Source organism: Mauremys mutica, chromosome 26 (genome assembly GCF_020497125.1).
Source record: "Mauremys mutica isolate MM-2020 ecotype Southern chromosome 26, ASM2049712v1, whole genome shotgun sequence".
NCBI lineage: Eukaryota > Metazoa > Chordata > Testudines > Geoemydidae > Mauremys > Mauremys mutica.
This window is the reverse complement of record NC_059097.1, coordinates 7,486,220-7,539,793: the sequence shown is the minus strand read 5'-3', so window position 1 is coordinate 7,539,793 and position 53,574 is coordinate 7,486,220. Positions and strand designations below refer to the sequence as shown.

Sequence of the window (53,574 nt, the reverse complement as noted above, 5' to 3'; positions counted from 1 at the left end):
GGGTATTTTTATCACTTGTCTTTATACCCCTGTAACTAGCTAAGAATCAAAATCTCAGTCTGCCTGTGTCTGGGCCTTCTCTCACTGTGACAGTCTGAGGCCTTGTTCTTACGCTAAGGCCTTTGGCTAAGCAGCAGGGGCAGCCATAAGCTGGGAAGCGAAGGGTCACATCCTCACATCCCAAACCCGTCACACTGAAATAAGGTGCTATTGGGCTGTTAGGAAGACGATCCTGTCCTAATAGTGCCCATCACCACCAGATAAAGAAACAGATCTTAAGATGGTTCAAGAAAACTTAGTTTGATAGCAGCCTGTCTGGCAAGAAATCCCTTCTCAACGCTTGTGGTTGTGAAACACTCATTTCTGTATTGTTTTATCTTTATGGCCACCACTTTTACCTTGTTAATCAGTCTGGTTCTCTAATTGTTTCTGTCTGCTGTATAAAAGACGGTTACTCACCGTAGTAACTGTTGTTCTTCGAGATGTGTTGCGCCTATCCATTCCAGTTAGGTGTGCGCGCCGCGCGTGCATGGCTCTTCGGAACATTTTTACCCTAGCAACTCCGGCGGGCCGGCTGGGCGCCCCCGGGAGTGGCGCCGCCATGGCGCTGAATATATACCCCAGCCGGCCCGTCCGCTCCTCAGTTCCTTCTTGCCGGCTACTCCGACAATGGGGAAGGAGGGCGGGTCTGGAATGGATAGGAGCAACAAATCTCGAAGAACAACAGTTACTACGGTGAGTAACCGTCTTTTCTTCTTCGAGTGATTGCTCCTATGCATTCCAGTTAGGTGATTTCCAAGCCTTACCTAGGCGGTGGGGTCGGAGTGAGACGTGGCAGAGTGTAAGACTGCTGAGCCGAAGGCTGCATCGTCTCTGGATTGTTGCACCAACGCGTAGTGGGAAGCGAAGGTGTGGACAGAAGACCAGGTGGCCGCTCTACAGATGTCCTGGATGGGAACATGGGCCAGGAAAGCGGCCGACGAGGCTTGCGCTCTTGTTGAGTGAGCGGTGAGGCGGCATGGTGGCATGCGAGCAAGCTCTTAGCATGTCCAGATACATGCCGTCACCCAGGAGGAAATCCGCTGCGAGGAGACCGGCTCGCCTTTCATGCGGGTACAAGCGGTCCAGGCCCTTAAGGAAGCGGGAAACCATCTGGTTGGAGAAGATGGACCGACCTCCCATAGATGGACGAAAGGCGGACACGGCTGCCAGGTGCACCTTCAAGGAGGAGACCGCGAGTCCTTGTTCTTTAAGGTACCAGAGGTAGTCCAGGATTGTAGGGATAGGGACTAGGAAGGGATTAAGGCCGCGCTGATCGCACCAGAGCGCAAAACGCTTCCATTTCGCGAGGTAGGTGGAGCGAGTGGAAGGCTTCCTGCTTTCATAGAATCATAGACTCTCAGGGTTGGAAGGGACCTCAGGAGGTCATCTAGTCCAACCCCCTGCTCAAAGCAGGACCAAACCCAACTAAATCATCCCAGCCAGGGCTTTGTCAAGCCTGACCTTAAAAACCTCTAAGGAAGGAGATTCCACTACCTCCCTAGGTAACCCATTCCAGTTCTTCACCACCCTACTAGTGAAAAAGTTTTTCCTAATATCCAACCTAAACCTCCCCCTCTGCAACTTGAGACCATTACTCCTTGTTCTGTCATCTTCTACCACTGAGAACAGTCTAGATCCATCCTCTTTGGAACCCCCTTTCAGGTAGTTGAAAGCAGCTATCAAATCCCCACTCATTCTTCTCTTCTGCAGACTAAACAATCCCAGTTCCCTCAGCCTCTCCTCATAAGTCATGTGCTCCAGCCCCCTAATCATTTTTGTTGCCCTCCGCTGGACTCTCTCCAATTTATCCACATCCTTCTTGTAGTGTGGGGCCCAAAACTGGACACAGTACTCCAAATGAGGCCTCACCAGTGCTGAGTAGAGGGGGATGATCACATCCCTTGATCTGCTGGAAATGCCCCTACTTATACAACCCAAAATGCCATTAGCCTTCTTGGCAACAAGGGCACACTGTTGACTCATATTCAGCTTTTCGTCCACTGTAACCCCTAGGTCCTTTTCTGCAGAACTGCTACCCAGCCATTCGGTCCCTAGTCTGTAGCAGTGCATGGGATTCTTCCGTCCTAAGTGCAGGACTCTGCACTTGTCCTTGTTGAACCTCATCATATTTCTTTTGGCCCAATCCTCTAATTTGTCTAGGTCCCTCTGTATCCTATCCCTACCCTCCAGCGTATCAACCACTCCTCCCAGTTTAGTGTCATCTGCAGACTTGCTAAGGGTGCAGTCCACACCATCCTCCAGATCGTTAATGAAGATATTGAACAAAACCGGCCCCAGCACCGACCCTTGGGGCACTCCACTTGATACCGGCTGCCATCTAGACATGGAACCATTGATCACTACCCGTTGAGCCCGACCATCTAGCCAGTTTTCTATCCACCTTACCGTCCATTCATCCAGCCCAGACTTCTTTAACTTGCTGGCAAGAATACTGTGGGAGACTGTATCAAAAGCTTTGCTAAAATCCAGAAATAGTACATCCACTGCTTTCCCCTCATCCACAGAGCCGGTTATCTCGTCATAGAAGGCAATTAGGTTAGTCAGGCATGACTTGCCCTTGGTGAATCCATGCTGACTGTTCCTGATCACTTTCCCCTCCTTTAAGTGGTTCAGGATTGATTCCTTGAGGACCTGTTCCATGATTTTTCCAGGGACTGAGGTGAGACTGACTGGCCTGTAGTTCCCTGGATCTTCCTTCTTCCCTTTTTTAAAGATGGGCACTACATTAGCTTTTTTCCAGTCATCCGGGACCTCCCCCGATCGCCATGATTTTTCAAAGATAATGGCCAATGGCTCTGCAATCTCATCGGCCAACTCCTTTAGCACCCTCGGATGCAGCGCATCCGGCCCCATGGACTTGTGCTCGTCCAGCTTTCCTAAATAGCCCCGAACTACTTCTTTCTCCACAGAGAGAAAGTAGGACTTGCTGTACTGCCGCCGAACAGCCCCTCTCTGCGTGGGTCAACCATGCAGGTACCAAGCTGTAAGATGGGGTGGCAGTCCTGCCGAAGTCCTGTGTGATGAGGTCCGGCAATAACGGAAGGGGAACGGGATCCCGAACGGAGAGCTCGAGCAGCAGAGTGTACCAGTGCTGCCTCGGCCAGGCTGGAGCGACGAGTATTACGTGGGCCCTGTCCCTCCGAAGCTTGAGTAGCACCCGGTGTATGAGCGGGAATGGAGGGAAGGCGTAGAGGAGGTGATCCGTCCAGGAGCACAGGAATGCATCCGACAGGGAGCCTGGGGAGCGACCCTGGTACGAACAAAACAGGTGGCACTTCCTGTTCTCCTTGGAGGCAAACAGGTCTATCTGGGGAAACCCCCACCTCCGGAAAATTGTGTGCGCCACATCCGGACGGAGAGACCACTCGTGGGAGAGGAACGATCTGCTGAGATGGTCGGCCAGCGTGTTCTGCACTCCTGGAAGAAAGGACGCTTCCAGGCGAATCGAGTGGGTCACGCAGAAGTCCCACAGGAGCATCGCTTCCTTGCAGAGCAGGGAGGAGCGAGCTCCGCCCTGCTTGTTCACATAGAACATCGCCGTCATGTTGTCCATGAACACCGCCACGCAGCGGCCTTGCAGACGGGCACGGAAGGCGAGACACGTCAAGCGGATCGCTCGCAGCTCCCGGACGTTGATATGGAGGGAGAGCTCTTGGGGCGACCAGAGATCTTGTGTGTGAAGGTCGCCCAGGTGAGCCCCTCATCCCAACGCTGAGGCGTCTGTGGTCATGGTGACGGATGGGCGAGGAGGGCAGAACGGGACTCCTGCACACACGACCTCTGGGTCCAGCCACCAGCTGAGCGAATCGAGGGTAGGCTTCGTGACCGTGACCACCATGTCTATGGGGTCGCGATGCGGGCGGTACACCGACGTCAGCCAAGTTTGAAATGGGCGAAGACGCAGCCTGGCGTGCGTGGTCACGAATGTGCAGGATGCCATGTGGCCCAGGAGGCGCAGGCAGGACCGAACTGTCGTCGTGGGAAAGGTGTGTAGGTCCCGAATGATGGAGACCATTGTCTGGTGCCGACACCGAGGGAGGCAGGCCCTGGCTAAACTGGAGTCGAGGACCACTCCGACGAACTCCACTCGTTGTGATGGAGTTAAAGTGGACTTCTCGGCATTGATGAGAAGGCCCAGGAGCCGAAATAGGGATAGTATTTCCGTCATCTGGTCCATTACCAGCCGTCGGGATGTCCCGCGAACCAGCCAGTCGTCGAGATACGGGTAGACGTGTATGCGACGACGGCGGAGGGCTGCGGCCACCACTGCCATACACTTGGTAAAGACCCTTGGCGCGGTGGACAGGCCGAAGGGCAGCACCACAAACTGGTAGTGCGCGGTGTTGACCATGAAGCGCAGGTAGCGTCGATGGGGAGGGTAAATCGCGACATGGAAGTAGGCGTCCTTCATATCGAGGGCGGCAAACCAGTCTCCCGGATCCAGGGAGGGAATGATGGTCCCCAGGGTGACCATGCGAAACTTGAGCTTGAGCAGGTACCTGTTGAGCTCCCGGAGGTCTAGTATGGGTCGGAGACCTCCTTTCGCCTTGGGGATGAGAAAATATCGGGAATAAAATCCCCTGCCCCGCATGTCGTGAGGCACCTCCTCTATGGCCCCCAAGCCCAGCAGAGTCTCGACCTCTTGTAGGAGGAAATGCTCGTGAGAGGGGTCCCTGAAGAGGGACGGGGAAGGCGGGTGGGAAGGAGGGGGTGAAATAAACTGAAGGCGGTACCCATACTGGATAGTGCGAAGGACCCAGTTGTCCGATGTTATTTGGGACCACGCTGGGAGGAAGTGGGACAGGTGGTTGTAAAATAACGGGGTAGGATCCGGGAAGGAGACTGATGGGCCATCCTCGGGCGTGCCATCAAAAGGCCTGTTTGGGCCCTTGAGGGGCCTTGGAAGGGGCCTGGGCCTGGTTGCGTCTGTTGCCCGATGGTCTACGGCGGTTTAGGTTAGCACGCTGACTATTATAGGGCCTTGACCTGGCCTGGGTAAAGGGCCGGTAGGGCTGTTGCCGGAATGACCTCCTCTGGGTAGCCAGTGTGTGCATACCCAAGGTGCGAATGGCAATTCGACCATCTTTGAGGGTCTGAATTCTGGAGTCCGTTTTCTCCAAGAAGAGACCCTGGGTGTCGAACGGGAGGTCTTGAAGGGTGTACTGCACCTCAGGCGGCAAGGTGGAGGACTGCACCCAGGAGATACGCCGCATGGTCACACCAGAGGCCAGGGTTCTGGCTCCTGACTCCACAGAGTCCAGAGCGGCCTGGATGGAGGACCGGGAGGCTTTTTTGCCTTCTTCCAAGAGGGCCGAAAACTCTTGACGTGAGGCGGTCGGGATCAGCTCCGAAAATTTCGTCAGGGACATCAAGATGTCAAAGGTGTAACGGGCGAGAAGAGCCATCTGGTTGGCAATCCGGAGCTGGAGGCCACCCGCCGAATAGACCTTCCGGCCCAACAGGTCCATGCGCCGTGCGTCTTTGGATTTTGGCGCTGGGGCGGGCTGCCCGTGCCTCTCCCGGTCATTTACGGACTGTACCACGAGGGAGTCCGGAGTCGGGTGCGTATAGAGGTACTCGTATCCGGTGGGCGGGACCGAGTACTTGCGCTCCACGCCACGCGTGATGGGAGGGACGGACGCCGGTGACTGCCAGATGGTAGTGGCATTCTGCTGAATGGTGCGGATGAAGGGCAGGGTCACCCGCAGCGGGGCCTCAGCTCCAATGACGTTGGTCACCGGGTCGCCATCCTCCGGGACCTCCGCCACGGGGAGGTCGATAGCCTTCGCCACCCGGCGAAGAAGGTCTTGGTGGGCCCTCAAGTCAATAGGAGGGGGGTCTGCGGTAGAAGCCCCCGCTACCGCCTCATCCGGCGAGGATGATGAGGACAGACCCTGGACCACCGCTTCTGGAGCTGGTTCTTCCAGGGGGTGTGAAGCCGCCTCGGACCCTGGACGCTGAGCGGGACCAGGTGGCGATGGGGCCTCACCCGGTGGAGATGGGGGAGGTCTGCTCACCGTGGCTTCGGGCACCCTATGTTCGGCGCCCACGTGCCTTGGGGGAAAGGGGAGACCTTGAGGCTCGTGGTAGGCCCAAGGGACCCAAAAACCCCACTGCTGCGGTCCGTGGTCCTGGCCTTGGGTGATGGCCCGGAGATCTCTCCCGGTGCCCGCCTGAGAGGCGACTGAGGGCTGACGCGAAGGCCAAGGCGGGGCAGAGGCGCTGAAAGATTGCGCCGTGGATGCCGGCAGTAGGTCCCTGGACGGTGCCGAGGATTGGTGCCGGTCATCGCGGTGCCGGGATGGAGAGCGGGACCAGCGACTGTTGCGGTGCCGGGAGCTCGACCGGTGCTGGGAGCTCGACCGTGACCTCGACCGACGGCGTCGGGAGCGGCTTCGGGAGTCGCGGTACCGGGAACGGTACCGGGATCCGGACCTCCCTCGGTACCGACGGTCGGGCGACCGGGAGCGTCTCCGGGAGTGCGACCGGTACCGCGATGTTGAGCGGTACCGGGACTGCGACCGGTGCCGAGACGGGGAGCGGTACCGCGATGGTGAACGGTGCCGAGATCTGGAACGGCGTGGCAGTGACCGTCTGCAGGATCGGGAGCGGGACCGGGAACGACGTCTCTCTCGTCCGTCAGGGGGAGGCGGCCGCATCATCGCCGGCTTGCCCGCTGACTGAACGGCTCGCACCGGCGGTGCCGGGGGCTCGGTGCCTCTGTGAGCTCGATGAGCTCTCTCGCCGTCGAGAATGTCTCGGGCGTGGACGGGAGCTGCAGCTCAACCGCGGTTGGCACCGGGGAGCAGGGTGGTACCGGACTCAACGGCTCTTGCGGCGCCGGAGTCGACGGTACCGTGCACGGTTTGTGCACCACCACAGCCGGTACCGGAGGGGCCGGTGGTGGCTGGGCAAGCGGTCCCGAAGCATGCGGCTTGGAGGCCGTCTGCGCCGTCTTCCGTTTCCTCGTTGGAGAGAGGGAACGGTGCCGGGACGCCGGTGCCGGCTGCGGAGCTCGAGCAGTCTCAGTACCGGAGCGGCTCAGGGCTGCCGGTGCGCTGCGCGCCGATGACGATTTCGGTGCCGCTGGGGTCGGCGCGGGAGGTTGAAGTGTCGCCTCCATAAGGAGCTGCTTTAGGCGAGTGTCCCGCTCCTTTCTAGTTCTCAGCTTAAACGCCGTGCAGATGGGACACTTATCTGGACGATGGGTCTCCCCCGAGGCAGCGCAGGCAGGAGTCGTGCGGGTCCCCGACAGGCATGTGCCGCTGGCAAGCCACACAGGGCTTAAACCCCGGTGCCTTGGGCATGAGCCCGCACCGGTTGTGGAAGAAGAGGGGCTAAACCCCCCTAATTCCCTAACTATACTATATCTAACTAAACTTATTCAACTAATCTAACAACTAAACTAACTTAACCAACTATGAACACGTAGGAAATGGAGAAACGCTAGGGCTGTGGAGGTAAAGGAGCACTCCACTGTTCCAACTGGCCGTCACGGGCGGTAAGAAGGAACTGAGGAGCGGACGGGCCGGCTGGGGTATATATTCAGCGCCATGGCGGCGCCACTCCAGGGGGCGCCCAGCCGGCCCACCGGAGTTGCTAGGGTAAAAATGTTCCGAAGAGCCGTGCACGCGCAGCGCGCATACCTAACTGGAATGCATAGGAGCAATCACTCGAAGAAGAATTAATTTTTCTAGGTGTAAGTTCATTAGGGCAGTGGAATATGCTTGCTTGGAAATAACCCCAACAAACATCGCATTATCTGTGCTTCGGACTTCTGGTCTTTTGCTGCTTGCTGTCTGCATGACAAGAACCAGGGAAGTGGGAGGGTGAAGGGAAAATACGCCACCTGATAACCAAGGAGGTGAGCCTTTAAGGAAGGTTTTAATACACTTTGGAACTGATCAGGGATTCCCCTGAGGACTGATGAGGGGGTGATGGTAAATACACATTTAGATCCTTTTCTTGTTTTATATCTTTTCCCCCATAAGGCTGAACCTCTGGCACTGTCATGGATCCATAGGATCTCTGCAATGCCCTGGCTTTTAAACAGTCCTTGGGAGGTGCCCCTTGAGTGCACTAGACCCCCAAAAGCTCCCACTCTTCCACAAGGCCAGGCCACTTAGCTTCAGCACCTGAGAATGAGCCTCTTCCTCAGTGCCCTTCCTCCACACTCCTCTCCACTTCTTCCCATTACTCTCAGCCAGCACCACCTGCCGGCACCTTGGGAGATTCTTGTGTTCCCTCTACGTCTCTCACTACCTCATCCCTCCCTGCTGCTTCTTAGCTCTAACCCTGCACACACCCTCCCCATGTCCTGGCACCCCAGAATTATCTACTCCCCCCTTCTCCTCCCCTCCCACAGCTCTGTTCTCCCTTCACCCGTGGGGTCCTGAATGGCAACATTATCCGCTCTCCTATCAAAATAGGAGCTCATCTGACTGTCACACAAGCCAGGCATGAGTCATACACCCATTTACTCAATTTAGAATTCTACAGGTGGCGTATTTTCCTCTTAAAATGAGGAAAAGGCATGAAAGCTGCAGTTATTAATGTATCCAATAAGAATACATACAATGCAATTTTAAAATGACTGACGGCACCAAAAAGGCACATGACAAAAATGATACTAGTGGGTGGGAGAGGGCAAGGAAACATGCCAAAACTTGTGTGACAAATAAAGGTATAACGTTATTACTGCTCAGGTTCTTCAGAGACCCCACAGCTTCTAATAACCCAGGGGACAGGACTCCTTACCCAGCGAGGTCACCGTCTCATAGTTCTCCTGCATGACATCCCTGTAGAGGGCTCTCTGAGCGGGGTCTAGCAGAGCCCCCTCTTCCCTGGTGAAATACACAGCCACCTCCTCGAAGGTCACCGGCCCCTGAAAGAGAAAGAGTCCAACACTCAGGACCTGCTGCCCCACTCACAACCCCACTGTTCACAGAACAGCAGCACCAGGGAAATGGAAGCTCCGGGAGGCACATGTTAACAGTTCCACCTCACCTTGCTTAGAGCAGCCTGGTGGCATCAGAAGGTGGAAAGAGAGAAACTTTGTGTCTCCCAGCTGACAGACGGAGGCAGGGTCATCACATTTATCACATAGCTACTAACCAGAGCTTAATATAGGAGATGGGGCAGGCTCTGGACCCTGCTGTTGGCTCCCTGGTTGGAATCCCAACTCTCTCCAAATAAAATATATGGAAGAAAGGGGAAGTCAATAGTAAAGAATTTAAGTTCGAAGGTCAGAATTGTAGAAAGCTGGCAAGGGAAGCTATCAGAAATCAATGATTAACCAATGAAAATAAGAAGGAAGTTTTTAAAAGTACAAAATTAATCCTAACAATGGTAGTGATAAATTACTAGATGGAAATGGCAGAATTATCAACAATCATGGAGAAGAGGTAAAAGTGTTCAATAAATATTTCTCTCCTGGATTTGGAGAAAAACAGATGATGTAACTCATATCATAAGATGTTGACGCTGACAGTCTTTCCATTTCAACAATAACTCACAAGGACGTTAAACAGCAGCTATTCAAACTAAGTGGATATCCTTATTGGATGAGATCAAAAGTTTGGTTGCAGCTAATAGTACTGATGTAATATATGTAGGCATATGAGTTGCTTCAGCACAATATTTTGACTAGAATGTACAAAATACACACGGCATACATTAAATAGATTAAAAACTGGGATTTTAAATAGGGAACCATGGTTGAGTGGATTTCTTTCTAGGGGGTTCCCACAAGGATTGGATCTTGGCCCTGTGCTATTAACATTCTTATCCATGACCTGGAAGAGAATATAAAATCATCACCGATAACGTTTGCAGTTGCCACAAAGATCGGGGGTGGGGGTAACTAATGAAGTGTCAGTAGGTTCAGGCGCCAGCACTGGGAGTCTGGGAAGTTTTCCCAGCCCTGGCTGGACGGTTATTTCCTGTTCCACAAAGAGGGCAAGTTCCATTCCCAACACCTGTGCCTTGACATTAGGAGCTATCTGACACTACAGCCCATATTCAGCATAGTGGCAGGATTATAATATGATTAGGACATGAGGCATTTTGTACAAGATGAGTCACGTGCGGTGTCATTGGAAAAGTTATGATTTGCTGAATACGATTATCCTACCTGTGTGCATGGATCATGTTTGTATCTGAAGTTATGGATATTGACTCTGTATCTGTCTTTCAAATGTGCTTACTCTGGGTAACACCCACAACGAGCCTTTCAGGTACAACAATGAAGAAGCCAGACAGTTCATGGCTCATCAACAAAGACAATGGACCGTGGAAGAGCTTAGCCCTCCTGTGAACATTTCAGCCAGCCTATGAGTCATGGCTACTATGACTCAGCAGGGCACTCTAGGGCATATGACCAGACCACATGACAATGAACTTCATTTTGGTACCTGTATTTTTCCATAAACTGGACTGGGAACTGAGTTTGGAACAAATGGTTCCTGCCCTATGGAAAAGCTACATAAGGTGGGGTGTGACATCATCTCTTGGCCTCATTCCCCACACAAGAGAACTCCTGGAAGCACCCGAGGAACAAAGACTGAAGTGCGGGAAGTGCTGGTCCCAGGGTAAAGGGATTTCTAGGTCGTGTATGGAAACTTGGTGGACTATCATCAGTCAGGGTGAGAAATTGCTAATTCAAATTCTATCCAGATAGTATGTTAGGCTTAGTTTGAGTTTTTCGTTATATAAGTAATCTGCTTTGATCTGTTTGCTAACACTTATTGCTGGGAAATTGGCTGTTGCCTTCTCTCTCTCCTTGAGTGGCTGAGGTAAAGCACTCAGGTACCTTAGTTGGGTGCATGGCGCCACCTGCTGTCGTGTTGGGTGATAACAGGCCCTGGAGAGGCTGGCTGAATCTCCAGCAAAGCAGTGTGAGAAGGGCCAGCCCAGCTTGAGGGTTAGAGCAGCGGTCCCCAACCTTTTTGGCACTAGGGACCGGTTTCGTAGAAAAAATAATTTCCGCGGACCTGCCCCCTATCTGACCCCCACCCACTTCCTGCCCCCCCGACTGCCCGCCCCCCTCAGAATCCCCGACCCATCCTGCTCCTTGTCCCCTCACCATCCCCCAGAGACCCCCACCACCCTGGGACCCCACCCCTACTCTCTGTCCCCTGACTGCCCCAACCCCTATCCCCCACCCCCGCTGAGTCCTGACAGACCCCCCCCGGAACACCCACAGTCCAACCCCCCCGCATTCCCTGACCGCTCCCCCAACCTCTGCCCCCTCTCTGTGCCCTGACTGTCCCCAGGACTCCCTGCCCCTTAGCCAAACCCCTGGCCCCAGCCTCTTACCCCCAGCTCCCTCCTCACCCGGAGCCTCAGCGCCTCGCCCGACAGCTGCAGCGTGTCTCCGGCGGGGCCTGAGCTCCGTCCTGCTCCGAGCCACGTGGGGAGGGGGCGGGGCTGGGAGCTCCATGCCGAGCGGAGGCAGCTGAGCTCAGCCCGGAGCTTGCAGCCCCGCCCCCTCACCACGCGGCTCTGAGGGGGCGGGGCTTAGGGGCCCTGCCGGAGACACGCCGCTTGATGTGCTAGGGGTCGGTTCGCGGCCCGGTTCCTAACAGGCCGCGGACCAGTACCGGTCCGCGGCCCGGGGGTTGGGGACCCCTGGGTTAGAGGGCACAGCGGTTCCCAGACTGCCCCATGGGGGTGACAACCCATCACACCCTAAACTACACTAGTGTCAGCAGGTTTGTCACATCCTGTCCCCTTCCTTTCTCCACCCAGGATATTTCCTGCCTCCCACCATCTCTAGCAGCTCCCACCAGCGGTGAGCTCCAGCTGGGTCGCATGAACGGGTTGTTAAATTTAGAAGCCTTTTTAGAACCGGTTGTTCCAGGACAACTGGTTCTAAAAAAGCTTTTAAATTTAACAAATGCTCAGGCAGCTGTCCACCCGGCCCCCGGCCCCAGCTCACCTCCCCTTCTCCTCTGAAAGCTCCACCCTTCTTCTCCTCCCCCTTTGAGGTTGTGGGGGGCTGGATAGGGGTCGGGGCAGTCAGAGGGCAGGGTACAAGGGGGCTGAATGGGGGCAACGGTCCCGGGGGGCAGTCAGGAAGGAGCAGGGGTTGGATGAGGTGGTGGGGGGCAGTCAGGGACAGAGAGAAGGGGTGGTTGGATGGGGCAGAGGTTCCAGGGGGGCATCAAGAATGAGAGGAGGGGTTTGATGGGGCGGCAGGGGGCAGTCAGGGGACGGGGGGGATGGGTCAGGGATCCCCGGGGGGGGGTGTCAAGGAGCATGGGGGGTTGGAAGGGGCATGACCCCTGGGGGGGCATGACCCCCTCGTGAGGTGAGGAGGAGGGAACCTGTTGTTAATATTTTGGCAGCTCATCACTGGCTCCCACCCTCCTGTACATTTACTGCTTCTCTCCCTCCAAGCAGAACCCACCACCAGCTCCCTGAGAATCCCTTACCTGAGCCAGCTCCATTGCAGCCATTTCCTTCCCCCTGGGAGGAGGGGATGATTTGGGGAGAAACGTGGACGTTATTCTGTAGCCTGCTAGGGCGAGAAAGGCAATGTGAGAGAATTCAGACAGGGTTTCTGTCCTTTCCACATGTCGATTCCCCCCAGCATTGTTCCCTGCTAATGGGCATTCTAGGTTCTGCCACACTGTGAAGCACAGAGTGACCTTATCCCAGTACAGGCCTAGCCCCCTCCCACCAGGGTGTAGCCCTCTGACACATGGTGAAACCCTCCCAGCAGCAGAGTCTCTCTCTTACACTTATCAAGTTTGCGGGCGATACCAAGCTGGGAGGGGTTGCAAGGACTTTGGAGGATAGAACTGAAATTCAAAATCATCTGGACAAACTGGAGAAATGGTCTGAAGTAAATAGGATGAAATTCAATAAGGACAAATCCAAAGTACTTCATTTAGGAAGGAACACTCAGTGGCACACATACAAAATGGGAAATGACGGCTTAGGAAGGAGCACTGCGGAAAGGGATCTGGGGGTCGTAGTGGATCACAAGCGAAACAGGAGTCAACTGTGTTGCAAAAAAGCAAGTATCATTTTGGGAAGTATTAGCAGGAGTATTGTAAGCAAGACACGAGAAGAAATTCTTCCACTCTACTCCACGCTGATTAGGTCTCAACTGGAGTAATGTGTCCAGTTCTAGGGGCCACATTTCAAGAAAGATGTGGACAAATTGGAGAAAGTCCAGAGAAGGGCAACAAAAATGATTAAAGATCTAGAAAACATCACCTATGAGGGAAGATTGAAAAAAACTGGGGAAGACTCAGAGGGGACATGACCATAGGACAAGAAGCAATGGATTTAAGGCAGTTTAGGATGGAGATTAGGAAAAAAACTCCCTAACTGTCAGAGTGGTTAAGCACTGGAATAAATTGCCCAGGGAGGTTGTGGAATCTCCATCACTGGGGATATTTAAGAGCAGGCTGGACAAACACCTGTCAGAGATTGTCTAGATAATACTGAGTCCTGCCTTGAGGGCAGGGGACTGGCCTAGATGACCTCTAGAGCAGGGGTCCCCAATCCCCGGGCCGCGGACCGGTACCGGTCCGCGGCCTGCTAGGAACCGGGCCGCGAACCGACCCCTAGCACATCAAGCGGCGTGTCTCCGGCAGGGCCCCTAAGCCCCGCCCCCTCGGAGCCGCGTGGTGAGGGGTCGGGGCTGCAAGCTCCGGGCTAAGCTCAGCTGCCTCCGCTCGGCGTGGAGCTCCCAGCCCCGCCCCCTCCCCATGTGGCTCGGAGCAGGATGGAGCTCAGGCCCCGCCGGAGACACGCTGCAGCTGTCGGGCGAGGCGCTGAGGATCTGGGTGAGGAGGGAGCCGGGGGTAAGAGGCTGGGGCCAGGGGGGTTGGCTAAGGGGCAGGGAGTCCTGGGGACAGTCAGGGCACAGAGAGGGGGCGGAGGTTGGGGGAGCGGTCAGGGAATGCGGGGGGGTTGGATTGTGGGTGTTCCGGGGGGGGTCTGTCAGGACTCAGCGGGGGTGGGGGATAGGGGTTGGGGCAGTCAGGGGACAGAGAGTAGGGGTGGGGTCCCAGGGTGGTGGGGGTCTCTGGGGGATGGTGAGGGGACAAGGAGCAGGATGGGTCGGGGATTCTGAGGGGGGCGGGCAGTCGGGGGGGCAGGAAGTGGGTGGGGGTCAGATAGGGGGCAGGTCCGCGGAAATTATTTTTTCTACGAAACCGGTCCCTAGTGCCAAAAAGGTTGGGGACCGCTGCTCTAGAGGACCCTTCCAGTTCTATGATTGTAAGAACCAAAGGCCAGAGAAGAGCAGAATCAAAGGAGACACTCTGGGGATTCTCCCTGTCACTGTCCCCAAGGCAGCTCTCTCAGGTTAACTAAGTTGTTGGATGCTCCAGCCTTTATCCAGTCTCTCCTGGCAGTGCCCCCTTCATGGGCTGGGCCTAGTTTTAGCTTTTGGGAAGTGTGACCCTGGGGGTGCTGAGACTGGGCCTTCTTGCCGCAGCACATCTTGTTCCTTTCTGTGGCTCCCCAGTGAGTCCAAATGAGTAGATACTCCTCATACAGACTGTGAACATAAGAAGGGCCCACTGCATCAGAGCAATGGTCCATCTAGCTCAGTGGCCAATGCCAGGTGCTTCAGAAGGAATGAACAGAACAGGTAACCATCAAATGATCCATCCCCTGTCACCCATTCCCAGCTTCTGGCAAACAGAGGCTAGAGACACCATCCCTGCCCAGCCTGTCTGTGACACTGGCAGACGAGGTGTTAGCTCTTACACAAGCCTCTATGTCTTAGTTGAACATGGACAAACACACAGTGGAATCGGTCTGACTCAACTGTGTTAGTATTGTTAAAACAGGTATTAGGATTCTAAGAACATGTTTAGACTTTATTGAGTGCTTGTGAGTTGCTGCCTGGGTTAATATCTGACTAGTTGTATTGTGAGCCTCTGTGGCTCTGTAAATCACCACACAGGAGAGAGACTTTACCTAGGTGAAGTGCTGATTGACAGCCGAATGCATTACACCCTGCCTGGCAGGAAAGGTCCATCCACACCAGAGAGACTATTACGGCATGTTAAAGACAAAAGACTGTTGTGCTCTTGACTTCCCATTAGCTGAGTTTCCAGCTCAGAGCACATGGCAGGAAGGGGATGAAAAACCTCATACAGAAGGAACTGATTATCTGTATGCTGCTTGGACTCTGGGGGGCAAAGTTCCTAGGCATAAGCACGAGATCCCCAGCTGCTTAACCGGGGTTAGTCCTAAAGAATATGCAGAGCTTGCTTATTATAGAAGCTTCTATTACCTTTGAAATTTAAGACTGTAATTTGTCTGCATCTGGATGATTAGCTGCTGTGACAGGGCAAGGCCAGATGGCTATAGGAAAGTAGTGAGAAACAGGTATGTTAGCCCCAGGCTAAACAAATCCCTGTTACCATGGTAACCAAATGACAGTTTCTCCAGGTTAATCAAGACACCTGGGGCCAATTAACATCCTTCCAGAAAGCTGTGGAGACAGCTAGGTTGATTGGGACCCCTGAAGCCAATCAGGGGCTGGCTGAAACTAGTTAAAGAGCTCCCAGTTAGGCAGGTGGGTGTGCAGAACAGGAGCTGTGGGAGCGACTGATCAGTACACACCAGATCAGGCACAAGGAAGGAAGCCCTGAGGTAAGGGTGAAGTGGAGCCTGAGGAAGTGGGGCTGCTGAGGGGAAGTAGAACAGGGAATTGTATGTGTCCTGTTTCTAAAAGGTCAGATACCACAGCTGATACTATTAGGGTCCCTGGGCTGGAGCCTAGAGTAGAGGAGGGTCCTGGGCTCCCCCCTTTGCTGCCCTGATTAATCACTGAGACTGGGAGACAACAGAGACTGTGCAAGGGAGGGTAGCTTTGCCTCCCCTCCCTCTCTGGCTTATGATGAAAATGGCTCAGTGGGCTGTGACACTTGTCCCTAGAGAGAAGGGCTACGTGGAGGGTCACAGTGAGCCTCTGAGGCTAGCGAAATCCACCAGGAAATGCAGGGCCCATGGAGACAAGGACAGAGCTTTTTCACACTGCGTTAACTTTGTAAACAACTCTCATTTCCTTTCAAATAAATCTTAATACAGGTTATGACAGGACTGGCTACAAGTGTTGTCTTTGCTGGGAGATCCAAGCGTCATTTGACCTAAGGAAGTGACTGGTCCTTCGGGCCTGGCAGTAACCTGAACGTTGCTGTGACTCATGGGGTAAGGCAGTGGTTCTCAACCAGGGGTCTGGGGCCCCCTGGGGGGCCATGAGCAGCTTTCAGGGGGCTGCCAAGCAAGGCCGGCATTAGACTCACTGAGGCCCAGGGCAGAAAGCTGCAGTCCCAGCGCATGGGGCTGAAGTCTGGGCCCCTGAGCCCCACCCCCAGGGCTGAAGCAATGTAGCTTTGTGGGGGTCTGGGGCCCCAGGAAGTTGCCCTGTTTGCTACCCTCTAACACCAGCCCTGGCTGTGATGTTATTAATATAACCTGTGACTGTATAGTTCATTGGTGCAACCACTTATATATTTGCAGCAAATGTTGTACAACGGTTGTCGTGTAAGGTGTCTATGAAAAGGTTATAATTTGCTCCTGATGATACTACCTGTGTGGGCGTATCATTTTTGCAGTTAAAGTTATGAATATTGGCTACGTTCTTGTACATCAGTGTGTTTTGATTCTGAAGTAGCCTTAGTAAAGCATTAGGTCAGCTTCTTCAGAAAGGAATTTGCAAATCAAGTGCCCAATCAAGAAACACTTAAAGGACCTTGGGGAAACTCCAATCCACATACCCTGGTGGGCCGGGCCAGTTTCTTTACCTGCCATGTCCACGGGTCGGCCGATTGCAGCTCCCACTGGCTGCGGTCTGCCGTCGCAGGCCAATGGGAGATGCAGGAAGCGGCGCAGGCTGAAGGATGTGCTGCCTGCCACTTCCCGCTGCCTCCATTGGTCTGGAGTGACAAACTGTGGCTAGTGGGAGCTGCGATCGGGCAAACCTGCCAACATCGCAGGTAAACAAACTGTCCCAGCCTGCCAGGGTGCTTACTCTGGTGAGCCGCGTGCCAAAGGTTGCTGATCCCTAAGCTAAAATATTTAAGAGACAAGTCAGTTGAAAATATAGTGGTGCAAGAACAAAGTAACATCGCTTCCCATTGTTACACAGGGTATGGCTACACTTACGGTTTACAGCGCTGGTAGTTTGCAGCGCTGGTCATCCAGCTGTGTAGGAGCAGCGCTGGTGTGTGGCCACACTCACAGCTACCAGCGCTGGTGTGTGGCCACATTTGCAGCATTTGCAGCGCTGTTGGGAGTGCTGCATTATGGGCAGCTATCCCAGCATTCAAGTGCACCAACGTGCTTTTCAAAAGAGGGGGGTGGAGGGTGGTGTACTGTGACAGGGAACGGGGAAGATAGAGAGAGTGGATTTTTGGAGCCAACACTGTGTGTTAGCTTCCTGGATTGGAAAAATCACAAAATGTTCATGAGCCCTTAGTCTTAACTCTAATTGCAAACAGCCTGCCTCCAACACGGACTCCCCCCTGTTTCACTCACTCCCTGTGGTGTACTGTGACAGGGAGCGGGGAAGAGAGAGATTGGAAAAATCACAAAATGTTTGCGAACCCTAACAGCCTGCATCCAACACTGTTTACCCTGCCTCTCATTTGATCGTTCACAGCCAGGTACAGATAGCTCCTGTTTGCTGTGATCAGTGTTTGTTTTTATAGATAAGCAGTTCAAACGGAGCTCCAATCGGCTCCGTTCTGTTTCATTTACTCTCCCTGCCTGCCTCTCATTTGATTGTTTACAGCCAGGTACAGAACGGAGCTCCGATCGGAGCTCGTTCACAACAAAACAAAGAGAGGCTGCATAACAAAACAAAGAGAGTAATTTATAAAAGCATTCTGGGATACACCTTATTCCCTGGAGGCCAATCACAGCGCTGGTGTGTGGCAACACTTCATGACCAGCGCTGCAGCACCAGCGCTGGAATCCTTATTCCCCGAGTGAGGTGTACGGCCAGCGCTGCAGCCAGGGAGTTGCAGCGCTGGAAGTGCCCTGCAAGTGTGGCCACTTACTAATTGCAGCGCTGGTGGAGGCTTTCCAGCGCTGCAAATCGCCAGTGTAGCCATACCCTCAGCTTCTAGCTGCTGGAGGCTGCAATCCCCTGTCGTTAACATGGTTATTGGGCTGAAATCTCCCCACGGCCAGTCAGAGATAGACACGTACCTGTGTCGCTCCCCAGCTTCCGTCGCAGCGTCTCTAGGGGAAGGAGAAGATGGGAGAGGTGAGAATTCAGGCCCTCACATTAATGGAGAAATCCCCATTGCTTATTAATGGAACTGCTGTTAACGACGAGATGGTGACAGAGATCAGAGGCCGATAACGCAGCCGCTGCAGACAGAGCCAGCCCCACAGGGCTGCTCCATGGGGAAGGGCGACTCGCTGAGCTGGGCTGTGAGATGGAGCCCAGGATCAGTGACATCACTAGAGTCCCTGACTCCTTCCCAGGGTCAGGGTCGCTCTAACCAGAGGAGACGCCACCCCCAGACTCCAACTCACCTTTGAATCCCAGTAGCACCTCCTGCAGCAGGGCACTTTGCAGAGAGAAATCGCTGAGTCTCTTCTCCAGCTCCGCAAACGACGCCTCTGGCTTCCGAAATGTCCCGTCCTCCCTGCTGGGGAAAGGAGGGGTGAGAAATAGGCCTGAGCCCCAGACCCTGAGCCCAGCAACCCCCAAACTTCACAAAACCTGGATCTGAGCTTTGTAGCCTGAGACAGTCAATGTCAGGGTGAGTCACCTCAGCCCTGTGCTCCCCAGAGAGACGGGAAGTGGGGAGACACTAGAGCAAGGAACGGAGACATTGTTCAGGAGCTTTCTCAGGGACGCTCTGGTTCGGGGGGGGGGGGGGCAGAGCCACCCCCTACACTGGTTTACGGCAGTAACAAGGGGCACCAGCACGGGGATTATGTGGAAAGGGAGGAGACACAGACCAAAGAGTGGGCAGGTCCTATATGCTGACAGTGGCCACAGACAGGGCTCCAGCAGGGAATGAACGTGGGCCCTTTAATGCCAAAACCCCCCAACCCTTCAGCTGAAGCAGTAACCCTGGGGCGTCCAGCTCCTTTGGCAGAGAGGGCCACATTGCACCGTCCGTTATGGCCAGTGGCCAGGGCATCGGTTTAGGACTCTGTGCCCTGCTCCATTCACAGCAGAACACCCACTGCTCTCCATGGGACACCCACGTACGAAGAACAAGGGGGGAATCTGCCCTTAGTATGGGAAATAAATTTTAGTTCTTAGTATTTTGCCAAGTCTTTGCCTGTCACGTTCAGTGTCACTCAGGAGGAAAACAGCCCCTTCCTGGACACCCCTGTAGGGCCCTGCTGGTTCTTCCCTGTGTTTCCCTGCCTTTCCCACCCTCCTTTCCCCATTTCTCTCTCGCTTCCTGCCAGGGGGCAGCTTCCTATTCAGTGCAGTTATCAAACCTAGCAGCCCATGAGGGGGAGCGAAATGGAGCCCAGGACTTACCTGCCCCCAGTGCTCCCAGCACCCTAAAAAGGAGAGAAAGAGGAGGCCGTCAGGGGGAGTGTCCCTGGGTGGGGAGGCCTCCTGCTCTGCAGGGGTCACCATTGAGGCCTCGGGCAGTAGGGGAATTTCAGGTTTCCATTCCCAGAGCTGCTGCCCCCCTACCAGGGACTTTTCCCTGCGCAGCCCCAGCAATCCCTGCGGGCAGGTCCCACTGTGGAAATCTTCTCCCCGGGCACTTTACAGGCAGAAGATATTTCTCTGCATTGAGAATCAAATTCCCCCCAGTGCTGAGAGACCCAGAAGGCCCCTGGCCCCACTAAACCCATTAACCTGCAGTGACAGGGGCCTTGGGCCTAACTCGGGACCTCAGCATGGTGGGGGAGGGGATTTCACCCTCCAAGAGCAAATGCAGAGAGACATTTCCAGGAGAGAAGGTCTTGGGGCTGCAGCATCCAGGACTCCCAGGGCCCATCCCTGGCACCGCTGCCAGACTCACTGGGTGACCTTGGGCAGGGCTCTGCCCCTCCCTCTGCCTCACTTTCCCCATTTGTCCCATAGGGATAATGCCCCTGACCCCACTCTGTAAAGTGCTTTGGGGTCTAGGGCTCAGAAGCGCCTAGAGAAACGCTGCGTATGATCATTGCAATGACAGCCTGACCTGCAGGGGTTGGCTCAGCGGCTGCTGCCCCTTCTCTCCTCCTCTCCCGCTGAGCAGGGAAATCTCCCAGGACAGGCTGCAGACGCCCTCATCCCTTCTCTGGACAATGGCTCTCTCTAGCTCCTCCAGCCGGGACAGCAGCCGCTGCTCCTGCTCCTCCAGAAACCCTTGCAGCTCCTGCCACTCCCAGACGATCTTCTGCCTCTCGGCTTCCGTCTGTTTCTGCAACAGGGAGAGTGCGGCTCAGTAACGGGGGAACACAGAGCATAAGAACGGCCAGACTGGATCAAACCAAAGGCCCATCTAGACCGGTATCCTGTCTTCTGACAGAGGCCAATGCCAGGTGCCCCAGAGGGAATGAACAGAACAGAGAATCATCAAGTGATCCATTCCCAGCTTCTGGCAAACAGAGGCTAGGGACACCATCCCACTCATCCTGGCTAATAGCCACTGATGGACCTGTCCTCCATGCACTTCTCTAGTTCTTTTTAGAACCCTATTAGTGTCTTGGCCTTCACAACATCCCCTGGCAAGGGGTTCCACAGGTTGACTGTGTGTTGTGTGAAGAAATACTTCCTTTGTTTCTTTTAAACCTGCTGCCTATTCATTTCACTGGATGACTCCTAGTTCTTGTGTTATGAGGAGGAAATAACACTTTCTTATTTACTTTCGCCACACAAGTCATGATTTTATAGACCTCTACCATATCCCCCCTTAGTCGTGTCTTCTCCAAGGTGAACAGTCTCAGGCTTTGTCTACACTGGCACTTCTCTCCTGCCAACAAAGAGCAGCTACACTGCGCGCCTGGCAGCAGAACGGCTGTAGCGGCACAGTCATGTCGCTAAAAGCTGCGGAGTGCAGCCATAGCCTCAGTCTTATTAATCTCGCCTCATACGGAAGCTGTTCCATATCCTTCATCATTTTTGCTGACCTTCTCTGGACCTTTTCCAATTCCAATATATCTTTTTTGAGATGGGGCGACCAGATCTGCACACAGTATTCAAGATGTGGACATACCATGGATTTATATAGAGGCAATAGGATATTTTCTGTTTTATTGTCTATCCCTTTCCTAATGATTCCCCACATTCTGTTTGCTTTTTTGACTGCTGCTGCAGATTGAGTGGATGTTTCCAGAGAACTATCCACAGTGACTCCAAAATCTCTTTCTTGAGCGGTAACAGCTAATTTAGACCTCATCATTTTAAGTGCATTTGATATTATCTCTTCCAATGTGCACTATTTTGCATTAATCAACATTGCAGTTCATCTGCTCCATAACAGGAGAAAATCATAAATGCACCTGGGGGCGGGTGGCAGAGTTATTTACCAGAACACAAGATCACTGGTGGTGGGGGATGGGAAGTTCATTTATCCCAGGAAGGGAGGAGGGATCAGGACCGGGGTGAGCTGTACATCACCTACAGGAGGGACACTTCTCCCCAAAACCTCATCAACGTGCACTGAGCCAAATCCTCCATCTCTGCAGCCCACATTTCATCTCCTTCCTCCCCATCCCCCCAGGAGCTAGAAAGGATCCCTGGTCACTGTGACAACCAGACAGCCCGTGGGCAGGGGCTCTGGGCTAACACAGACTGACCCTCTCCTGCCCAGCAGCCTCCTGCGTCCTAAGGACATCACGTTACCCCCGTGTCTGATGCTGCAGGCTCCCTGGGCTCCAGCGGGGATGGGTCCCTGGCTGAGGCTGGCAGGGTGGGCCCTGCACTCACCAGGTCATTCTTATGCCAGGCAAACCTAAGTGGCGGGGGGCTCTGGGCACCTACCAGCAGCTCCTCGCTCTGCCGCTCCTCCTCGGCTTTGGCTGCTTCTCTCTTTTTTCCCAGAGGGGCCAGATGCTTTTGTGGTGCCTCCTGGAAGAAGCAGGGGAGGGAGGGTTAGAATCTGCTGCAAACCTCCCAGCTGCCAGATTTCAGGGCCCGTCCTGCCCTGCAGACGCCTGTGCAGGGTCCCTGGGACTCAGACTGAGAGGAGCTGGTGAAACAGGGAGCAGCTTTTCCAGAGGAAACACAGGGCCCCAGGCTGCAGGGACAGGGGTGCAGCCCAACCCCCAGCTCCCCCGGGCCTCACCCACATCCCAAGCAGCCAACTTCAGACAGTCCCCCACTTTCCCCAGCGCCAGCCCCCAAAGCTCCCGCAGGGCCAGATCTGAACATGGAGCCCCCCAAACATCCCCCAGCCCTGACCCCCCAGCGCACCCCAAACTCCCAGCTCCCCCACAGCCCCCATCCCCGGCCGCTCCCCCCAGCCCTGACGCCCCAGCGCACCCCAAACTCCCAGCTCCCCCCCAGCCCCCAGCCGCTCCCCCCAGCCCTGACCCCCTAGTGCACCCCAAACTCCCAGCTCCCCCACAGCCCCCATCCCCGGCCGCCCCCCCCGCCGGCTCTGACCCCCCCCAACGCACTCCCAGCTCCCCCCCCCGCCCGGCTCTGAACAACCCAGATTCCCCCCCCGCCCCGGGCTCTGCAGCCGAGCCGCGTTCCGGGCCCAGCCGCTCCCGGGCTCCGTCGCCCTGGCCCCACCCGGGCCACTTGCCCCCGTAGCCCCACTCTGGCTGCGCGGAGCTCGGGGACCCCCCTGGGCAGGGGGCGAACCAGGCAGCCGGGCCCGGCCCCCTCCCGGCAGGAGCGTGTCTGCCCCCCACGTGTCCCCGTGCTGCCCCCAGCCCCACCGCGCTGCCCCGCGGGCTGCAACAGCCCCCGCGCCGTGCTCCCGGCCCCGGCCCCGCTGCCGCACAAAGGGGCGGGGGCGGGGGCCGGGCCGGGCCGGGAAGGGGCGGCTCCTCCCCAGGCCTGGGCCTGGCCCCGCCCCCGGGCCCCACGCAAGGGGGTGGGACACGTGGGGACGCACCTCAGCCCAGAGGGGGCAGGGCCCCCCAGGGGAAAAGCGGGGGCGGGGCGGGGGCTGCTGAACCATCAGACTCAGGAGCCCCCGGGCAGCATATTAACGCGCCACCCGCAGCCATGTGCCGCTCCCGGGCACTGCGCATGCTCAGTGACAGCCGCTGAAGCCGCTGCCCTTCCCCCTGCCCGCATCAGCCTCAACATTCTGCTCCTTCCAGGGGCAGGAGCAGGGCGGGGGGAGTGACAGGGACTGGGGGGCGGGGCTGAGCAGGGGGCGGGAATTGCCCAGGCTGGGGGGTCAGGCAGCTGGAGGCAGGGGCAGGAGAGGGGCTAAAGGACAAAAACAGGGCTGGGGGGAGGAGCAGGAGTGAAGCTCTGGCAGAGGGGGACTAAGGGCAAAACCCAGCACAGGCGGGACACAGGGGGCAGCAGTGACCCCAGTGTTTGCAAAAACGGTGGGGGGCAAAGCAGCTTTTTTTATTTTAATTTCCCCTCTCACAGACAGCACCGCTCGGCAGGGGCTTCCCAGGGCTGGTTCTTACAGACACAGGCATCCCCCTGCCTAGCCAGTGCAGCTCCCCTCTGTCTGATCCAACCTACGGAGGCTCAGTCTGCACTACACAGTTCAGAGCGCTGCGGTGGGTGCCGGTGCACCTGGTAATCCACCTCCACGAGGGGATGCGCTCGGAGCACTGGGAGCCGAGCCTGTCCACGCTAGCGCTTTAAAGCGCTCAAACTTGCTGCGCTGGGTGGGTGGGTGGGTGGGTGGGTGGGTGTGTGTGATTTTTCACACCCCTGAGCCAGCGAGTTCGAGCGCTTTAGCTTGCCAGTGTAGATAATCCCTGAGACTTAATTCAGTAAAACATTTTACACAGATCCCCTCAGAAACAAAGAATCCCTTCTCACTGTATCTGAACGCACAGAGTCTCCAAGCAGTTTCCGAAGTTGTTTTATCTGCTGCTGGGATAACCTGAATTCCCTGAATTTTTAAATTTAATTTTTTCTTCTCATTTTAGAGCTGACAGAATTTCTGGCCTAGTGTCAAAACTTTGTTTTGAGTCAATCCACCAGTGGGGATTGCATTTTTGCAACTGTTATTTTGCCTCAGTCTAGCCCTTAGTGTTTTTCCACATGCCGTTGTGTACAGCTTGATTCTCAAATATTCAATAAAGGCAGGATACTATCGCCTATAATGTCTTTCTCCCTGGAAAAAAAATCTATTGTAATTTTTGCAGAAAATTAGAACTGCCAACATGGGTCAGACCAATAGTCCGCCTAATCTAGTATCCTGTCTTGTGGCAGTGGCCAATGCCAGGTGCCTCTAAGGGAATGATCAGACCAGGCAATGACTCAGTGAACCATCCCACTGCCCAGTCCCAGCATCTGGCAATCAAAGGACAGTTTAGGGACATGCAGAGCATGGGCCTGCATCCCTGATGATCTTGGCTAATAGCCAGTCTACTTATCCTGAGGGACTGATCTAGTTCTTTGTTCAACCCATTCATAGTTTTGCCTTTCAAAATATAATGAACATGCATCTACAACTCTAAGATACCTTGACAATCACAAGAATTCTAAAATCACGAGTGATACACCCTCGAGTCAAGACATTGTAATAAATAAATGAGATTTTTTTTGTGCCTCTTTATTCCTGAGCCTGTAGGGTGCAGTAAGGCCAGTTCCAATGCCTTGAGCCGAAACACCTGAATGAATCTTTGTCTACCCTCAGACTGTTCCTGTTACCTCTCCCAAACATTTCATATACCTAAGGCCATATCTACACTTTAAGGGTGGGTTAACTCAAGTTATGTCAGCACAGAGTCACTATGGTTACTATGCCACGTATTAGGAGGTAGCCGTGTTAGTCTGTATCCACAAAACCAACAAGGAGTCCGGTGGCACCTTATCTGTTAAGTCTTTAAGGTGCCACCGGACTCCTTGTTGTTTTTACGGTTACTATGTCACTGGTGCGCATGCCTCCTGGACTTCTTCCTCAGCCGTCAGGGTATTCACCAGAACCACTTGTATAGATTCAGAGTGAGGTGCACCATGAATAGATCTCCCACTGTCCACCCACTGCATTTTGGGACACTTTGGTTTGGCAGTGTATGCTGGGTACCAAACAGCTCAGTCAGGGGTGGTTGTGGCCATGGGATCCAACTTCTTAGAACGCATTGTTAACTAGCCACTAATGTTATATGTGTCCCCTACATAAACGTATACATAATGTTTACACCTTTTTTTCTAAACCCACAAACCTGCCTGGCCCTCCTCACTGTCTGCCATCTCACACAGAATCATGGAGCTTGCATGGCTCTGCACTATTGTCATGAGCGTTTGCACCCAAAGGTGCATGGTCCTTTACTATTTGCAGATCAGCAAACATACATTATACTCTACAGTCTTTATGAAAATATGCTTATGATCTGGATATGACATAGCTAATATATACTTTATGCAAGATGGCTGATGTGAGGTATCATTGCAAAACTTAAGACCTATTGACTGTGTTAATCCAACCTGTATGCATGTAACATTTGTACCTGAGGCTAGAAATATTAACCATGTCTCTGTATTTCAAAGGTGCTCTGTTGGAGGAGGCCAGACAATGTTAGTGGCTTATTGAAGGAATGCACAAAGACATAAAGCTTACCCCAGGAACTGTATGCAACAGGAACCTCTGAACGATAGTGTTATACAATGGGGACTACTTGAGCAGGATCAAATACCTGCACACAGTGGGTGCTGTTTTGTTGTACAGACAAAACTACACAGGATCTTTTCAGGGGGCAAGACAAAGATGCCACATTTATTATGATAATTGATTTATGACCAATAACTAATATTTTAATCCTTATACATACACATTATACCTAATACCTATACACACACACATTCACACACACACACACACACATGTTGGTGTCACTAGGCATAACTCTAGATAACTCGGGGGGGGGGGTGGAAGACCACGAGTGTCGATGAAGCCCCCCTGCTCTAGGCCTACGTGAACCAAGGCTCCTCCATGATGAACTTTAACCAACCTAAGTAGCTGCAGAACAAAATGTGTAACAGTCAGCTAACAGCTCAAGGCAGTCTGAAGCGGTAGTGATAAGGGAAGCCTACATGCCTCTGTGAAGGACAAGATAACAGGTCTGGGAAAATCTGCTAACAAGCTACCCTTGCAGTGGCCAAGGTTGCTTACTGTAGCTGCTACAGGGGGGAGGAAGGAAACGGGGGAGGGGGGAAGAAAGGGGGGGAGGAAACTAAGCTGAAGCAAACGACTTGAGTATAAGAAGGGAAAGCGGCTTGTATCTGGGTGCTTGATTTGAGACGTGCCAGTCTCCTTGCACCGCTTTGAGATCTCAAATAAACTTTGTCTGCTTCTCCACCCTGGTGTGTTCATTGGCGCGAAGCACACCCGGCAACGAACCCCGCTGTTGCCCCCTTGGGCCCTCTGTGCCGGCAACAGTACAATTATAATAGGATTAGGTCATAATTATGATGCATTATGTGCAAGATTACAGGGTTTCAGAGTCTGTACTGGGCTATCTTGATTATCACTTCACAAGTTTTTTTCTCTTACTTAATTGGCCTCTCAGAGTTGGTAAGACAACTCCCACCTTTTCATGCTCTGTGTGTGTGTGTGTGTGTATATATATATATATATATATATATATATATATATATATATATATATCCTCAATATATGTTCTGTTCTATGCATCCGAAGAAATGGGCTGTAGCCCACGAAAGCTTATACTCAAATAAATTTGTTAGTCTCTAAGGTGCCACAAGTCCTCCTGTTCTTTATGTGCAAGATGTGTCATGTGCAGTGTCACTGGAAACGTTATGATTTGCTGAATAGGATTCTCCTATTTGTGTGCACAGAGCATGTTTATCTCTGCAGTTATGAATATTGACTATTGTCTCAGGGTGGTCCCCTGCTCCTGCCCTGCGGGGCTTAAAACAGCCCAGGAGAGGGCTGGGGCTGGGGCAAGAAGCCTGGACTGATTGGGGGAAGCAGGCTCAGCTGTGGCCAGGTCCCAATCAGGCCCAGCTGGCCCCTATAAGAGGCAGTGAGCCAGGAGCCCAGTCAGTCTCTCTCTGGCTGTAGAGGGAGAAGGGCCTGGCTGCAGGGAGCTAGACAAGGGACTTGGAGTGGAGCAGGGCTGGGGAAAGGCAGAGGAGCCGGGGAGCTCCTGCCTGGAAAGCCCCAGGCTGCGGCCTAGCATTAGGCCAAGAGGTCCTGGGGCTGGCAAGGGGCAGCCCATGGGTAGGCAAAGGCAGCAGGTCCAAACCCCTTTGCCTGTGATGAGTGGCTGATACTGCAGTCTGCTGCAGTGAACAGGGGCTAGATGGAGACTGGGCAGTAGCCAATACTGAGGCAAAGTGGGGATAGTGGGGTGGGGGTTCCCCTGGGAGGGGGAGACCCAGTTACCAGAGGCACTGGGGTCCAGGGAGGGACTCGTGGCCAGAGGACAGGCGGATCACTGGCCTGCAGAGGGCGCTCCGGGCTGGAAATTGAGCTAATTCCCGGAAGTCACCAGCAGGAGGCGCCGCAGGGGTGAATCCGACTCCTCTACAACTATGTATCTTTATTTCAAAGGTGCTTACTCTGGGTAACACCCACAATGAGCCTTTCAGGTAGAACAATGAAGAAGCCAGACACTGCTGATGGCTCATCAACAAAGACAATGGACCGTGGAAGAGCTTAGCCTTCCTGTGAATGTTTCAGCCAGCCTATGAGTCATGGCTACTATGACTCAGCAGGACATGCTAGTGCATGTGACCAGACCACATGACCCTAAACTCCATTTTGGTACCTGTATTTTTCCACAAACTGGACTGGGAACTGAGTTTGGAACAAATGGTTCCCACCATATGGAAAAGCTACATAAGGTGGGGTGTGACGTCATCTCTTGGCCTCATTCTCCACACAAGAGAACTCCTGGAAACACCTGAGGAAGAAAGACTGAAGTGGGGCAAGTGCTGCTCCCAGGGTAAAGGGATTTCTAGCTTGTGTATGGAAACTTTGGGGACTGCTTGTACCATCAGTCAGGGTGAGAAATTGCTAATTCAGATTCTATCCATCTAGTATGTTAGGCTTAGTTTGAGGTTTTGGTTATTTGCTAAGTAATCTGCTTTGATTTGTTTGCTAACACTTGGAATTGTTGGGACATGTTATGGTTCAGTAAAAGAGCAGGGAACTGCTAATGTGCAGACATGGGATTAGGGGACAAAGGCATAAGCAGGCAGGAATTCTTTGCTTAATAAATAAGTTGCCATATTTTTCCTTTCCCTGTTGCTTGTAAGAATTGCTAAGGATGCAGCTGCATGAGAAATGTAGTTGTCGGAATGAATGTCCTTTGTGTGAAAAAGGTAAAAGAAATGTTACCTCCCCTCCCTTCCTTTCCCAGCTACATAAACAAGCCCTGGCTTATGGCCTCTTCCTCCCTCCCCTGAGAACTGCTGATTAAGGAAATTTGTAGCAACACATTAATACAAAGTACGGTATTTTCAAGGTAAAAATGTCTGTATAACATGCATAACCCTATGACTAACAGATAGGGGTGGGTATACTAACCATATGGGTGTTTCTATTACTTAATAAGGGTTTTGGGGGTGTTGTAATGGATGTAGGCGTGTACATACTAAGTTAGATAAAAGGAGTGTGATGTAACTAATCCAGTGCTTACTCGACAATTGGGTCGAGGGGAACAAGCATCGCAATAAAGAAGGCTGTACTCATATCTGCTTCTGGGTCAACCTGCTCCTCTATTCTTCTAACAAAAATCACTTAATCTTTCTGCAGTTAATAAACTCGTTTTCTGCTTTATCTTAACCAGTGTTAAGTATTTTGAGTGAAGTGTCTGGGGAAAATCTGAGCTGGGTTAGCACAAGCTCGCTGTGCACATCTTTCCCGTATCAAGGGGAAGGCAAATTATATTAATGAGCTGACATTATAGAGATCCTGGTGCACTATAAGATGATACAATTCTGAATTTATACTACAGCTAGTGTGCAAGGTTGGGGAGCTGGGAAATTGGCTGTTGTCGTCTATCTCTCCTTGAGTGGCTCAGGTAAAGCACTCAGGTAGCTTAGTTGGGTGTATGGCGCCACCTGCTGTCGTGTTGGGTGATAACAGGGCCTGGAGAGGCTGGCTGAATCTCCAGCAAAGCAGTGTGAGAAGGGCCAGCCCAGCTTGAGGGTTAGAGGGCACAGCGGTTCCCAGAACCTCCCCAGACTGCACCCCGGGGTGACAACCCATCACACCCTAGATTACACAAGTCTCAGCGGGTTTATAACATCCTGTTATTTCCTGCCTCCCACCACCTGTAGCAGCTCCCACCCTCCTATGCATTTACTGCTCCTCTCCCTCCAAGCAGAGCCCACCACCAGCTCCCTGATAATCTCTTACCTGAGCCAGCTCCATTGCAGCCATTTCCTTCCCCCTGGGAGGATGGGATAATCTGACAAACGTGGACGTTATTTTGTAGCCTGTCAGGGCGAGAAGGGCAATGTGAGAGAATTCAGACAGGGCTTTTGTCCATTCCACAAGCCGATTCCCCCCAGGATTTTTCCCTGCTAATGGACATTCTAGGTTCTGCCACACTCTGAAGCACAAAGTGACCTTATTCCAGTACAGGTCTAGCCCCCTCCTACCAGGGTGTAACCCTCTGACACCCTCTGAAACTCTCCCAGTAGCAGAGTCTCTGTGTTACACTTATCAAGTTTGCGGATGATACCAAAATGGGAGGGGCTGCAAGTGCTTTGGAGGACAGGATTAAAATTCAAAATGATCTGGACAACCTGGAGAAATGGTCTGAAGTAAACAGGACAAAATTCAATAAGGACAAATGCAAAGTACTCCACTTAGGAAGGAACAATCAGTTGCACACATACAAAATGGGAAATGACTGCCTAGGAAGGAGTGCTGCGGAAAGGGATCTGGGTGTCATAGTGGATCACAAGCTAAATATGAGTCAACAGTGTAATGCTGTTGCAAAAAAAGAAAACATTCTGGGATATATTAGCAGGAGTACTGTGAGCAAGACACGAGAAGTCATTCTTCTGCTCTACTTTGAACTAATTAGGCCACAACTGGAGTAGTGTGTACAGTTACGGGTGCCACATTTCAGGAAAGATGTGGACAAATTGCAGAAAGTCCAGAGAAGAGCAAAAAAAAAATGATCAAAGATCTAGAAAACATGACCTATGAGGGAAGATTGAAAACACTGTGTTTGTTTAGTCTGGAGAAGAGAAGACTGAGAAGGGACATGATCAGAGTTTTCAAGTACATAAAAGGCTGTTACAAAGATGCGGGAGAAAAATTGTTCATTTTTAACCTCTGAGGATAGGATAAGAAGCAATGGGCTTAAATTGCAGCAAGGGCGGTTTAGGATGGAGATTAGGAAAAAAAACCTTCCTGTCAGAGTTGTTAAGTACTGGAATAAATTGCCCAGGGAGGTTCTGGAATCTCCATCACTGGGGATTTTTAAGAGCAGGTTAGACAAACACCTGTCGGGGATGGTCTAGATAATACTGAGTCCTGCCTTGAGGGCAGGGGACTGGCCTAGATGCGCTCTCAATGTCCCTTCCAGTTCTATGATTCTATCAATCCGAGACCAGAGAAGAGCAGAATCAAAGGAGTCACTCTGGGGATTCTCCCTGTCATTGTCCCCAAGGCAGCTCTCTCAGGTTAACTAAGTTGTTTGATGCTCCAGCCTTTATCCAGTCTCTCCTGGCAGTGCCCCCTTCATGGGCTGGGCCTAGTTTTAGCCTTTGGGAAGCGTGACCCCGGGGGCTCTGAGACTGGGCCTTCTTGCCTCAGCACATCTTGTTTCTTTCTGTGGCTCCCCAGTGAGTCCAAATGAGTAGAGCTGCCCACTGCCTCAGACTAATGGCCCATCTAGCTCAGTGGCCAATGCCAGGTGCTTCAGAGGGAAAGAACAGAACAGGGAATCATCAAGTGATCCATCCCCCGTCACCCATTCCCAGCTTCTGGCAAACAGAGGCTAGAGACACCATCCCTGCCCAGCCTGCCTGTGACACTGGCAGATGAGGTGTTAGCTCTTGCACAAGCCCCCATGTCTTAATTGAATATGAACAAACACATAGCTGGAATCAGTCTGACTCACCTGTGTTAGTATTGTTAAAACAGGTATTAGGATTATAAGAATGTGTTTAGTGTTTAGACTTCATTGAACGCTCGTGAGTTGCTGCCTGGGATAATATCGGACTAGTTGTATTGTGAGCCTCTGTGGCTCTGTAAATCACCAGAGGAGAGAGACTTTACCTATGTGAAGTGCTGATTGGCAACAGAATCCATTACATCCTGCCTGGGAGGAAAGGGCCATCCACACCAGATGGACTATTACAGGATGTTAAAGAAGACACAAGACTGTTGTTGTGCTCTTGACTTCCCATTAGCTGAGTTGACAGCTCAGATCACATGGCAGGAAGGGGATAAAAAACCCCACACAGAAATGTAGTGAGGCGGTGTGGCTCCCCGCCGCCCCAGAGGGGGAAGAGCCCATCTGGAGGCCGGAGTGGGCGGAGCTAGGGAGTGCTGAGCCCGCCCCTCAGAGAGTCAGGCGGCGACCCAGAACTATAAAGACCGGCCCTCAGAGCTCACTAGGAGCCCAGCCACCGGAGAGAACAGACGTCCCTAGTGGAGCCCGTGACTGGGAAACCCCCGAGGCCCAAGGCAGACGCCCAGACCGGCCCTGCGCCCGCTATCCGGAGGAGTTGCCAGGCCTGCCGATCAACCCCTGCCCTGAAGAACCCATGCTCCTGGATCCCCCAAAGGCCAACACCAAGACCCAGTTTGGGCCTGAGGGGGAGTGTGGAAATAGCCCGGGGGCATCTGATCCCAGTCTGGCTGCAGCACTACCAGAGCCTATGTCGGTGTGTTGCGGCCAGGATCCCCACTGACTACGCACTGGGTCTTCTGCTGCTGCTAGTGCCCCAGGCTGGGATGCAGTCGAGTGGGAGGGCCTGCGTCCCCCCTGCCACCCAACTCCTGGGTGGAAGACTCACCCTCTCCCTGGCCTGAAGAGGCTGGGACCTATTGTTACTGCTCAGCCCTGCCTGAGGGCCTGAGCCCCTGACTCAGTGTTTGTTGCCCCGCCCTGAGCCGGGGCCAGGCTGACCAGGTTTCTGCCGGTTACAGCAAGGGCTACCGAGGGAGACCCCCATGGCCGGACTAATTCCCCGGGATCAACTGTGGGTAGTGAGCCGGTGTGGTTCCCCACCGCCCCGGAGGGTCGAGCCCTGGCGAACCCTTGTAGAAGAAGGAACTGATTATCTGTATGCTGCTTGGACTCTGGGGGGCAAAGTTTCTAGGCAAAGGGAAGAGATCCCCAGCTGCTTGGCCTGGGTTAGTTGTAAGGAAGATATAGGGCAACTCCAGCAGAGCCTGGGGGCTGTGGGCATGGGTAGCAGTTCTGGAGCTGTGGGCAGGGGGAGCAGTTCTGGAGCTGGGCCTCTGTCCTCTCTAGCTCCCATGGCAGATGGCTCTGGCAGCATCAAGTGGGTCCATCACTGCAGGGGAAGGTTGGGGTAGTGTCTGAGATCAGGGTGAGAATTGGAGGGCAGTCCATGCTCAAGAATGGGGGATGGAATTCACCTCCCCACCCCTCTCCAGAGCTCAGCAACTAGGGCTTTATCCAGTGAAGTGAAATTCACTCTGGGTGACTTTGAGCCAGCCACTCAAAGATCCTTGTGCCTTCGGTTCCACACTGGCCACAGGAGTTTACTAGTTCTCCCTCCAAAGACTCCTGGGGGCAGCCAGGGATAATTAGTGTGTTATGGGAATTAGAAGATGAAAATTCACTAAGAACAAAGATATGTGTGTGTTTATTATTAAATCCCCAGACACCCACCAAACCCTGTGCTCCTTCCGATGAGCTATAAATATCTAAGGGACTCAGCTACGGATCCTGCAGTCAGTTCCTGCCCTTCCCCACTTTCTAAAGCAGCACTTTTAAGAATAGGGCAGGGAAACATGCAAATACTTTGAACCAAATTCCAGGAGCTGCTGAGCATGGAGAAGTTAAAATAAAACCAATGTTCCGTCTCTCCAAGGACCTGGCCCCTAGTGCAAAATAACAGACACTCCCCAGAAATCTGAAATGGCCACTTCATAACTGATAATGTTATTAATCTGTTCACTTCTGGGAATTACCACTAAGAGAAACAACCCAATGACAGTGATATCCTGAGGAAAAGATCTCATGTGTCTTTAGATCATACCGATTTGTAAGCTGGAACGATATACACTAAAATGCCTAATTCGTAGCCCTACGGCAATAGCCTGGTGTCACTACAGGGCAGAATTAAGGTTGGTGCCTTAGTTGTGAATTTCCATCCCCTAGCATATTGCAATTGCTGTTAAGTGGGTTTGACAAAATTCATTGTGTCTATTTCTTTCTTTTAATTTCAACAGAGAGCGATATTTATTTTTAAGCCCTTTTTTCAATGTTTACAATTTCAATGTTCAGAGCTGTGGGAAGTTACGGGGGTCGTCAGACAACAATTATTTAATAACAGTAACTGTTGAGATTCCAAAAGCCAAATCATAACTGTTCAAAGAGAAATTGTCAATGTCACAGGCAAAATATATAGTGTAAATATCCTTAAATCAAACTCCTTTCTCCAGAAGCATTTCTGTATATTACCTATATACATATTTTTTCATCTCTGTGTGTGTACAGTGAAATTAACATTTACTGCAATTTATTCATAAAAATCCAATCCTTTCAAGCATAATTTTAAGTAATGAAGTACTTGAAGTCTTTCACTTCCTAGACTGGAATGTTTCACTTCAGGATAATTACACCCTCCCTGTGATGTATTTCACTCTCAGTACTGTAACCCCCTCGTGATGTAGCTCCTGTCTGGGAGCTCTGCTGAAGCCAGTGGCATTAAGATCAGGTGACACACTGACATGAGCAGAGACACATGGGGGAGGGAGAAGGATGAGGTAACATGGAGGCTACCAGAGTTGAACGTGGCCGTAGGAGCAAACGCTCTCTCAGCCTCTCCTCTCTCCCACCTCCCAGAGTCAGTAATTCTGAATCGTTCCCTGAAATCTAAATAGCCCTAGTATGAGAGACAGTGATTAACGCAGGTACCTTAGGGGCTGCAGCGCCAGCCCCCTGCCTGGATGAGGAGGGTGAAGAATTGCAGTAGAAATGGGTTAGGCTGGGAGAGGGCACAGCTGATGGGGGTCTGGGAGCTGAGTTGACCAAGAGGCCAGAACTCATGGGGGGTTTCGGAGAAGAAGTCAACAGGACTGGGTAGAGGCATTTCAGTGTATTTTCCCCATTAACCATTCTGCCATGTATTTAATTTAGAAACTTTTCATTCACATCTAAACACCTTGGAGCTAAGTTGGGTTGATACATTTCCACTTACAGTGGTACAGTTGTAATTAGGTGCTTAATCAGATGCTCATGCAGCACAAAGCAGTCAATACTGGGTGTGCTTTCATTCATTAACTTGACTGTGTGCTGTGCATTGCTTTGAAAAAAAGATGCTGTGAGGGAGTGTCAAAATTTTAGGCAGTAAGAAATGGTAAGTAGGTGTCAGTTCATTTCTCATGCGTTTCTCTCCTAATTTTAATTTCAGGTTTGAATCAGTATTAAAACCATGTTGTTTTAACAGCAGTAGGGTCCATTTGTATAATTGTTTGCAAGATTTCATTGGATATTGTGACCCAGCCGTCTTCACCTTTTATTTTCAGATTCCTAAATACACCCCAGCGCACCTCTCCTGACAGACTGCAGGCCCTGGCCGGTGACATGCTCCTTAGAGAGCAAACACCTGATGAGCCCTTTCACCCTCAAACGCGCATTTGGCTCTTTGACGTTGCTTTATCCGCCCCACCAGAAAATGCTGTAGGGAACCCGGTCATTACAGCCGACCGCACTAGGTACCATTCTACCAGCTCTGGGCCGACATTCAAATGGTTCTGTTTGTGTATCTTTCATTCAGCTTCACAATTCTTAGATCCCATTTAAAAACTGGAAGTGAAATAACCGAAGCAAGTTACGAAGGGAGCGGCACCTGGCACAGGCAGGGGTAAAACGATAAATGGAAAGAACTGACTATGCAAAAAGGAACATCGCAAACTATCAGAGCCCCAGACCCCCGCCCAACTGAACCCACCCCAGCCAGGCATATCAAGCTGGGTCCCTGAAAAATCGCCCAGCCCGTCTGGCAGTGAACGCTGCGTGTTCCAGGCAGAGCTACGGTGTGTGCGTCTGCTCTGCTGACATACTGCTTTGGTACGGAACGAGCCACGGCCACAGGGAGCAGAGACATGGACTCCTACAAAACACAATCCCAGATACACCTCCAGTGCCGCATCCCCCCCACCTCCCCACTGTCTACCATCCCCTCCCCTACCTCCACATGGCCATTCTCAGCCTACTGCTAACACTTCCTCCCAGCCTTCAGCACTATAAATAAATAAAACATGGTGTTACAAAAGGTACAAAACCTGATCTGGACGTCAGTAAGGCTTTTGATACAGTTCCACATGGGAAACTATTCGTTAAATTGGAGAAGATGGGGATTAATATGAGAACCAAAAGGTCAATAAAGGATTAGTTAAAGGGGAGTCTACAAGGGGGTCATATTGAAGGGTGAGTTGTCAGGCTGGAGGGAGTTACTAGTGCAGTTCCTCAGATCAGTCTTGGGACCAATCTTATTCAACCCTTTTATTAGTGATCTTGGCACAAGAAGTGGGAGTGGGACACAGAGCCGGGAGGGATTGCCAATATGGAGGAGGACAGGAAAATCATACAAGAAAATCTGCATGTCCTTGAAAGCTGGAGTAATAGAAATGGGATGAAAATCAATAGTGCACAAATTCTAGTTGTTAGTCCCCAAGTGCATAATTTTGCAATACGCTGGGGGTTTATCAACTGGAAGTGACAGAGGAGGAGAGAGACCTGGCTGTATTGGTTGATCACAGGATAATTATGAGCTGTCAATGTGATGCGGCCGTGAAATAGGTTAATGCAGTCCTAGGATACATCAGGTGAGGGATTTCCAGCAGACACATGAAAGGGTTAGTACTGTTATACAAGGCACTGATGAGATCTCATCTGAAATACACCTCTACCTTCTGGCCTTAAAGGCTGTGAGTCTATAAGCTGTGCTTTGTGTTGCACAGACACTGATGGAGATCAGGGCCCCATCGTGCAGCACATGCCAGAGAACCTGACTGAGATCAGCAGCCCCATTCTGCTGGGCACTGCACAGACAGAGAGGGACAGTCCTTGCCCCAAAGAGATCACAATCCAAGTAGACAATGGGGAGGAGGAAAACAGAGAGGGGCTGTGACTTCCCCCAGGTCACCAAGCAGGTCAGGGACAGAGCCAGGAACAGACCCCGTTAACGCCAGAGCCCCGTCACCCGCAGCTTGGAAAGGTCCCCAGACCCCACTGTATTAGGCTGCAGGAAGAGGTGGTTTGTCCATGGATGCACAGGCTGTCTGGGCAGGGCAGCTCAGCTGCGGTCCCTGCACACAGCTGGGTGTGTGGGTCATGGGTCAGGAGAAGTCAGTGTCCAGCCCTGGGGCTGTGCTCCTGGCTCATACCTCCAGCACTCACTGCTGCCCCTCCCTGACCAGCTGCACTGTTCAGCCAGCCCCAGGCCTCTGTAAGGTCACTGCTCCCCACCCCCTATCCCCTGCAAGCCTTCAAACAGGGACATGGTGCACCAGTACCAATCAGAGTGCACTAGTGTAATTTCTGTCTGTACTAAGGGTTTGCACAAGTGCCTAAAACACCAGGGTGGCAGAGACCTTCAGAAACAGCAGTACAGTGGCACTAGAACCTATTTCTAGCTCGGTCACAGACAGCCTGGGTGACCTTGGACACGTCAATGTTTCTCCTCACAACTTCATTCTCTTTACCCAGCTGCCACTCACTGGGGTCTCCTCTCTCTCCAGAGCTGCTCACCACTACAGTCTGTGTGGGTGTCCCCAGAGCTAAGGCAGGTCAGCTCGGGAATAGTCTTACAAGGGGGGCTGGGGAGTCTCTGTCCCTGGAAGTTTTTAAGAACAGGTAGGACAAAGCTCTGTCAGAGATAATCTACAGATACCTGGTCCTGCCTCGGCAGAGAGAGCTGGACTTGATGACATCTTGAGGTCCTATTTAGTCCTACATTTCATGGATGCCATGCAATATATACGTATAAAATAACATACAGAGAAAAAGCGCACGACAACATGATGTCAGGCCATTCAAAAAACAACAACAAAACAAAAAAATACATTGCACAGCATAAAATGACACAATGCTAAGGAGAAGAAAGCAACACAATGCAAACTAACACACCTTAGGACAAAAGTACACAATGCAAAATAGCTCAACTCAAACCAACATAACACAGACACCAAACAAGCTAAGGCAAAACAACACATCATAAAACTATGCAACACAACATGGTGCGATCACAGTTCCAAATGGCACCGTGCAAAACAGCTCAGCGTAGAACAGGGCACAGCACAAAAGAGAATTATTTCAGTGTAGGCCTGGAAGGGATCTTGAGAGGGCGTCTACTCCAGCCCCCTGTGCTGAGGCAGAACCAAGTATCCCTAGACATTCCCAGACTGGTGTATCTCTAACCTGGTCTTAAAAACCTCCAGTGAAGGAAATTCCACAGTCTCCCTTGGAAGCCAATGCAAGGCAAACACAGACCAAAACAACGCTGTACACACACACGCTGGGCTTGTGGATAAGTGGAGAGGCAAGAACTGAAACAATCTGGGTTCAATTCCCAGCTTTGCCCCAAATTCTCCATGCAAACTTGAGCAAATTACTTCAGCTCTCTGAGCTTCAGTTTCCCCATCTGTAAAATGGAGAGTCGCCTCCCACCATTGGCCTATTTAGCCTTTGAGCTTTTAGTGTCAAGGCCTCTCTGTCCCTGTGGGCATGTCCACACTGCAGTCAGACACCGGCGGCTGGCCCGTGCCCGCTGACTTGGGCTCACACGGCTCAGGCTGTGGGGCTGTTTAATTGTGGTGTCCATGTTCCGGCTGGGGCTGCAGCCCAAGGTCTGGCACCCTCCCACCTCGTAGGGTCCTACAGCCTGGCTCCAGCCCGAGCCCAGACACCTACACTGCAATTAAACAGCCCCTTCGCCTGAGCCCTGTGAGCCTGAGTCACCTGGCCTGGGCCAGCTGGGGGTATTTAACAGCAGGGTAGAGATACCCTTGGTGTCTTTTCCGCACCTGCCACAATGGGGACCCTGATCTTGGTCAGTGTCTGTGCAGAGCCCTGCACAACAGGAAGCCTGATCTCAGTTGAGGACTCTGGAACTCCGAGCATTACAGGATCCCTGATTTTGTTTAGGGCCCCTGCAGCAACTGGCAAAATGTGGGAGCAGGATCTCTGTCAGGGTCTGTGCAGTGCCCAGTACAGTGGTGGGGTGTGATCTTTGTTAGGGTCAGTGCAATACCAGGCCCAACGGGGACACAGATCTCAGTCGATGTCTCCGAAGTGCCCAGAACAATGGAGGCAGTGGTTTGGGTTACAGTCGTGCGCTGCCTGGCACCAGGGAAGCCGTGATTTCGGTCCAGGCCTCAGTTTTACCTGGGACAACAGCGGGATCTAATCTCACCTCAGGTCTCTTCAGCGCCTGGCAGAAAGGGGCCCAGATCTCAGTTGGGGTCTCTGCAGCACCTGGCAGAACAGGGACACGCTCAGTACGATAAGAGCCCTGAGCTCTGTCACACACCTGGAGAGAAAAGCAGGAAGATTTTCGAGCATTCGATATCAGTATTTCAGAACTGAGGAGAAAATGGGGCACAAACTAAATATTTGCCAATATAAGGGACAAGCATCATGTGGGGAGATTTTATGTCAACCACTCAAGAGAAAAGAGTGGAAATTTGAGGGGATTATACAGCGATATTAAATCAACAACAGAATGGGACGGATTCTTCTTGCCCCACACTCACATGGCCTGCAGGGATCCCTGGGTGATGTGGCTTTCACAGGGGACAGGAGTGGGGCTGGTTATGGGGAAGGGGCTGGCAGTGGGGTCTGGGAAAGTGACTAGCAGTGGGGGGGGGCTGCTGGGTTGGACAGGGTGGGGGAGGGGAAGTAGCTGGGAGGGGAAACCTGGGGCTGGGCCGTCTCCATGGGGGGCACTTGCTCCTCCCTCCCCTTCCTGGCCCTTCCCAGGCCCCGTTGCCAGCAGAGAGTGGCCCCCCCAGCCCAGCCCAGCGGTGTCCCTGTCTCAGGGCCCCCCCAGCCTCTGCCCAATCACCCTCTGCCCAGCTCAGGAATCACTCGGGGGAACCATTTCCCACCCGCACAAGGACAAATCCCTGCAGGTGGGAATGGGGGAAACCCCCCAAACCTGAGACCTGAACTGGCCACTGGCGAAGGGGGGAGAAAATGGGGCACAATCGGGGGGGGGGGGACAGGGAACTTCTCAGGGGTTGGGGGGAGGGGGGTCACCCTGGGCGCTGCTCGTGGCTCTCTAGGGAGAAAGGGGGCAGGACGGGGGAGGAGGGGGGTCCCCACGGGAGGGGGCAGCGGTAAATCCGAGGGGATCTCAGCCCCCCCCCTTTCTCTGCCTGCTCCTCGGGGGTCACCTGCCCCCCCCCCCCGGCCATGTCCGGGCTGCACAGACATTTCCCGCCTGCCCCTCCCCACCCAGCCCGGTCTCACCCCCCCTCTCCAACGGCCCCGCGCGAGCCAGGCAGAGCCGCAGCAGCCCGCGCGCGTTTGCAACTCCGCTTGGTCTCTCACCCGAACGTTACTTCCGCTCCGGGGAGAGTCAGGAACTACATCTCCCAGCCTGCCCCGGGGCCGCTTCCGCTCTCTCCAGCCCCGGTAAGGGAGGGTTTCAGCAGGTAAAATCGCGCATGCTCCGTGCGAGCCTCGCTGGGGGCGGGAGAACAAAGCTGCTGCTGCCGCCTCCGCGTGAGCCGGGCCCGGGCTGAGCCGCTGCTGCTTCCCGAGGGGGGGTCTGTGCGGGGGGGCCCGGCCGGGGGGGGTTTCTCCAGCTGGGCCCCGCCCCCCGGGCAGCCCCGGGCTCTGCCCGCCCCAGCCCCGCCCGGAGCCCCCGGGGAGTGAGAGACCCCGGGGGGCGCTGGGGGGGCGGGCACGTGACTCTGCCCCGGGGAACCCGGGAGAAGCCTCGGAGCCGCCTCGGCCCCAGCGGAGCCGCAGCAGGATCCGCCCCCCGCTGGGCTGGGGGGCGGCGGGGGACGGTGCGTTAAATCGCTCCCCATAGCCCTGTGCTGCTCCCGGGAACTGCGCATGCTCAGTAGCAGCTGCTGAAGCCGCTGCCCTTTCCCCCGCCCGTATCAGCCGGAACGTTCCGCTGGGAGGGGGCGGGGGAGCGGAGCGGGGCTCGGGCTGAGCAAGGAATTGATGGGGGGGTCAGGCAGGTGGGGGCTGGGTCAGGAGGGGGCTAAAGGATAGATCTGGGCGGGGGGGGGAGCAGGCGTTTTGCTGGGGGGCGCAGTGGGGGAGCCGGGGTTGCGGGGGGGGGGGAGGTCATTGGGGCGGGACATTTGAACTGTTTTGTGCAGCCAGGAAATTCCCGCGGGGGGGGGGGGGGAGGTGAGTTCACTGAATCCTGCCCTGTTTGTGCCCCGTCCGCCCACCTACAAAGTCTCTCCAGCTTTTCCCCTTTTCCCCCATTATCACACGTGGCTAGAAAATCCAGATCCCCAATCCCCCCCCAATGATGAGCTCTCGAATCTCCCCCAATTTCCCCTGGTCTCTCCATACTTCTCAAGTGTCAATTTAAAATCTCTCCGATGTGGCAGCTTTCCCCCCCCCCCCCACTTTATCTGCAGTGATTTGTCCTCATTTAGGTGGAAAATTGTTGCCCTGAGTCATTCCCCAGCACATAGCAGCCCCTGGAGTGGGGATGGGAGGAGATGCCCGTTCTCTGCCAAGGCAGGGATGGAAAAGCACATGTCCCCCACGGAGACTGTCCAGACCCGAGTTTCCCAATCCCACCCACTGACCCCAAACTACCAACACAGTTTCCCCCAGCCCTCAGTTGCCAGTCACCTGCCCGTCCCCCACTTCCGCCCGCTCCCTTTATCCAGGGAGCCTTCCAGCTCCCCCTCCCCCCTTAAATCAGCTCCTCCCAGGCTCCCTGCTGCCCATGTGAATGGTGGCAGTGGGGGGGAACCATCACTTTGTGTTTATATATTGGATAGTCTCATAAAATGCAGTCAAACAGTCTCCCTTTTCCCTCTAGTTATTTAATAGCAACATAAAATCCCCCTCAGATCTTGGTATTTTTCTCTCATATTATCAATTGCTTAGCTTGTGGCTTCTTTTCTCTGCAAATGTCAAAGACTGATATAAAATACTCTAAAAATTTGCCCCACTTTTCTTTAGTTGTCTAATTCTAAGTGAATATCCCCTGAGATTTTTTTCCTTGTCTCTCTCATGATAAAATACAAAGAAAATCTCAGATTGACACCTTTCCTCAGATTCTTGAACATGGATATACCGGTAAAATGTTTGCAAATGTTGCCCATTTCCGCTCTATTCATTTATCAAATATTGATGTGAAACACTCAGATTTTGCCTCCTATCAACAACTGATATAAAATCCCTCTGATTTTCCACTTTCCTCTCTATAATTTGCAAAATGGATCCAAAATCTCTCAGAGTTCCACCCTTTCTCTTTCATTTCTGAACGTTGCTCTCAAAGCTCAGGATTTCCCTCTTTCTATATCATTATCAAATGTTAGTTAAAAATCCTCTCGGGTTTGGGGCTGTTCCCCGTGTTTCTAAATCCCACCAACTTCTTCCTTCGAGGGAACCTGTTGCCCTGAGTTCTTCTCCATCCTGGATGTTGTAGGGAGTTAAATTGCCCAGAGATCATCTTTCCCGACTCCTTTGTAAATCATTTGGTCCCTCCTTTACCTCTGTTAAAATGTTTGCCAAAGAAAGAGATCAGCCACATATTTAATACCCATCAAAGCCAGAGGTCTCTCTGTGGGGTTACATCTTCCCTATGCTGCCTTGGTGGAAAGTTACGGCAGCGGACATCAAGGACAGTGGGGTGAGATAAAGTTGTTGTGAGAAAGTAGGGAACTGCCAGAGGGAGGCAGACGCCAGGTGGCCTAGCTGGGATCGGTTTCAAGGTGATAAACAAGTCCATAAATCAGATGAATTGCATGGGAAATGGAAAATCAGTAAGCAAAAGGCCATGCGTGTGAAAAGCGTGTGTATCGGACAAAGAACCAATCAGCAGCAATGTAATGTTGGTGGGTCTGACGTTTGCTAATATGGAGAAGTCTATATAATATGATGCATTGTACATAATAAACGATTCAGCTTGCAATCATATTGGTTGTTGTGCTTTATCCGGCCCGCATGCAACGCAACATCTCTCCCTGTTTGGGGATCAGTGGTTCCCAGCTGGTAATGGGATAGTTGGCTGGACCCTTTTCTTTTCTCCAGCTGGCATGGGATGAGGAGGTCACTCTGAGTGCAGTGTGGGTCCAGAAGTATCATAAACCCCATGACAAATGGTCTCTGTGATGTAGCCACCTCTGGGGTGGCTCCATGGTGACCATTATTTGCTAGTGACAGGGCATGGACATGTCTTACCTCTCTGCTGAAGGGCAGGCGGGGGTCCTAGGAGGGCAGTGGGGGAATCCCAGGAAGGCAGCGAGTTCCTAATTGGGGTCCCTCGCTGGTGGGGGCTCTTGGTGGGATTCCCAGCCTGGCAGTGAAGATCTGGTGGGGGTTCTCTGGCCGGTGGGGCTCTGAGGGGTATCTGGGATCTCTCTGGCCAGGGATTCTGGGAGTTGGGTCCCAGGAAATATCTGGTGGGACCCTGGCTGGGAGGATCTGGGTTCTGGGTGTTGGGGGCCCCTGGATGGAGGCTCTGGGGGCTGCTACTAACCATGATCCTTCTCTCTTGATCAGCTTGTGCCAGAATCCTGGCTCCAAGCACTGCCCGACATTCCCTGGCCAGGCCCAGTCACCGTGATAACTTTCTAGCCACTTATCAAACACTGTGAGGTGAAATCACAGATTTTGCATTTCTCCCCTCTTGAAAACTGCAGGAACTTCCAGTTCCATTGGGAAAACTCCTGCCCGGTTCCTTGTCCTAGCTCTGGAGGGTGAGGGAAGTGGGAAGGAGTGCTACACTATGGCACTATCTTCCACAGCATTCTGGACTCGTGAGCTCTCTCCTGCCGTCCATCACCCCCCTCTGACAAACAGAGGCGAAGGACACCATTCCTTACCCAGCCTGGCTAATAGCTATTAATGGAGTTAATCTCCGTGGATTTATCCAGTTCTCTTTTAAACCCTGTTATATTCCTAGCCCTCACAACCTCCTCAGGCAAGGAGTCCCACAGGCTGAGTGTGCGTTGTGTGAAGAAATACTTCCTTTTGTTTGTTCTAAACCTGCTTCCTATTAATTTTCATTTGGTGATTCCTAGTCCTTGTGTTATGAGCAGTAAATAATACTTCCTTATTCACTTTCTCCACGCCAGTGATGATTTTATAGACCTCTCTCATATCCCCCCTTTGTCTCTTTTCCAAGCTGAAAAGTCCCTGTCTTTTTAATCTCACCTCATACAGAAGTTGTTCCATACCCCTAATCATTTTTTTTTGTTCTTTTCTGAACCTTTTCCAATTCCAATATATCTTCTTTGAGATGGGGAGACCACATCTGCACGCAGTATTCAAGATGTGGGTGTACCATGGATTTATAGAGAGGCAATATGACATTTTCTGTCTTATTATCTATCCCTTTCTTAATGACTCCCAACTTTTTGTTTGCTTTTTGACAGCCACTGCATGTTGAGTGGATATTTTCAGAGAACTATCCACAGTGACTCCAAAATCTCTCGAGTGGAAACAGATAATTTAGACCCCATTATTTTATGTATAGTTGAGATTGTTTTCCAATGGGCTGCACTATGTGCTATCCTGTCATCTAGTACTGCTGAGATCCTGCATTCAGTGATATCCCTGCCCTTCCTATTCCCTTTCTCCCCTGAACCCCACCAGCCCATGCTTCCTGTTCCCAGCTTCCCCAGGACTCTCTCATTGTCTCTGGACCTGTCTGTCAGCAAGAAGCAGTGCCAGGGAGACTTGCCCTCTCTCTGGAGTCTTCGATTTCTGGGACACAGATTTACTTTCTCTGTGTTCTAGGAGACTCTTTGAAATTGAGTGTCTGTGACATTAACCATAGTGCAATCTGGACTGTTGAGCAGCTGTGTGACTCAGTTCCCAAGCTGGGGTGCCTTTTACACTGCTTTACTGTGAGAGCAGCCACTCCTGGGCAGTTCACATGCAGTCTCCAGCATGTAACTCGCTCCCAGCTACACAGTACTGAGTGCTGCTAGTCAGTGACTCACAAATTACAGTACCCCACAGGAGAACCCCAGAAAATTCTCTGCTCCCAGACTTCCCCCAGAAATGTGCATCTTGCACTGTCCAGCACACTACTGAACAATGGGAGCTCATATGAAATCTGTCATTTCATCAGTGGAAAATGACATGTACCAGCCTTGTCATTCCAAATGGAGTTTCCAACACACTTGAATCCAAACACACTGGTTAGGTAAAACAATAAAACAAAATTGTTAACTGCCGGAAAAAAATCTTTTCAGTGGCTAAGGGTAATGAGGCATAAAAGTCAGAATTGTTTACAAAAGAAATGCAAAGATAAAACACAAATTAACGTCTAAGTTAACAAGCTAAAATGGATTCAAAGCAAATGTTTCTCTCTCCATGTGCTGAGACAGGCTGGCTTTCCTTTCAGCCAGGACTCCCCCCTAACCTGCCCCTGCCTCCCAAGGTCAGTTCTTCAGGATTTGTCATGGGCAGAGGGAAAGGGGAGAGAGAGAGAGAGTCCCAAGCATTTTCCTCACCTCTTTTTATAATTCAGTCCTTTCTATTAGAAACAACTTCAATTCTCAGCTGAGTCATGGTGACAGGCTGTCTGTTGGAGATATGAGTTTCAGGTCTCCCTCTGATAGAATGTAAATGTCTTCTTCACACCTTCCCCCTGCCAGTGAATGGCTGTTTGCCGTGCTGTCTCTGAGGAACTGGTCTGTGGGTGTTCCCCAGAATTGTAACTTTTTGTAATATCCTACAGTAAAATCTCGTAACTTTACATACAGTGTTGCTACACATTTTAACAGAAGGATAATATTCAATAGATTATGTGATTTCAAGTGATACGTCACAAACCATACTGTGTGCAAAATTGATCATAATTTTCCAGAAGAGTGAACAGAGGATTACAGACTGACACAGGGCCTGTGTGTGTGTTCCCAGCAGATATGTGGATTTTTCAATCCCTCCTAAGCAAAGTGTTCTGCATCTTCAAGGACCTGGTTTACTAAGTGTGACACTGCATGGAATTGTGAGACGCTTCCTATTATTATTACTTTGCAGTTTTATCATATTGGTATTAATAATGAATTGTGCTAGATATGCCATGTTAGGTGTCAGGGAAAATGTTATAATTTTCCAAGTATGATCATTTTTTTTGTTTGTATCACCTTTCTATTGTGAGATATAGATACGTAGGGTATATCTGTATTCCAGACTGTGGACTGTGTTTCTGGGTGACACCCTCAGATCTATTGGCATCAGCACTGCCTAGCCTGTTTGATGGCCCGTCCAGGGTCATCAGCTGTACAATGAATCCATGGAAAGGATCAAGGGGATACACCGATTGAGTCAGCAAGACATGCCGGGGAATGCCTGTGTAACGAGAACGCCAAGGATTTTCCAGGCCTGTAACACTCGCTTCCTCCCCTCTGCAGAAACAGAGCCTTAGAGCAGCCTGGATCCAGCATGGGAGCTGAGACCCCACGGGGCCCTGGGAGCTGTAGTTCCTTGGCCAGCTCCCTGCCTTGGAGCAGGGAAGGAACTACATTTCCCAGCATTCCCTTGGCTGCTATCAACAGGAAAGGGAGGGGGGGAGCTGCGAGACTCCATGCGCTGCAGCTTGCTGTGGCTGGGGAGCTCGCTGCTAGAAGGGGGTGGCAGTGTGAATGGGGAACAAGTGTGCCCAAGGAGTAGAAGGCTTTGGCCCAGGTAGCACCCTCAAAAGACTTCCCCAGACTGGCTTAGGGATGCTGGTGTGACCTCGCCTGGCAGCCCCCAAGGAAGGACCTGGGTGGACTAAATGGACAGTGTCCCCCTTCTATCTGAAGCCTGGCAAGGGAGGTATGTGGATCCCACCAGAAGTTAAAATGGTAAGTAAGGGAGGGGAGGCTTTACTAGAGGACCTGGGCAGCTTCAGAAACAGCACAGGAGGATTTCCACTTCTGAGCCATGAAAATAGAAATTGACTTTTTCCTTTCCAGATTTAGCTAATGTTCAGAAAGGGAATCTAGCGCCTGCCTTCCAGATTTGAACACCCTCAAAATTCAGGAGTGCTCAAGCTCAATTTGGGCAGCTGTTACTTCATTTCTCCCAAATCAAATATGCTGATCCGCTATCATTTGCTGTAGAAAAAGTAGGATAAAATTGAGCAACAAATGCTGGGGTCTTCCCAGTGCTCACTAGGGCTGGAATTGCTATTTTCAACAGCCATTACCATTTTTTTTTTTTTTTTAGTTTTGCTTGTTTAAAAGGAAGACAGTGATATTGCACTGGCAAATCCCCCATAGAAACAAAGAGTGGAACAAAAGAATAATAAAGGCACCTCAAGTTTTCCTCATTTATGTAGGACAGTCTTATAAGATGGATCCAGACATCTTCCAATCACACAAGCTGAAAATTATTCCACTTTACTGCAGAAACCATGCGGGAACCAGTCCTGTCTGTGTTCTGTGCGCATCCAAAATCCCTGCTGAACTCAGAAGTGCCTTGCTTTTGTGACCATCTCACCTGATATGTTCAGCCCTTGTAAGGGAAGCAGGTTCACATTTAGTAATTGGGTGGGAAGCGTCTCAGAAAAAGTTAGGTGCTGTAGGAGATGTTGCTTATTCACTAGGTAATGTGAGACCTTCCTGTTACACTAGTAAACCAGTGCCGCACAGCAGGCACTTTGCTCCTGGAGTCTAGAATGGGGCCTTTGCTTCTATTCACAGCCCATTAAAGACAATTTAAAGCCTCCCACTCACTTCAACAGGCTTTGGCCAGAACTGGTTATACACAGGGTAACCCCACTGTCTTCACAGGGTCCTGGTCTCACAGCGGAGGGGGGGCATGTGAGCTTGTTGCAGAGCTGCTGCTCCGGGATGGGAATCTCCTGGCACCCCAGCTTCCAAAATCATCCAGGCTTCACTTTCTGCACGACTAGGTGCTGGCTGAGGGGGGCGTGGGAATTGGTGGCCTCTGCTGCAGGTGATGGGAATCGCAGGTATTTAAAGCCATGGCCTAGAGGAGGGAAGTGCCTAACCCCAGAGTCTGCAGCTGCCTAGGGCCAGGGCTGAGGATTTAGAGTCCCTAGTGCTGCCGTTGCAAGGTTCAAGCAATGCCGTGACTGGTGACATGGGGGGGTGGGTACTGGAGACATGGCTAGAGAAGGTCTGAATGAGGAAGGAGATAAATCTGTGGGGAGTTTCCTTGATCACTATGAAAGTTCTGCTCACTGTGGACACTGGTAAACCCACATGGGTGCACAGCTCAATAAGAAAACCCGGGGGCTGAGGGAGCTGTGTATGGCAATGCGTACAGTCATGTAGGGGTGTGTGATCAAAATGAAAAATGTCTCTGAGGTTCAGTAGCGGGTATCCTATGGCACCAATGGCACTGCCCCACCAGGCCCACACTCGGAGCCCACAGTGACTACATAGGGGCCTACAAATATGTTTGGTACCAGGACCCACAGAAGGTTAATCCGGCCCTGACTGCCTGAGCACTATTTCAGCCCCACATTTTTGGGTGGACCTCCCACAGTGGGAGCTGCAGAGCCCTCCCCCGCAAAACACACACCCACCCCATCCTACCTCCTGGTGTTGGGAGGGGAACAGGAGAAAGGACAAAAGAAGCAAGAGAAGAAGCGGAGGGAGGGAGGGAGGGATGGAGGAAAAGGTGAAACAAAAAGGACAAACCCTAATGTCCCCAATGATTCTAAGGGACAAAATCCCAGGTGTGCAATAAAATTCTGCCTCCTTAAGCTCGTGTTTTCCATGCCTAGAATTCAACTCCCACCAGGTGGATCAGACTGAACAGGTTTCAAACCTCGAGGAGGCTCTTACCTTCTAAACAGGGACGGCTGTTTTCTAGTAAAATCACGAAAAGGGAAGGAGAAAACTCGAAAGAGGTTCCTCCTGGCGCTCACGTCCGTGAACCCGAATACTCTCTCAGTCCTCAAAGAGAGACCCAGAGAAGGAGACTTGCTGAAGCAAAGCCACAGGGGTCTCTGAGGTTTCCCTGGCCCCTCGCCCCTGTCCTGCCTGGCTGATGTCAGCATCTCTCTGTGAGGTCACCACCTCCCCACCACCTTGGACCAATAGTCTGAGGTCCTGCAAAAGGCCTTTGTGATGTCACTGCCACACCCCTCCCTTGCTGGGCCAATGTCCTGCCCCTGGCCAGGCACTTTGGAGGTTTGAGCTACTCCCTGTGGATCACCCCACTCAGGGAGCTTTTCTGCAGAGCATCCTCAGATGTCTGAGCACACGAGTGCCATGGCAACGAACTGACACACGTGACACCAAAATGAGATTATTAATATACTAACCTAGAGGAGAAGGACACTGCAGCATTAGTAGGGGAGAACCCCCTACTGAACATGCATTACACCTAGCAGCGTCAGCAGAACATATCGGCTACACAACTAAAGAAAGGGATCTGCACGTGGCTGTAGACCAGTGGCTCCCAACGCGGTGCCCACGAGCGCCATGGCGCCCGCTGGGGCATTTATGTGCACCTACCTACTGCCCAGCAGGGGAGAGAAGCTGTGGCCCTGCGCCTGACGGGGACAGAGAACTCAGGCTGCAGGCGCCGGTGCTCTCTGTCCCTGGCACGCGCGGGGCTGAGGCTTCTCTCCAGCTTCTCCGGGGCTGCAGGCGCCGGTGCTCTCTGTCCCTGGCAGGCACGGGGCTGCAGCTTCTCTCCAGCTTCTCCGGGGCTGCAGGCGCCGGTGCTCTCTGTCCCTGGCAGGTGCGGGGCTGCAGCTTCTCTCCAGCTTCTCCGGGGCTGCAGGCGCCGGTGCTCTCTGTCCCTGGCAGGCGCGGGGCTGCAGCTTTTCTCCAGCTTCTCCAGGGCTGCAGGCGCCAGCGTTCTCTGTCCTTGGCAGGCGCGGGGCTGCGGCTTCGAAGCTGGAGAGAAGCTGCAGCCCAGCCCCGGCCGGGAACAGAGAACTCTGGGGCTGCAGGCTTCAGTCTATGTTAAAGGAAGGATAATAAATATATTTGGACCAGCAGTTCAGCAATGTTTTACTTTTTTAAAAATAAAGAAGATGAAAACTGCTTATGATATTTATTTTGTAAAATATTTTGTAGATAAAAAAGAGCAAATTCACATGGGAAGGTGAAAGAGTAATTGCCGAATAATTTAGTTAATACCTTTTACATGTAAAATTAACGTTTTTATGTTATGGATTCATATATTATGTAATATTAAATGACTTTTTTGTATATTTAATGTAAAAACAGAAAATAAGCCTTGAAAAATGGTTGGCGCCCGCCACACTCTTCTGAAAACATGAATGTGCTACTGGCCACAAAAAGGTTGGGAAGCACTGCTGTAGACAGATCAATGCAAAGCTCCACTCACTGCACAGCGGCCAGCATAAAAGCGAACGTGTTCAGATCCATAAGGAATGGGATGGAGAATAACACGGAATGTTTGTATATAAATCACGGGGGCAGCCTCGAATATCCTGGGCTCACCATGGCTACTACAGCACCGCACCCGGGATATTTTAAATCTATCCTTGAGAACTGGGGAAGAAATAGGTCTAAAAAGAAATATTTGCTAATGAGAGAAAAGCACCTGGTTCTGAAGAGATTTTATACCAAGTAAGTGACAGTAGTTGGACAGGGGGGATTGTATATGGAAGTTCCATAAACAGACAGTAATAATTCCCCCCCCCCCACCCTTCAGATGGGCAGCAGGGAGTTCTTTGTGGAGGTGCTTTAAGAGGGTACGTGAGGGGAGTATGGAGCAGGAAAACTCCCTGGCAGTGGGGAGGAGGCAGCAGCAGGGCGGGCGGGTGATTGGCAGCTGCGGGGGTGCTGGGCAGTGGGGGCAGCAGCAGGGCGGGCGGGTGACTGGCAGCTGGGGGGGCGCTGGGCAGTGGGGGCAGCAGCAGGGGGGCAGGTGACTGGCAGCTGGGGGGACGCTGGGCAGGGGGGCCACAGCAGGGAGGGGGGGGTGACTGCCAGCTGGGGAGACGCTGGGCAGGGGGGGCAGCCGCAGCAGGGGGGCGGGTGACTGGCAGCTGGGGGGATGCTGGGCAGGGGGACACAAGCAGGGGGGGCGGGTGACTGGCAGCTGGGGGGGCGCTGGGCAGGGGGGGCAGCAGCAGGGAGGGAGGGTGACTGGCAGCTGGGGGGTGCTGGGCAGGGGGGGCAGCAGTGGCAGGGTGGGGGGGTGACTGGCAGCTGGGGGGGCGCTGGGCAGGGCGGGCACCAGCAGGGCGGGGGGTGACTGGCAGCTGGGGGACGCTGGGCCAGGGGCAGCAGCAGGGCGGGTGACTGGCAGCTGGGGGGGTGCTGGGCAGTGGGGGCAGCAGCAGCAGCGGGGGGGGCGGGTGACTGGCAGCTGGGGGGGCGCTGGGCAGGGGGGGCAGCAGCAGGGCGGGCGACTGGCAGCTGGGGGGGCGCTGGGCAGCAGCAGCAGGGAGGGGGGGTGACTGGCAGCTGGGGGGACGCTGGGCAGGGGGGGCGGGTGACTGGCAGCTGGGGGGGCGCTGGGCAGGGGGGGCAGCAGCAGCAGGGGGGGCGGGTGACTGGCAGCTGGGGGGATGTTGGGCAGGGGGGGCAGCAGCAGCAGGGGGGCGGGTGACTGGCAGCTGGGGGGATGCTGGGCAGGGGGGCACCAGCAGGGGGGGCGGGTGAGTGGCAGCTGGGGGGGCGCTGGGCAGGGGGGGCAGCAGCAGCAGGGAGGGGGGGTGACTGGCAGCGGGGGGGCGCTGGGCAGGGGGGGCAGCAGCAGGGAGGGGGGATGACTGGCAGCTGGGGGGACGCTGGGCAGGGGGGCAGCAGCAGGGAGGGGGGGGTGACTGGCAGCTGGGGAGACGCTGGGCAGGGGGGGCAGCAGCAGCAGGGGGGGCGGCTGACTGTCAGCTGGGGGGATGCTGGGCAGGGGACACAAGCAGGGGGGGGCGGGTGACTGGCAGCTGGGGGGGCGCTGGGCAGGGGGGGCAGCAGCAGGGAGGGAGGGTGACTGGCAGCTGGGGGGTGCTGGGCAGGGGGGGCAGCAGTGGCAGGGTGGGGGGGTGACTGGCAGCTGGGGGGGCGCTGGGCAGGGCGGGCACCAGCAGGGCGGGGGGTGACTGGCAGCTGGGGGGCGCTGGGCCGGGGGCAGCAGCAGGGCGGGTGACTGGCAGCTGGGGGGGCGCTGGGCAGTGGGGGCAGCAGCAGCAGCGGGGGGGGCGGGTGACTGGCAGCTGGGGGGGTGCTGGGCAGGGGGGGCAGCAGCAGGGCGGGCGACTGGCAGCTGGGGGGGCGCTGGGCAGCAGCAGCAGGGAGGGGGGGTGACTGGCAGCTGGGGGGGGCGCTGGGCAGGGGGGGCGGGTGACTGGCAGCTGGGGGGGCGCTGGGCGGGGGGGGCAGCAGCAGGGGGGGGGGGGGTGACTGGCAGCTGGGGGGATGTTGGGCAGGGGGGGCAGCAGCAGCAGGGGGGCGGGTGACTGGCAGCTGGGGGGATGCTGGGCAGGGGGGCACCAGCAGGGGGGGCGGCTGAGTGGCTGCTGGGGGGGCGCTGGGCAGGGGGGGCAGCAGCAGCAGGGAGGGGGGGTGACTGGCAGCTGGGGGGGGCGCTGGGCAGGGGGGGCAGCAGGAGGGAGGGGGGATGACTGGCAGCTGGGGGGGCGCTGGGCAGTGGGGGCAGCAGCAGGGAGGGGGGGTGACTGGCAGCTGGGGGGGTGCTGGGCAGTGGTGGCACCAGCAGGGCGGGCGGGTGACTGGCAGCTGGGGGGGCGCTGGGCAGTGGGGGCAGCAGCAGGGGGGGCAGGTGACTGGCAGCTGGGGGGACGCTGGGCAGTGGGGGCACCAGCAGCAGCAGGGCGGGCGGGTGACTGGCAGCTGGGGGGGCGCTGGGCAGGGGGGCACCAGCAGGGAGGGGGTGACTGGCAGCTGGGGGGACGCTGGGCAGGGGGACAGCAGCAGGGAGGGGGGGTGACTGGCAGCTGGGGGGATGCTGGGCAGGGGGGCACCAGCAGTGGGGGCGGGTGACTGGCAGCTGGGGGGATGCTGGGCAGGGGGGCACCAGCAGTGGGGGTGGGTGACTGGCAGCTAGGGGGGCGCTGGGCGGGGGGGCAGCAGCAGGGGGGGCGGGTGACTGGCAGCTGGGGGGGCGCTGGGCTGGGGGGGCAGCAGCAGGGGGGGCGCTGGGCAGGGGGGGCCCCAGCAGCTGGGGGGGCGCTGGGCAGGGGGGCAGCAGCGGGGGGCGGGGGGGTGACTAGCAGCTGGGGAGACGCTGGGCAGGGGGGGCAGCAGCAGCAGGGGGGCGGGTGACTGGCAGCTTGGGGGACGCTGGGCAGGGGGGCACCACCAGGGGGGGCGGGTGAGTGGCAGATGGGGGGACGCTGGGCAGGGGGGGCAGCAGCAGCGGGGGGGCGGGTGACTGGCAGCTGGGGGGGGCGCTGGGCAGGGGGGCACCAGCAGGGAGGGGGTGACTGGCAGCTGGGGGTGGGTGCTGGGCGGGGTGGGCAGCAGCAGGGAGGGAGGGTGACTGGCAGCTGGGGGGTGCTGGGCAGGGGGGGCAGCAGTGGCAGGGTGGGGGGGTGACTGGCAGCTGGGGGTCGCTGGGCAGGGTGGGCACCAGCAGGGCGGGGGGTGACTGGCAGCTGGGGGGCGCTGGGCCGGGGGGCAGCAGCAGCAGGGTGGGCGGGTGACGCAGCTGGGGGGGCGCTGGGCAGTGGGGGCAGCAGCAGCAGCGGGGGGGGCGGGTGACTGGCAGCTGGGGGGGCGCTGGGCAGGGGGGGCAGCAGCAGGGCGGGTGACTGGCAGCTGGGGGGGCGCTGGGCAGGGGGGGCAGCAGCAGGGCGGGCGACTGGCAGCTGGGGGGGCGCTGGGCAGCAGCAGCAGGGAGGGGGGGTGACTGGCAGCTGGGGGGACGCTGGGCAGGGGGGGCGTGTGACTGGCAGCTGCGGGGGCGCTGGGCAGGGGGGGCAGCAGCAGCAGGGGGGCGGGTGACTGGCAGCTGGGGGGATGCTGGGCAGGGGGGGCAGCAGCAGCGGGGGGGCGGGTGACTGGCAGCTGGGGGGACGCTGGGCAGGGGGGCACCAGCAGGGGGGGCGGGTGAGTGGCAGCTGGGGGGGCGCTGGGCAGGGTGGGCAGCAGCAGCAGCAGGGAGGGGGGGTGACTGGCAGCTGGGGGGGGCGCTGGGCAGGGGGGGCAGCAG

The 53,574-nt window shown here is 53.9% G+C and overlaps 1 long non-coding RNA gene across 2 annotated transcripts; it reads right to left on the bottom strand.

The window, feature by feature from the left end:
* Positions 1-12,563: 12,563 nt before the first annotated feature.
* On the bottom strand, positions 12,564-20,251 carry LOC123356745. 2 transcript variants are annotated; one of them, XR_006575441.1, is made up of 5 exons: positions 20,211-20,251; positions 19,553-19,575; positions 18,583-18,695; positions 18,250-18,282; positions 12,564-12,580 (listed from the first exon to the last, which is right to left on the bottom strand). It is a non-coding gene; the product is annotated as an uncharacterized LOC123356745 (long non-coding RNA). The 2 variants fall into 2 exon arrangements; XR_006575442.1 differs by having other exon boundaries at positions 12,568-12,583.
* Positions 20,252-53,574: the final 33,323 nt, after the last annotated feature.